The 72,089-nt window shown below is 41.5% G+C and overlaps 2 long non-coding RNA genes and 1 pseudogene across 2 annotated transcripts; all 3 read left to right on the forward strand.

Annotated features, from left to right (window-relative positions):
• Positions 1-2,559: 2,559 nt before the first annotated feature.
• Positions 2,560-43,889, forward strand: LOC127635490 (serine palmitoyltransferase 1-like; annotated as a pseudogene).
• A 7,544-nt stretch (positions 43,890-51,433) lies between these two features.
• On the forward strand, positions 51,434-55,453 carry LOC127635978 (uncharacterized). The gene is made up of 3 exons (XR_007969534.1): positions 51,434-51,675; positions 55,070-55,126; positions 55,415-55,453. It is a non-coding gene; the product is annotated as an uncharacterized LOC127635978 (long non-coding RNA).
• A 189-nt stretch (positions 55,454-55,642) lies between these two features.
• Positions 55,643-57,258, forward strand: LOC127635977 (uncharacterized). Its single transcript, XR_007969533.1, has 3 exons — positions 55,643-55,850; positions 56,016-56,174; positions 56,261-57,258. It is a non-coding gene; the product is annotated as an uncharacterized LOC127635977 (long non-coding RNA).
• The last annotated feature ends 14,831 nt before the right edge of the window (positions 57,259-72,089 follow it).

Genomic DNA, 72,089 nt, shown 5'->3' on the forward strand with positions numbered 1-72,089 from the left:
AGGCGGAGCCCTGGAAGGCTCGAGAGGCGGAGCCCTGGAAGGCTCGAGAGGCTTGAGGGCGGAGCCCTGGAAGGCTCGAGAGGCTTGAGGGCGGAGCCCTGGGAGGCTCGAGAGGCTTGAGGGCGAGCCCTGGGAGGCTCGAGAGGCTTGAGGGGCGGAGCCCTGGGAGGCTCGAGAGGCTTGAGAGGCGGAACCCTGGGAGGCTCGAGAGGCGGAGCTCCGGAAGGCCCGAGAGGCTTGAGAGGCGGAGCTCCGGAAGGCCCGAGAGGCTTGAGGGGCGGAGCCGTAGGAGGCTCAAGAGGCTCTGGGGGCGGAACCGTCAGAGGCTTGAATGGATCGAGAGGCGGAGCAATCGGAGGCTCTGGAGGCGGAGCCGTAGGAGGCCCCGTAGGCGGAGTTGCAGGAGGCTCGAGAGGCTCTGGGGGTGGAGCCGTAGGAGGCTTAGGGGGCGGAGCCCTGGTAGGCTCGAGAGGTTCAGGAGGTGGAGCCCTGGGAGGCTCGAGAGGCTTGAGGGGCGGACCCCTGGTAGGCTCGAGAGGCGGAGCTCTGGAAGGCTCGGGAGGCGGAGCTCGGGAAACTCGGATGGCTGAGCTCTGAAAAGCTCGGGAAACTCGGATGGCTGAGCTCTGAAAAGCTCGGGAAACTCGGATGGCTGAGCTCTGGAAAGCTCGGGAAACTCGGATGGCTGAGCTCTGGAAAGCTCGGGAAACTCGGATGGCTGAGCTCTGGAAAGCTCGGGAAACTCGGATGGCTGAGCTCTGGAAAGCTCGGGAGGAGGAGCCCTGGAAGACTCGAGAGACTTGAGAGACTTGGGAGGCGGAGCCCTAGGGGGCTCGAGAGGCGCTGGCTCTTGGATGGTCACGGCCATTGGCACTGGCACTGGCTCTTGGACGGTCATGGCTACTGGCACTGGCTCTTGGACGGTCAAGGCTTCTGGCACTGGCTCTTGAACGGTCGTGGCTTTGGGCACTGGCTCAGGGACGATCGGGGCCACCGGCGCTGGCTCAGGGACGGTCGAGGCTACAGGCGCTGGCTCAGGGACGGTCGTGGCTTTGGGCACTGGCTCAGGGACGATCGGGGCCACCGGCGCTGGCTCAGGGACGGTCGAGGCTACAGGCGCTGGCTCAGGGACGGTCGAGGCTACAGGCGCTGGCTCAGGGACGGTCGAGGCTACAGGCGCTGGCTCAGGGACGGTCGAGGCTACAGGCGCTGGCTCAGGGACGTTTGAGGCTTGCGGCACTGGCTCACTGACGGTTGAGGCTTCAGGCTCTGGCTGGGTTACCGTGGTTGGCGAGGATTCGGGCTCGCTCACGGTGACATGCGTGGGCTCTAGCTCGCTCACGGTGACATGCGTGGGCTCTAGCTCGCTCACCGTGACATGCGTGGGCTCTAGCTCGCTCACGGTGACATGCGTGGGCTCTAGCTCGCTCACCGTGACATGCGTGGGCTCTAGCTCGCTCACCGTGACATGCGTGGGCTCTAGCTCGCTCACCGTGACATGCGTGGGCTCTAGCTCGCTCACCGTGACATGCGTGGGCTCTAGCTCGCTCACCGTGACATCGCGTGGGCCGGGAGGCGGAAGCCCGTCTTCTCCTCCTTCTCCGGGCAGACGAGGAGGACCGCGCTGGCTCATTGACCGGCGCGAAAGGACGAACCACGGGCGAATGGAGGGTCAATTCTGCGGGAGGCGCTACGGGGTTCTCCTCGATGATGTCCACAGTTAGATGAGAACCGCAGATCTGTAGGGTCTCTTCAACGAATGCGTCAAGCGTCCAGTCGCGCGTAGCCGGTGGCAGCCGCTCCTTCAGCCCATCATTCAGGTTGCCTCGGAAGAAGACCACGAGAGAGTAATTTGGAAAGTCAGAGATGTTTGCCAGAGCCAGGAAGTCGTGAATGTGGTCTTCAATAGGTCGGTCCCCTTGCTTCAGGTTGAGCAGATCGTAATTTGCCTGAAAAACTGCTGGATCCATTGTGGTCGATCGTTCTGTTACGTTTGAGCAATGAGGCAGACGAGGAGGTACTGGATCCAAACGCAGTTCAAACTTTATTAAATGAACAGCACAGGAAAAACACAAAGGAACAGCCCACGATGGGGAAATGAAACATAAAAGTATAAACTAAACACGAGATGAACAAAGAGGGCATTCGAGGGAGAATCACACACCAGGTTGACATCAAACAACGATCGACAAAGACAGCACAAAGACACGGGGTATAAATAGACAAACGTGGGAAAGGTGGCCAATGAAAGGACAGAACTCAAACAAGGTAACAAGGTGATAAACAGAAACCAAAGGCAAATTAACCAGGGCAGGTGTAAACAATGAACAGTGAATACGAACGCTAACAGAGGGTTGTGGAATCAAATAAAGGACTAAAGTGACAACAAGATGGAAAACGAGAGGGCAACAGTGAAAGAGACAGGGTGGACTATGGAATTAAATAAGGGACTAAAGTGAAAACTTAAGAAGTGAAAAGTGACAAGATGGAAAACAAGGGGGCAACAGAGAGACAAGACAGGGTAATCATTACAGTATTTCATATGTCCTCTCCTAGGCACCAGCGTATCATTTCATTTTAGAAGGTATTCTTATATTATGGATTATCAGACTGCTGTTCTCAAAAACCTATAAACTACAGGAGAGGTCAGACCTCACAGAAAAGGTGAGATATACATAAACATCTTGTCACACCTCGAATTTGGTCTCTGCTATATTTACTGTCTTTTAATGGATGCTTCCTGTTTCTGCAGCTATTTTGTGCTGAAAGTGACGGATTTGACTTAAGTGACCTTATTGCACTACATGTAAAATATGAACATAAGTTAGCATTTCATGCGTTCATGTAAAGAATGCAAACTGGCATGAGCAATGAACTTCTTTACTTGCCATTAGTGAAATACATTATCCATATTTAAATAATAATGTGAAAACACATTTTTATTTGTTTGATTTTAGTAACTATTATAGGGTTAACCAAAACTGAAATCTGCCTAGGAATATAAACACCAGAAAGGATTGATATAGAAATTGGTCAAATTAAACCACAATGTGATTACTGATTCTGAAGACCTGGTATGATTTCTTTTTTATCATAATTTGAACCAGTGTTTTAACTAGGATCTTATGGGAATTCATGCCATTGTTGAGCCCAATGAAATCATTTTTTCCCCCCAAAATTTAGATAGAGGCTAATCAAATGAATTCATAAAACATTAAACAAATGTAAACAGAACATAATTTGTAACATAACATTAGATTATTTTTTTTATCAAATTAAGTGTCAATCACATCCTCACAGCACAATCCAAAACACAACATTGGAGTTATTATTATTATTATTTTCAAATAAAATGTTGTACAACAGAGCTTAAATGAAAACTTTGATGACAACCTGTATTCAGTTAACTTAAGAACACTTGCTTATTAGATATTGCTGAAATTAAATATAATTATTGTTGTTGTTATTATTAATATGAATGTTACATTTTACTTTACAATAGTAATATTGTAATATTGGCCTGGGTAGCTCAGCGAGTATAGAAGCTGACTACTACCCCTGGAGTTGCGAGTTCGAATCCGGGGCATGCAAATTGGCCCGGTTGCTTGGGAGGGTAGAGTCACATGGGGTAACCTCCTCATGGTCGCTATAATGTGTGGTTCTCGCTCTCAGAGTGGCGTGTGGTGAGTTTTGCATGGATGCCGTGGGGAATAGTGTGGGCCTCCACATGCACTACGTCTCTGTGGTAACGCGCTCAAGCCACCTGATAAGATGTGCGGATTGACGGTCTCTGACACGGAGGCAACTGAGATTCGTCCTCTACCACCTGGATTTAGGCGAGTCACTATGCCATCACGAGGATTTACGTATTGGGGATTGGGCATTCCAATTTGGGGAGAGAATTTTTTTTTTTTTTTAAATGTTTGTTTTCACACGTCCAGTGGTGGAAAACTGAAGACCTTTCTGTGTCTTCAGTGTCACCTTGGATAAGCACTTCATTATATGGCCCAGTGTGATCATTAAACTGCAAAAGGCTCCGAAATAATAATATAAATATATACAGTTGAAGTCCCAAATGGCCCAGAGCTCTAAATCAATTATTTATTGATTTATTTTGAGATATCTATTATAAATCCACATAAATGTCAGCCTTCTGTGAAATACAGCAGTACGGCACAGGCACTCGAGTGCATGCTCAGGGAATCTGCATCTCACAGGTGCAGAGCTTTTATTTGAAGGATACAGAGAACAACGTCTGATTTACAAAACGCTTCCAAACACAAAAATAAGGTGCCGTTTACCCTGGCTGTGTAAAAAAGCTGATGGTTAAAATTCATATAAGCGACAATTCGTGCATCAGTATAGATTACTTTAAAATGTTTAAGTCATGCATGCATTTAATGTTAAAAGATAAAGCGAAAAATGCCTTAATACCCTAAATATGTGCACGGTAACCTTTTGTAATATTTGGTTAACTGTGAGAGTTCACGAAACGGTTATTTTGTTATTTGGATGCGTCAAACACAATCTCATATTAGCAGTGAATAAAGTGCACAGTGAGCTATAAGCCAAAATAGCACAATACATAAAATCACATTAAAGCTGAACAAAAATAATCTGTCACTGATGCAACATAGCAGGCCTAGTCTTAATAAATTGAAAATGCGAAATTCTGTCCAGACAGGTTCACTTTCCAAGAGGCAGTGAATGATTATGTTTATAGGAATTCTTCGGGACGATTTGATTTTTAAATTATTCATCATTTAACTTGTATAATTATTGTCTGCTGCACACCAGACCAAAAAAACTTTGGCTCACTGTTGAAAAACAATCTGGAATAATGTGTAACATTCACATTAAGTCTTCTTTGCAACTTGAACTTCATCAGAATGTTGATTTGTGAAACCAGCACTGAAAAAGTTTGATGCAGCACAACAAATGGTGAAACAGAACACAGGTGTAACAAGATGTGTTTATAAATATAAAAGTTATTTTAAACTGAATGCAGTGTTGAAAAAATGCCACTGTCCTGAGTTGTGGCACGGCAAAAGGATCAAAGATGTTCGTCCAGTGCGTGTTTACATAGAAAAAACATTTAAAATCAACGCAGATGCATGTGTGAACAGCCCGTAACTCGCCATATAGCTTAACTGAAACTGACCTGAACCTGTAGATTTGTCGGGTAACGTCGGACTCAGATTGGGTTGTAGAACTCGCATGTAGAATAACCAAATAATGATTTTGATATTTGAATACATTTTAATTAAATTACTCCAAAAAGATCTTTGTCCCCACTTGCAAACTGTAGTCTGGCTTTTTTATGGAGGTTTTGGGGCAGTGGCTTTCTTTCTTCAGAATAACACAAATTAAGATTTTTAGAAGAATAATTCAGCTCTGTTGGTCCATTCAATGTAAGTGAAGAGGTGCCAAAATGTTGACGCTCCAAAAAGCACATAAAAGCAGTATAACTCCAGTGGTTTAATCCATGTCTTCAGAATTGATATGACAGGTGTGGGTGAGAAACAGATCAATATTTAAATTATTTTTTGGAATCAGATTCATGTAGTGTTTATCATAGATAAGTGATATATTTTAAAAGTTGGCATACAGTGTTCATTATAATGGGGCATATGTTTTGCAACTCAGTACTCACTTCTCATGAGTACTTTTAAATGAGCTACTCTATTACTCTTGGGTAGTTTTTAGGACAGCTACTTATACTCTACTCACACTAAATGTTTTGGGAAGTAACAGTACTTCTACTTGAGTATGATTTTTCAATACTCTTTCCACCCCTGGTTATGTCTATATAGGTCTCGTTTTCTGTGGATATAGATACACTACCGGTCAAAAGTTTTGAAACACTTACTCATTCTTTATTATATTTTTTTCTTCACATTTTAGAATAATAGTAAAGTCATCAAAACTATGGAATAACATAAATGGAACTTTGGGAATTATGTTGTGACTAAACAAAATTCAAAATAAATAAAAACTGTTTTATATTTTAGCATATTCAAAATAGTCAACCTTTGCCTAGAATTTGCAGACATGTACTCTTAACCAACTTCTTGAGGAATCACACTGGGATGCTTTTTAAACAGTATTGGAGTTCCCATCTATGTTGGGCACTTATTGGCTGCTTTTCTTTATTTTTTGGTCCAAGTAATCAATAAAAAAAATAAAAAATAATGTACATTATTACATTTTAGTTTTGTAATTAAATAAATTAATATGGTGACACAATTATATTTTTGTCTACAAACTAATTTCAAGCATTTGAGCATACGCCTTCAGATCAAAAGATTTTTAAGATCATGAGAAACATTTCAATCAAGTGTTTCAAAAGTTTTGACCGGTAGTGTATTTGTCTACCTATGTCCTCCAGTATCTTTACAAGGTCCTTTGCTATTGTGCTGGGATTGATATGCACTTTTCACACCAAACTACATTTATCACTCGGAGACAGAATGCATCTTCTTCCTTAGCGTTATGATGGCTGTGTGGTCCCATGGTGTTTATACTTGCACACAATTGTGGACCAATTGTTTGAATGTCCACAATTTTTTTCTAAGGTCTTGGATGATTTCTTTTCATTTTCCCATGATCAAGCAAAGAGGTACTGAGGCAGGCCTTAAACTACATCCACAGGTGCGCCTCTAATTCAGTACACCTCCTATCAGAAGCTAATTGTATAATGGTTTGACATAATTTTCTGGAATTTTCCAAGCTGCTTAAAGGCACAGTTAACTTGGTGTATGTAAACTTCTTACCCACTGGAATTGTGATATAGTCAATTAAAAGTGAAGCACTCTGTCTGTAAACAATTGTTGGAAAAACTACTCATGTCATACACAAAGTAGATGTCCCAAACGACTTGCCAATACTATAGTTTGCTAATATTAAATCTGTGGAGTGGTTAAAAATGAGTTTTAATAATGCATTGCTACATGCTAAAAAGCAAATGAGCACTCTGTCATCTACTGCAAATATTTTCTATGCTTTATAGTTAATTGCATTATGACATGATTTAGTGAGTCCATCCCCTATTTCCAGAATAATCACCATAGGGCCCTACCATTGGGGGAGCAAATGTTGCTGTTCAAGCTGGTCAGGATACTCAAACAAACAGAGCATTGTTTTGATAATACCACAGTGTTGTTTACACTTCGAATAAATCAACCAATAAATGGTGTATTTATTGTTGTGCATATTAAATTGTAATAGTAGTTTTTTAACATTCAAAAAATTACATTCATCACCTTTAAATAATACAATTCCTAAAAGGAATTTTACAAAATAGTAGGTTAGTCATGAGATTTTTTTTCTCCTCTAAAAAAGCAAAATTTAGAAAAACAAATGAATTATGCCAACAATCATAAATGTGAGTTATTAAACTACAGATTAATTTAGTGGAAGTCTCCTTTATTTTTGTTTTCTCTTAAATTATATGGCACCACATCTTTAAAAGTTGTTTCACAAGCCTAGTTTCCTGACACAGCTGGGGTTGCTGGAAACGTGAAGATTAAGTATTTTCACTGTTGCTTTATATTTTTCTCAGTGGAATTCTCTTCAACAATTATAGCAAATATATCACTCTAACATAATAAGATTTGCTTTGCCAGGTATAATCAAATGTTTATATCTTTTTTGCATTTACATTTACATTTACATTTATTCATTTGGCAGACGCTTTTATCCAAAGCGACTTACAAAAGAGGGAGAACATCAGCGAATCATCTTAGGGAGACAGTGGTACAAAAAGTGCCATATTACAAAGTTTCACTATCATCAGACTAGTATACAAAACAGATTTAAGTGCAACAAGAAGTGTAAATAATTATTTATTTATTTATTTATTTTTTTAGTGACCGGTTAAGTGCTTTTGGAAAAGATGTGTTTTTAGCCGTTTTTTGAAGATAGAGAGTGAGTTAGCTTCCCGGATTGAGTTAGGAAGGTTATTCCACCACCGTGGTATGAGGAAACTGAAAGTCCGGGAAAGTGTTTTGGTGCCTCTTTGTTTGGGTACGACAAGGCGACGTTCCTTAGCCGACCGCAGGCTTCTGGTGGGAACGTAGCTCTGCATAAATGTTTTTAGGTATGCTGGAGCAGACCCAGTGACTGTTTTATATGCCAGCATCAGGGCCTTGAAATTAATACGTGCATGAACCGGCAGCCAGTGGAGAGAGACAAAGAGTGGTGTAACATATGCTCTCTTAGGTTCATTAAAGACCAGACGTGCTGCTGCATTCTGGATCATTTAGAGAGGTCTAATAGCACATGCAGGAAGGCCTGCAATGAGAGCGTTACAGTAGTCCAGTCTAGTTATGACAAGGGACTGAACGAGCAGTTGTGTGGCATGTTCAGAGAGGAAGGGTCTTATCTTCCTGATATTGTAGAGTGTAAATCTACATGATCTTGCAGTTTTTGAAATATGGTCTGTGAAATTTAGCTCATCATCAATGGTTACCCCTAGATTTCTTACCATTTTGGAAGGTGAAACTGTAGTTGGACCCAGCTGCACGGTGATGTTGCGTTCAACAGCCGGGTTGGCTGGAAAGACAAGGAGTTCGGTCTTGGCAGGGTTGAGTTGAAAGTGGTGTTCCTTCATCCAGGCTGAGATGTCTGCCAGACAGGCAGCGATTCGAGCGGTCACTGTGGTGTCGTTGGGCTGGAAAGACAAGTAGAGTTGCGTGTCATCAGCGTAGCAGTGGTAAGAGAACCATGTGACTGGATGATGGGTCCCAGTGATGTTGTGTATATGGAGAAGAGAAGTGGCCCAAGCACTGATCCCTGAGGTACCCCAGTAAGTAACTGGTGTGGCTTGGATACTTCCCCTCTCCATGCTACCTCAAAGGACCTTTCTGAGAGATAAGAGTTGAACCAGTCAAGCACAGTTCCAGTGATACCCAGTTTAGAGAGGGTGGAGAGAAGGATCTGATGGTTGACTGTGTCAAAGGCAGCAGAAAGGTCCAGCAGAATCAGAACGGATGATCTGGATTCAGCTTTCGCCTGTCTCAGCGACTCAATGACAGACAGCAGGGCAGTCTCAGTGGAGTGTCCACTTTTGAAGCCTGACTGATTGTCATCCAGCAGCTTGTTCTGTGAGAGATAGGCGGAGATCTGATTGAAAACTGCCCTTTCAAGTGTTTTTGCCATGAATGGGATGAGAGAGACTGGTCTGTACTGTTCTATCTGTGTGGGGTTAAGTGCAGGTTTTTTCATCAGTGGGGTTACTCGAGCCTGCTTAAATGTAGTGGGAAAAGTGCCTGCAAGAAGGGATGTGTTAATTATAAAAAAGTGCTGGTAGGATGGACGGAGAGATGGCCTGGAGAAGGTGTGATGGAATGGGGTCAAGGGAACAGGTTGTGGGGTGGTTGGAGAGGAGGAGTTTAGAGACCTCGGTGTCAGTTAAAGGAGAGAACATAGGGAAAGAAGGCTTGCATACAGGAGCCAGATGTTTGACAGGGTGTGGTGCTGTGAATGTATTGCTGATGGCTGTAACCTTATCAGTAAAAAATGTGGCGAATATATCTGCTGTCAGTGATGTGTCAGGTGGTGGAGGGGGAGGGCAGAGAAGTGTGTTAAATGTTCTAAACAAGCTACGAGTGTCTGTGGTGCTGTTGATCTTGGTCTGGTAATATAAAGTTTTTGCAGTTTTAAAGTTATTTGAAAAAGTTGCAAGCAGAAGCTGATATTTACCTAGATCAGCTGGATCTTTAGATTTCCGCCATCTCCTCTCAGCTGCTCTGAGATCAGTCCGATGTTCACGAAGGACGTCAGACAGCCAGGGGCTGGGTGGTGTAGTCCGTGCTGGTCTAGAGGAGAGAGGATAGATGTTGTCTAGACAGGTTGTTAAAGTAGAGCTAAGTGTGTCTGTGGCAGTGTTTAGATCAAGCATGGAAAATACATTTATTGTGGGAAGAGAGGCAGAGACATCAGTGGAAAGGCGAGAGGGTGAGAGGGAACGGAGGTTACAGCGAAAGGAAACCAAAGGTGGGGTCGGTTTTACAATGGATGGGAGAATCATGTTGAAGTAAACAAAGTAGTGATCAGAGACATGTAAATGTGTAACAAGAATATTAGAGGTGGTACAGTTACGTGTAAAAATGAGGTCCAGCTGGTTGCCCGACCTGTGAGTTGCTGTGGTGTGTAGTCTTTTTGATTGGAGTTGTTTTGACATTTGATAGCCCTTTTCCATCGACATGGTTCGGGTGCGGGTGGGCAGGGGCAAAGTCTCAGACTGTTTTGTGCATTTCCACTGCAGAAAAGGCCATTCTGGGGACAAAAACCTGGTTCCACGCTGGTCCCAAAAGCTTGCTGGTCTCTACGCAGGAACCGATTACTTCAGAAGACGAAGGATGGGATAATGTTTCGTCACTATGGTTAAGTTTTCCCAAACATCAATAGTAGCTACCGTCTGCAGCAAGGAGTAGTACTTTGCTTAGTTAAACACTTAAGAGAGTACAAGGACCATAAGAAGGACATAAGCAAAAGCAACATTGGACAGAGCAACAATGTTTTGGACTCGGACACCGACCAGCCTGCTAACTAATTGGGGCATTGAATTCAGCCTGTATCACTTGTGATAAACAGTGAATCGCAGTTGTCCTCTGCAGCTGATCTCAGTTGTTATATTCGCTAAATTTGTTTTCTTTTCTAACACTGTTGCCATCTTATTTTGTGCATTGTTTTGTTCTCTAAGGGAATTTTTGACCAGCTACTCACTAAGATTAGATGATCATGCTATCTGTTAAGTAAAACCATGGGATTTTCAATCAATAATATTATGTGTAGAGCAACAATCCAAATACAACCATCTGCTACACCAATTTTAATAATTATTCCACTGTAAAGAGTTTACAGAACATAGAAAGTTAAGCCATAATTCATACAATATAATGTAATAGCATTACCTGTCGTCTTTAGCATAGATGTCATCTCTGACAATCTTGTTGAGCAATGTAATAACGATGAACTGCATTAATCTGTATGTTTACAAATGTCCTCAAAAACAAGAGTAAAGACTGCATACAAACACTGTGATGCGCCATTTTAGTTTATGTTTGAGGTAGTCATGTGAAACTACCACATAGACAGTAACCCGTTATGTCATGGTTCGGCTCTCAGGTCAGTGGAACAGCGCTTTACAATAGGCTCCAGATTGCCCCAGCTGTGAACCAGCGGAGCACAGATTTGGCAAGAGAACCATCGCAATTTCAGTGGAAAAGGGCTATGAGTGAGTTTTAGCAAGAGTTAGGCTGTGTAGACTAATATGAACATCATGTAGGTATTTTCTAGAATTTAAAGTTATGTCCTATATTCTTGGGTATTCCAGGAGAAAGAGGAGTTAATTGAGGAGTGGCAACCCAAGCTGCTTGTTCCCCCAGTGTCTAAAGACCACCCGTCCCTTAATTATGATGTAGTTACAGAGTAAGTCTGTATGGATAAACATTCCTAATGGGCTTCTTCCTGTAAACAGTCAGTTATTGAAACTGTAATAAATTCTGAGTGAACCTCCTGGATGAAACAATTCAAATCAATGCCTGATCATCAGAACTCACCCATGTCACCCATATGGGAAAATAATTGGTGTGTTCTGAGTGTGTTTCTACTGACTAATGACCATGTTTTTCTTTACCAGCCCACCAAGCCACAAAATCATCATAAATGGGAAAGAGTGCATTAACTTTGCCTTATTTAACTTCTTGGGTCTACTCGACAGTGAGCGTGTAAAGGTTTGTAGCAGTATGAGCATAGACGTTGGTCTAAGTGCTTTCCCATTCTTCCCATTTGAATCATAGCCATTCCTGATTGTAATGTGCTGTTTGCACATTAATGCTAAATGCATCTTAATGTCGCCATGAAATGGAGGTTGCAACATATTGTGATGTATTTCCGAGTGAAATGGCTTATCGAACAAGAAAAACTTGGGTTTGCAAGTTATTGTTTTTGATTAAAGATTAAGAGGACAAACAATTAAAGAAAGATAATAATGTGAACGGATAAATCGTTTATAATAACAGCAAAATCCAATGAGTAAATAAGATTTGTCCATTTGGATTTTATGCCAAATTTAATGAACAAATATATCAGTTGTGGTGGATTTGACAATGGATATGTTATTTTAATGACAGGTACTGTATTTTAATAATGTAATAAGTGCAAATATAGGATGTGGATAAATCATCCTGTTATTATTTGCCTCAGAATAATTTGCTGATTTAGTGCTACACAGAATCAATCTGAAATTAGAATGTAGCATGTCTAGTCTTTGCTGTTAAATGATTTTCCTACACTTTACAAGTTGAAGTCAACATGAAAACAAAACTGACCATAGTTTGTAAATTATTGGTATCATTGTGCACAACTTATCAGTGCATGTTGTTCTAAGTACAATAACCTGCTCTGGTCACATTTTATATTAGATGTACTAACATTAAAATACATACAATACAATGTATTTACTGGTTAACTACATGCTTTCCTGCTAAATTCTCACAAGTTTCACATTGGCTTCTACTAAGGTTTAGGGGTTAGAGTTGGATTGTACTGTAGGGTAAGGGTTGGTATAGGTTTAGGGTAAAGTTAACCATGTTGCAAGGTTAGTACAAAGGTAATTAAAGGCAGGTACTAACCCACATTACATACACAGAAGGCCTTTGGATTAGAATAACCAAATATGAAGTAGCTCTGATGAAATCTCTAGGAGGAGTTTGTTAAAGTACGAGGCCTGGAAATGGCAAAAACTGAACAAAAATTTAAGAGAAAAATCAAAATGGCTGACTTCCTGTTGAGTTTAGGGTATGGGTCCAAGATACTTTTTTGTAGGTATTGGCATGTTTCACATGTGTACCAATTTCCGTATGTGGAGGTGAAACGTAGCGTAAAGTGCACATCTTTGAAAGTTTGTAGATGGCGCTATCGATTTTTTTTTATTTTGCTACACCTAATTCTAAATAAATGTTCGCCACTTCTGATGCGTGTGCAAAGTTTCACGAGTTTTCAAGTATGTTAAGGCCCTCAAAAAATGTGATTCATTTGGGGGGCTAGAACAACAATAGGGTCCTTGCATCATCGGTGTTCGGGCCCTAAATATGCTTACTGTACTAAAACCATGGTCAATTTTGTGTTTATAGTTTTACTACAAATACCATAGTTCAACTATAGTTAAGAAACCATGGTACATTTTCACGAGGAATAAAAGATAAATGTGAGGGAACCCAAAATAATTTTTAGGGAAAATGAAAATATTTCATAAAATGATGAGGCTCAGTAACTCGTCTGGTGTATCCAAGTGCTCTTATTTTTCATCCCCTGTCCTCCAACCTCCACCTTACAAATAGAGACCACTTTTAAATTTTTGATTATGGTGTAAACTCAACAAGAAATGGGTATCACAATCTGATTTCATAATCGCAATCTTACATTTTTGAGTGAAACAGGATATTCATTGAGGAAAAAATGTAGGACAAGAACAATTAGATATTGAAATTTAGCAATTGTTAACTGAACCCTTGGTATTAATAAAGTGGTAAAATATTGAAGCTGAAGTTTCTAATGATGCGTGGGGCCCTATTTTAAGAGCCCTATCGCTAAGCACAGCGCTATGCCATAAGTCATAAGCGCACAGTCAATGGGCATGGCCATGAAGTTTTGCTATTTTTGTGCAAGCGTGAGCCAAGTCTAGTCGCAAGTGTGTTTGGCGAAATCACATAAGCAATGCGCTAATGGGCTGGGTCAAGTGCAATTTAATTCTGAGGTTCTTCTCTGCAGCCTATTATATATATATAGGTCTTCCTGGGGTGCCAAATGTACCTCTGACCTGATAAAATGCCAATGTCAAGTTGGCAGGCAGAATTTGCATGCCCCGCCCCAGGAATACGGGTATAAAGGGAAGCGGGCCAGCGAGTGTCAGTCAGGATTTTGCACTGAGGAGCTGAAAAATAAGGTACGGATGTTTACAGTGGTAGGTCTAGTGCTGTGGCAGGAGAGACACAACTTCTCATTCCTTCCCTCGGGGAACGGAGGTTACAACAGTAACCATGACGTTCCCCTTCTGTCACTCACTCGACGTTGTGTCGAATTAAGTGACACAAGAGGTCCCATATAAAAACGCCACGCACTGACCTTGTTATGTGAACTGCAGAGACAGGTGCAAGCAGGCTACTGCATGCTAGAGGCAACTGTGTCGGCTACACGTATCCCTCCCCAATGCCCCCAAAGAGGTGTCACATACAGACTTTAGGTTCCCCGCCCCCCTGAGGGGGGGAACAGGCGCTACATGACTAGCATGGGAGCAAGCCCGGCAGCCACGCCTTTTCTCTCACTGTGTCTCTCACATAGGACGTGAAGCGGCTGGGGCTATCTTAACGCTATGAAATGCGTCTGGGAAGGCGGTCTTTTCGGTCCTATTGTTTCAGGGGGAAAAGACCCTGCGGAGGCCACATCCTGCCGCTCTGGACTGTACTGCCCAGTCTAGGGGAGGTAGCGTGGCAAATACACAACAAGGGGTTTCGTTCACCGCCGAAAACTGCTGGGCAAAGTCATCAACGAGGTCAAGCTGGGAGACGGGGGCGTTGAGAGAGCGCGCCTTGTCAATGTTGTGCATCTTGACCATGTTCAGCCAGAGGTGACGCTCCTTAACCACCAGTGTGGTCATCGCCGCCCGAGTGCCTGAGCTGTGACCTTCGTGGCTCTGAGAGCGAGGTCGGTTGCAAAGCGCAGTTCCTACAGCACGTCGGGGTCGGAACTACCCAGGTGCAGATCTTTGAGTGTCTTGGCTTGGTGAACTTGCCGGAGAGCCATGGAATGCAGGGTGGAGGCGGCCTGTCCGGTGGTGCTGAAGACTTTCGAGGTCAGTGATGACATCATTTTACAGGCTCTGGAGGTGAGTACCGGGCGGTCCCGCCAGGAGGCGGTGTTCTCGGGACACAAGTGGATCGCAACCGCTCTGTCAACCTGGGGAACCTCTGTGTACCCGTGGGCCACCCCACCATCCAGGGTAGTGAGAGCGGATGAGTGGAGGGGTTGGTTCAGGGCAGTAAAAGAATGCCGGCTGGCCGTGAGGCGAGCCGCACTCATCCTGAGCTCGGACGGAAGCAAGCAAGCATGCCGGGGGGCGGGTGGTTTGTGGGGATTTACCTGGTGAAACTGAGCCCGTCGTCATCCCCAAATCACCTTCATCACCAGCCGGGTCATCCTCAAACTCGTGGGAAGAAGGAACAACACAGGGGGCGGCTGAAGTGAGGTTTGCTGAGAAAGAGGTCATTGTGCTAAAATGTTTTAATACCACCTCTGTTTTCAGCGCAAAGTCTAAATTCAGTTTCTGCATTTGCAGTTTGGAGATTCCATCAACAAAAGGTAATAAAGTTCATGTCCAAACTATAGTGGAACATCAAATTATGCTTCTGACAATCACCATTTTATGAAACAAAAATGTATGATATAAATAGATCATGGTTTATTTTTCAATTATTATTTTTAAGTTTATATTTACAATTGTATTTATGATCTAATTTGTATTGGTATTTTTCCACCTGTGCGATTATTAAGTCACTGCAAAAGGTGCCAGTGAAAGAATTTGGAGGATAAAATGTTTGGATTCGGTATACAATACATTTTTTGACCATTTTGTTATTTTGATTATATGCTCATTTCATTTGAAGTGTAATATGAATTTCGAAATATTTTGGGTGTAATTTGTTCCCCTTCTGTAACTCACTCGACGTTGTGTCGAATGAAGTGACACAAGGGGACTTCCTGGGATGCCAAACGTATCTCTGAACCTGAGAAAAGGCCAATGTCAAGTTGGCAGACAGAATTTGCAAGCCCCGCCCCGGACATATGGGTATAAAAGGAAGAGGGGCAGCAAATGCCAGTCAGAATTTTTCTTCGGAGCCGAACGGTTGTGCTACAGCAAGCTGAGTTCACCACTGTTTAACTCAACTATACTGGTGATAAGCACTGCTGTTGGATCTACGGCACGTTTCCAGCTGGCGTTCTCTCTCTCTCTGCACGCTGTGCAGTTTACGACTCTGGGTGCTTTGACAGCTCTTTCAATGCCTGAAAGAGTGTTTCTTCTCCTAAAAAGAGTTTATTTCCTCTAAAAGAGTTTGAAATCCCACTCATAAAACAGCAATACACAGCAGGCGTGAAACGTCCTTTTCAGGACGCGTCTTTTTAAAGATGTCTTTCCGCCTCTGTGTAGTTCCTGGATGCGGCCGATTTCTCCACTTCTGGCGGTCACAAAAGCTGCCTCGCGTGCCTGGGCTGCGATCACACGCAGGCAGTGTTTTATGAATGGTTCATGTTCTCAGTGTGAGAACATGGCAACATTGCAGTCACGGCTTTCTTTTCTCACGAGAGAAAGCCACTTCAGCCGCCCCCTGCGTAGTTTCTTCTTCCCACGAGTTTGAGGATGACCCGGCTGGTGATGAAGGTGATTTGGGGATGACGACGGGCTCAGTTTCGCCAGGTAAATCCCCACAAACCACCCGCCCCCCGGCATGCTTGCTTGCTTCCGTCCGAGCTCAGGATGAGTGCGGCTTGCCTCACGGCCAGCCGGCATTCTTTTACTGCCCTGAACCAACCCCTCCACTCATCCGCTCTCACTACCCTGGATGGTGGGGTGGCCCACGGGTACACAGAGGTTCCCCAGGTTGACAGAGCGGTTGCGATCCACTTGTGTCCCGAGAACACCGCCTCCTGGCGGGACCGCCCGGTACTCACCTCCAGAGCCTGTAAATTGATGTCATCACTGACCTCGAAAGTCTTCAGCACAACCGGACAGGCCGCCTCCACCCTGCATTCCATGGCTCTCCGGCAAGTTCACCAAGCCAAGGCACTCAAAGATCTGCACCTGGGTAGTTCCGACCCCGACGTGCTGTAGGAACTGCGCTTTGCAACCGACCTCGCTCTCAGAGCCACGAAGGTCACAGCTCAGGCACTCGGGCGGCGATGACCACACTCGTGGTTAAGGAGCGTCACCTCTGGCTGAACATGGTCAAGATGCACAACGTTGACAAGGCGCGCTCTCTCAACGCCCCCGTCTCCCAGCTTGACCTCGTTGATGACTTTGCCCAGCAGTTTTCGGCGGTGAACGAAACCCCTTGTTGTGTATTTGCCACGTTACCTCCCCCTAGACTGGGCAGTACAGTCCAGAGCGGCAGGATGTGGCCTCCGCAGGGTCTTTTCCTCCTGAAACAATAGGACCGGAAAAGACCGCCTTCCCAGACGCATTTCATAGCGTTAAGATAGCCCCAGCCGCTTCACGTCCTATGTGAGAGACACAGTGAGAGAAAAGGCGTGGCTGCCGGGCTTGCTCCCATGCTAGTCATGTAGCGCCTGTTCCCCCCCTCAGGGGGGCGGGGAACCTAAAGTCTGTATGTGACACCTCTTTGGGGGCATTGGGGAGGGATACGTGTAGCCGACACAGTTGCCTCTAGCATGCAGTAGCCTGCTTGCACCTGTCTCTGCAGTTCACATAACAAGGTCAGTTCGTGGCGTTTTTATATGGGACCCCTTGTGTCACTTAATTCGACACAACGTCGAGTGAGTGACAGAAGGGGAACGTCATGGTTACTGTTGTAACCTCCGTTCCCCGAGGGAAGGAATGAGAAGTTGTGTCTCTCCTGCCACAGCACTAGACCTACCACTGTAAACGTCCGTACCTTATTTTTCAGCTCCTCAGTGCAAAATCCTGACTGACACTCGCTGGCCCGCTTCCCTTTATACCCGTATTCCTGGGGCGGGGCATGCAAATTCTGCCTGCCAACTTGACATTGGCATTTTATCAGGTCAGAGGTACATTTGGCACCCCAGGAAGACCTATATATATATAATAGGCTGCAGAGAAGAACCTCAGAATTAAATTGCACTTGACCCAGCCCATTAGCGCATTGCTTATGTGATTTCAGCCAAACACACTTGCGACTAGACTTGGCTCACGCTTGCACAAAAATAGCAAAACTTCATGGCCATGCCCATTGACTGTGCGCTTATGACTTATGGCATAGCGCTGTGCTTAGCGATAGGGCTCTTAAAATAGGGCCCCACGCATCATTAAAAACTTCAGCTTCAATATTTTACCACTTTATTAATACCAAGGGTTCAGTTAACAATTGCTAAATTTCAATATCTAATTGTTCTTGTCCTACATTTTTTCCTCAATGAATATCCTGTTTCACTCAAAAATGTAAGATTGCGATTATGAAATCAGATTGTGATACCCATTTCTTGTTGAGTTTACACCATAATCAAAAATTTAAAAGTGGTCTCTATTTGTAAGGTGGAGGTTGGAGGACAGGGATGAAAAATAAGAGCACTTGGATACACCAGACGAGTTACTGAGCCTCATCATTTTATGAAATATTTTCATTTTCCCTTAAAATTATTTTGGGTTCCCTCACATTTATCTTTTATTCCTCGTGAAAATGTACCATGGTTTCTTAACTATAGTTGAACTATGGTATTTGTAGTAAAACTATAAACACAAAATTGACCATGGTTTTAGTACAGTAAGCATATTTAGGGCCCGAACACCGATGATGCAAGGACCCTATTGTTGTTCTAGGGTCCCTGACCCTATTGCGTGATTGTGTGACTGCAATGTTGCCATGTTCTCACACTGAGAACATGAACCATTCATAAAACACTGCCTGCGTGTGATCGCAGCCCAGGCACGCGAGGCAGCTTTTGTGACCGCCAGAAGTGGAGAAATCGGCCGCATCCAGGAACTACACAGAGGCGGAAAGACATCTTTAAAAAGACGCGTCCTGAAAAGGACGTTTCACGCCTGCTGTGTATTGCTGTTTTATGAGTGGGATTTCAAATTCTTTTAGAGGAAATAAACTCTTTTTAGGAGAAGAAACACTCTTTCAGGCATTGAAAGAGCTGTCAAAGCACCCAGAGTCGTAAACTGCACAGCGTGCAGAGAGAGAGAGAACACCAGCTGGAAATGTGCCGTAGATCCAACAGCAGTGCTTATCACCAGTATAGTTGAGTTAAACAGTGGTGAACTCAGCTTGCTGTAGCACAACCGTTCAGCTCCAAAGAAAAATTCTGACTGGCATTTGCTGCCCCTCTTCCTTTTATACCCGTATGTCCGGGGCGGGGCTTGCAAATTCTGTCTGCCAACTTGACATTGGCCTTTTCTCTGGTCCAGAGATACGTTTGGCATCCCAGGAAGTCCCCTTGTGTCACTTCATTCGACACAACGTCGAGTGAGTTACAGAAGGGGAACAAATTACACCAAAAATATTTCGAAATTCATATTACACTTCAAATGAAATGAGCATATAATCAAAATAACAAAATGGTCAAAAAATGTATTGTATACCGAATCCAAACATTTTATCCTCCAAATTCTTTCACTGGCACCTTTTGCAGTGACTTAATAATCGCACAGGTGGAAAAATACCAATACAAATTAGATCATAAATACAATTGTAAATATAAACTTAAAAATAATAATTGAAAAATAAACCATGATCTATTTATATCATACATTTTTGTTTCATAAAATGGTGATTGTCAGAAGCATAATTTGATGTTCCACTATAGTTTGGACATGAACTTTATTACCTTTTGTTGATGGAATCTCCAAACTGCAAATGCAGAAACTGAATTTAGACTTTGCGCTGAAAACAGAGGTGGTATTAAAACATTTTAGCACAATGACCTCTTTCTCAGCAAAAGCTAATTGCTCTTTGCATCACTTCATTACCCCCATATTTTGAGCACATACACCCACAGATAGCACAAACACTCCCGCCCACCCCTACTCATGCTTTGCTCTGGCATAGAAGTTACACTTAGAATTAGCGCTATCACAAAATGGGATAAGACGTTGGTTTTGCGTGTAGCGCTGTGCTTTGCGCACCCAGGAAAATAGAGCCCATGGTTTGTCAAGATTAAACGAGATTTTCATTGGTAGTGTGCAGTGAATGTAAACAACAACAAACACAGGGCTTTATGCAGTTTTAGTGACTAAACAGGTGAACATTATCCAAATAGCCTGCGTGGCCTTGTTGACAATGGCACAGAAAGGAAAGTTGTTTTAGAGGTGGAGCAAGTTATTTCACCTTGACTAAAGGTTATGTACTCCAGGAACATTTATCAAGAAAGTAAATAGTGATTTCATGTTCTCTTTAAGAGGCTGATTAAACAACATAAATTGGACAGAATAAGGATGTTGACAGTCTTGTATTGAACATACAGTGAAGGAAAAAATATTTGATCCCCTGCTGATATTGTACGTTTGCCCACTGACAAAAAAAATGATCAGTCTATAATTTTAAAGGTAGGTTAATTTGAACAGTGAGAGACAGAATAACAACAAAAAAAAAAAAAAAAATCCAGAAAAACGGATGTCAAAAATTTTATAAATTTAATTGCATTTTAATGAGGGAAATAAGTATTTGACCCCTCTGCAAAACATGACTTAGTACTTGGTGGAAAAACCCTTGTTGGCAATCACAGAGGTCAGACGTTTCTTGTAGTTGGCCACCAGGTTTGCAGACATCTCAGGAGGGATTTTGTCTCACTCCTCTTTGCAGATCTTCTCCAAGTCATTAAGGTTTCGAGGGTGATGTTTGGCAACTCGAACCTTCAGCTCCCTCCACAGATTTTCTATGGGATTAAGGTCTGGAGACTGTCTAGGCCACTCCAGAACCTTAATGTGCTTCTTCTTGAACCACTCCTTTGTTGCCTTGGCTGTGTGTTTTGGGTCATTGTCATGCTGGAATACCAATCCACGACCCATTTTCAATGCCCTGGCTGAGGGAAGGAGGTTCTCACCCAAGATTTGACGGTACATGGGCCCCGTCCATCGTACCTTTGATGCAGTGAAGTTGTCCTGTCCCCTTAGCAGAAAAACACCCCCAAAGCATAATGTTTCCACCTCCATTTTTGACAGTGGGGATGGTGCTCTTGGAGTCATAGGCAGCATTACTCCTCCTCCAAACACGGCACGTTGAGTTGATGCCAAAGAGCTTGATTTTGTTCTCATCTGACCACAACACTTTCACCCAGTTTTCCTCTGAATCATTCAGATGTTCATTGGCAAACTTCAGACGGGCCTGTACATGTGCTTTCTTGAGCAGGGGAACCTTGCAGGCGCTGCAGGATTTCAGTCCTTCACGGCATAGTGTGTTACCAATTGTTTTCTTGGTGACTATGGTCCCAGCTGCCTTGAGATCATTGACAAGATCCTCCTGTGTAGTTCTGGGCTGATTCCTCACCGTTCTCATGATCATTGCAACTCCACGTGGTGAGATCTTGCATGGAGCCCCAGACCGAGGGAGATTGACAGTTCTTTTGTGTTTCTTCCATTTGCGAATAATCGCACCAACTGTTGTCACCTTCTCACCAAGCTGGTTGACGGTGGTCTTGTAGCCCATTCCAGCCTTGTGTAGATCTACAATCTTGTCCCTGACATCCTTGGACAGCTCTTTGGTCTTGGCCATGGTGGAGAGTATGGAATCTGATTGATTGATTGCTTCTGTGAACAGGTGTCTTTTATACAGTTAACAAGCTGAGATTAGGAGCAGTCCCTTTAAGTGTGTGCTCCTAATCTCAGCTCGTTACCTGTATAAGAGACACCTGGGAGCCAGAAATCCCTAATTGAGAGGGGGTCGAATACTTATTTCCCTCATTAAAATTTTTGACATGCGTTTTTCTGGATGATTTTGTTGTTATTCTGTCTCTCACTGTTCAAATGAACCTACCATTACAATTATAGACTGATCATTTGTTTGTCAGTGGGCAAACGTACAATATCAGCAGGGATCAAATACTTTTTCCCACACTGTAAATCTATAACTGCAGATAGTCATGATAATGTTTTTGCGCATGAACTGAAACTATAGTCCTTGATGACGTTTCAACAGAATAATTACTTTGTTTTCAGTTGAAGGCTTTGACATCACTAAAAATATATGGTGTGGGAACTTGTGGACCAAGAGGATTCTACGGGATCTTTGGTAGGTTAATCAAGTATTTTATTATCTCAAGCATTTATCTATGTTATGTCGCTTTGCCTCAGTTTAAAGCATTGAAATGTTTTGCATCTGGAGTTAGAAGCACGTTTGGCAAGGTTCATGAGAAGAGAGGAGGCTATTCTCTATTCGTATGGCTTTGCAACCATGGCCAGTGCTATTCCTGCATACTCCAAGAGAGGAGAAATCATCTTTGTGTAAGTTCATGCTTTGCTCAGACAGCTGTTTCACAGAGGACTTCCTCCTTTTGCTTGAAAAAAATCCAAGGAATAGTTAACCCAAAAGTTAATATGCCTGTCATCATTAGCCTTATCATGGAATACAAAAGCAAATTTTTTCATACATTGAAAGTGGAGAGTGATTCAGATTACAACACTGCAAAAAATAATTTTCTTATTAAGAGTTTGTGTAGTGTTTTTCATTAAAAACATTGAAACATTCTTAAAACAAGATACATTTACTTGAGAAGCAAAATGGCATAAGATTTTGAACAAGAAATATAACAAAATATTGTTATGCTTATTCTTAAAACAAAATAAATAAATAAACTATTTGCCAATGGGAAATGGAATAACTCAAATGCAAAGCAAATGTGTTTTTCTCACCCCATTTGGCAAATATTTTTCCAGTTATAAGCTTAAACCTTACCATATTTTGTTAGATTTCTCTTAATACAAGACTTAGAATCTTATGCCATTCTGCTTCTGAAATAGTTTTCTCTTGTTTTAAGAATGTTTAGATATTTTTACCAGAAAATAAGACGATACTCCATAAGAAATTTATTTTTTTAAAGTGAAGCTTCAAAAAGCACCATAAATGTAGCCCATACAACTGATGCACTGTATTCCAATAATTCCAATGAAGTCACGATAGCTTTGGATCAGGAACAGACCGAAATGTATGTTTTTGTGCACTAATAATCTGATTCACTGCTGAGAATATAATATGCTGTTTGAGTAACATATGGTTGTGTAAATGATGTCAACATTTACATTTTTGGGTGAACTATTCCTTTAAGAGCTTCTTAGTGATGTCCATTATTTGTGGAATTTATTATTTAACTAGATCATCTTAGAAACAATAAAATCCTGATCTGTCTTTTGTTTTCTCAGTGATGAGGCAGCTTGTTTCTCAATTCAGAAAGGCCTGCAGGCTTCATGCAGCTTCATCAAATACTTCAAACACAATGATATGAAGGATCTAGAGCGCCTTCTGGAGCAAGAGATTGAGGATCATAAGGTGAGGAGGGATTTCACCAGTATCAAGGGTGACATGAAGATCGATTTATGAAAGAACATGTCATGGCAATGCATTTTTTGAGTGGAACTGAATATTCAACAGGACATAATGTAGGACTGGTAATGCAATGTATTGTAAAATGTATACTTATTGCCCACAAGTTTTTAAAGCAATACCCTCATTTTTAGCTGTAATTTACTACTGATGTTGATCCTCATAATTTTTGTCTTTTCACAAAAATGAACCTTAAATTTAGCTAATATTTCGCCATGTCAAATTAATTGATTTAAATTTTACTCTGACTAAAATTGTATTTAATTTTAGTTGACAATAAGGTGCAAAATAAAAAATAAAAAACGTGCATGTCAAACTTTAACCAAATATTCAAACATTTTAAAAAGTGTATAGTATAAATGCATCTATATCTACACTGCAAAAAATGATTTTCTAGACAAGTATTTTTGTCTTGTATTCATGTCAAATTATCTAAACTTTCTTAAAACACGATTTATTTACTTGTCAAGCAAAATGGGATAAGATATTAAGTCTTGTTTTAAGATAAATCTGACTAAATTTAGTGAACTTCAGACTCAAAACAAGAAAAACAATCTGCCAATGGGGTAAGCAAAATAAACTTAATTTAAAGAGAAAACAAGTTTATTTTGCTTATCCCATTGGCAGATTTTTTTTACTGGCAGATTATTTTTTTTTTCAGAATCATTTTTTGCAGTGTAATTACTACATTTACATTAACATTTATGCATTTGGCAGAAACTTTTATCCAAAGCGACTTACAGTGCACTTATTACAGGGACAATCCCTCCGGAGCAACCTGCAGTTAAGTGCCTTGCTTAAGGACACAATGTTGATGGCCATGGGGATCGAACCAGCGACTTTCTGATTAACAGTAATGTGCTTTAGCCCACTACGCCACCACCACTCACTATTATTATTAGATGTATCAATGTATGTGTATCAATCATATGATTTATCAACATATACAACATGAGAAAACATCTGGAAAACCTGAGCTCCTCAATAATTATAAGAATATTGAAGTACAATATTAGCAACTTTTTAGTAACCGTGTTGAGAATTATATAGAATATATATATATATATATATATATATATATATATATATATATATATATATATATATGATGCATTTGTGTGGGATAATTAACTTGTTTGTGAAGCAGGGAAATATGCAACTGTTACGATCCCTGGTTGTCTGCCCCGTGTTTTCCGTGTCGCCGTCACCATGATTCCCGTCCTTCATCACTGTGTCATTGTTCGCACCTGATTGTCGTTTGTTATCATCATGTGTCTGTGTACTTAAACCCCGCTGTTCCTCCATTCCCTTGTCGTTCGTTGTTTTGAGGTCCTGACTGTTTTGATGTTCTGACTGTTTTGCCAATGTCCTGATGTTTGCTCTCATGCCTGTCTTGCCGTGTTCATCCTGCCGTGTTTTCCCAGTTCGTGTGCCCTTGAATGTTTTCGTGTTTTAGTTTCTGTTTACCCATCGTGGTTGTTTCCTTTGTTCCTGTCTGTTTATTCTCACCTTTGCTCAATAAACCCGCTTGTAGATCCTCACTCCCCGTCTGCCTCCGCCGTCTTGTCATTACAGAACGAACGACCAATAATGGATCTAGCGGTTCTTAAAGCGAACTGTCGTCTGCTCAGCCTCATGCAGGGGGACCGTCCTGTGGAGGACTACATCCGCGATTTCCTCGAGCTGGCGAGTGTCGCGGACTTCCCGGACTCCTGCTTGGTGGGTTTCTTCCGGGCCAACCTGAACAGTTCGCTCAAGGAGCGGTTGCCACTGGCAACGCGCGGCTGGATGCGCCGTGATTTCATTGAGGAGACTCTGCTGGTCTGCGGCTCGCCGTTCACTGTGGGCTTTGTCGAGGAGGACCCTGCCCCTCCTCCCACAGTGGTGACCCCCCATTCGTCCATGGCTCGTCCCTTCACGCCTGCCCCGCCTGTCAGCGAGCCAACCCCCATGCCTGTCATGGTCAAAGAGCCAGCGCTGCCAGCTTCGTCCGCCCGGAGGAGGAGGAGAAGTAAGGCTTCCGCTCCCCAGTTAACGCCTGCCACGGTCTGCGAGCCAGAGCCAATGCCTGCCACGGTCTGCGAGACAGAGCCAACGCCTGCCACGGTCTGCGAGCCTGAGCCCACGCCGGCCATGGCCAGCGAGCCTGAGCCCATACCAGCCCGGAGGAGGAGGAGGAGAAGAGGAAAGGCTTCTGCTGTCCAGCCTCCGCCTTCCACGGCTCCGTCCCAAGAACCTCCCATGGCTCTGCCCTCTATGTTCAGTGAGCCAGTGCCTGCAGCCCCGACCATCAGTGAGCCAGCGCCTGCTGCCCCGACCGTCAGTGAGCCAGCGCTAGAAGCCTCGACCTGACAGGAAGTCCAGGATCCACTGTTCTGCCACTGTGAGGATAATCGGCTGTCCTTCCTGTCTCCCTGTAGTGCGGTCTTGGGTGTCTCACAGTACTGACATTGCAGTTTATTGCCCTGGCCACATCTGCAGTCCTCATGCCTCCATGCAGTTCACACAGATGAGCAAGGATCCTGGGCATCTTTATTTTGTTGTTTTTCCAGAGTCAGTAGAAAGGTCTCCTTAGTGTCCTTAATTTGTATAACTGACCTTAATTGCCTACCGTCTGTAAGCTGTTAGTGTCTTAAGGACCATTCCACAGTTACATGTTCATTAATTATTTATGGTTCATTGAACAAGCATGGAAAACATCTCCCATATCACAGATATGACACAAAACATTTTTGTTTAATAGCTGAACATTCTGGCTTTGTGAAACATCCGTCAAACAAATTAAATTACATAAATTCATTAAAAAAAATCCAAGATCAAGTAGAGGAAAAGAAGTTATGGAATCTCCTTGTAATTTGCATTTCTAAAACAAATACTGGCACAAATCTAAAAATGCTAATTAGTCTGCAGTTAAAATAGAGTGCTTACAGACCTTAACGAGCTGTTGGACTTGGCTAATTGAAAGGAAACCTGGCCCCAACAAGAGAGATATCAATTGAAGGATTGTACAACTCTTTCAAGAAGGAAATCCAACACCGAGTGTGGCAAAAGAAGTTGGTTGTTCCCAGTCAGCTGTCTAAAATTTGGTGCAAATATAAACAAAATGGGAAGGCTATAAAAGGAAAACATATGTCAGGATAGAGTAAATAAAGCAACATGCCTTGAAAATAGAAAATACACTACAAAACAAATGAAAAACAATTAGGCAGAAAACGTCTAGGTTACGGATGTAACCTCCGTTCCCCGATGGAGGGAACGAGACGTTGTGTCAGAGAAGCGACACTAGGGGTCTCTCTTGAGCGCCGATATTCACCTCTGAACTATGAAAAAAGGCCAATGAGAGTTGGCACCCAGTATTTGCATGTCCCGCCCCCGGACATACGGGTATTTAAGCGGCGCAAATACGGGAGTTCATTCAGGATTTTTTTGAGGAGCCGGAAATGGTCCGGCCACAACAGTGGCTCGGCTCAGCGACGTGGCAGGGGAACTCCTCCATCGGGGAACGGAGTTTACATACGTAACCTAGACGTTCCCCTTCTGTCGCACTCCACGTTGTGTCAGAGAAGCGACACTAGGGGTCCACTTATAAAAGTGCCATGCGCTGAGCCGTGTATGTGAACTGCTGATACAGGAGCAAGCAGGTATTCTTACATGCAGGACGACCAACTGTATCAGGCTGCACGTACCATTCCCCAATGCCCCATTTAAGCCATCAGGATTCCTTATCGTTACCCTGGAGGGGGGAACAAGGTGCTGGCCGCCAACCTGGGAACGGGCCAAGCCTGGCCGGGCCTCTTTTCTCTCTATGTTTCTCGCAAGGTCCGGGGCCCTTACACGCATTGAGGGAAGGGAGTCTTAGCCCTTATTCAGGGCAGAGAAGACCCTGCGGAGGCCACGCCTACCCGAGAGGGGAGGCAAGTTTAAGTGGCAAAACCATCAGAGGCCTGACTTAGGGCCTATGTGGAAAAGTTGGTGCGGTGGTGGATCCAGCCTCATAGAGGGGGGAACATACAGCACGGCAACCGAGGCAGCCGTAACTGCCTAAGGGAAACACAGGAGTCCGCTCGCCAGAGGGGACAGAACCGTGGTGTTACACACAGGGGGAGTCCGAAGGAGGCCTTACCTTTGGAGCACCTATACCAGTACAGGGTAGCTTGCGGTACCCGCAGTGGCTTGGGTCGGCGAGTTCCTCCGCTGAACTGCGACCCACGAGGGCTAGGGAGGAATCAACCAGTGTCCCAAGCCTGGGATCTCCTGGGAATGAAGGCGCACTGTTTCCCCTGGTTAGGGGGAAAGGCGCTAGGTGCAAGCGATTCACCCGGTCAGATTGTGGGCATGCTACCGAGTTCTACGGGCTCTGTACATGAGAAAACACAGGACGATACTGACTCAACTCGGAGATTGTAGAATCTTGCAAAAGTGTTAGGTGTTGCCCAGCCCGCTGCTCTACAAATGTCTGCTAGGGCAGTGCCCCTAGCCAGTGCCCATGAGGACGCAACACTCCTGGTGGAGTGGGCTCAGACCTGCAAGGGGGGGGGCATGGCCTGGGAGTGATAAGCCAGGGAAATGGCGTCGACAACCCAGTGGGCGAGTCTCTGCTTGGAGACAGCGTTCCCTTTCTGCTGTCCCCCAAAGCAGACGAAGAGGTTCTCAGAGCATCTGGTGCTCTGTGTGCAGTCCAGATAAATCCGTAAAGCACGTACTGGACACAGCAGTGAAAGGGCTGGATCTGCCTCCTCCCGGGGCAGCGCTTGCAGGTTCACCACCTGATTCCTGAAGGGTGTGGTAGAAACCTTGGGCACATAGCCCGGTCGCGGTCTTAGGATCACGAAAGTGTCTGCCGGACTGAACTCCAGGCAAGCGTCGCTAACAGAGAACGCATGCAGGTCCCCGACCCTCTTGATGGAAGCGAGCGCGATCAGCAGGTCTTGAGAGAGAGGGCCCTGAGTCCAACTGAGTCAAGCGGCTCGAAGGGGGGTCTCTGGAGTCCCGTAAGGACGACCGAGAGATCCCAGGAGGGGAACAGGTTAGGCCGGGAGGGAGTTATCCTCCGGGCACCTTTTAGGAACCTGACGATTAAGTCGTGCTTACCAAGAGACTTGCCGTCTACCGTGTCGTGGTGGGCCGCGATAGCGGCAACATGCACCTTGAGGGTGGAGGGGGACAGCCTCCTCTCCAGCCTCTCCTGAAGAAACAGGAGCACTGACCTAACTGCACACTTCTGCGGGTCTTCGGCTCGGGAAGAACACCAGTCCGCAAACAGACGCCACTTCAGAGCGTAAAGATGCCTGGTAGAGGGGGCTCTGGCTTGATTGATTGTATCTATGACGATCGATGGTAGGCCGGCTAGATCTTCCGCATCCCGTCCAAGGGCCAGACGTGGAGGTTCCAGAGGTCTGGGTGCGGGTGCCAGAGCATGCCTCGTCCCTGAGAAGGAAGGTCCTTCCTCAGAGGAATTCGCCAGGGAGGGGCTGTCGTGAGGAGCGTGAGGTCCGAGAACCAAGTCCGGGTGGGCCAGTAGGGGGCCACCAGAATGACCTGCTCTTCGTCCTCCCTGACCTTGCATAGCACCTGTGCAAGAAGGCTCACTGGGGGAAATGCGTACTTGCGCAGCCCCGCGGGCCAGCTGAGTGCCAAAGCATCTGCCCCGAGGGGAGCCTCTGTCCGGGCATATCAGAGCGGGCAGTGGGAGGTTTCTTGGGAGGCAAAACAGGTCTACCTGGGCCTTGCCGAACCTGTCCCAAATCAGCTGGACCGACTGGGGGTGGAGCCTCCACTCTCCGCCGGGCGAGCTTTGTCTTGACAGCGCGTCCGCTATCACATTGAGGTTGCCGGGGATGTGAGTGGCGCGTGTGTACTTTTTTTTTCCTCTCTCTCTTTCTCATTCTGTCTCTCCCACTCTCTCTTTCTCTCTTCCCTGTCTACTTCCCTTCTCTCTCTCTGTTTCCCAGGAGGTTGGGAAGGCCAGCCGAAAGGGCAACACCTCCCCTCCAGGATGGGAGGAGTTGAGGGGGGTGTGAAGAGGAGGGGGGTGTGGCCGGGCCGTGATGACGCACACCTGGTGCGGAGTTGACTAATCAGCTGGAGAGAGATAAGGGGGCCAGAGATGCAAGTTTGCACAAAGCTGTGTGTGTCTTTGTTTTGCAGATTGTTATGTTTGAGTTCAGTTTGTTATTAAAGTTTTACTTTGACAGTTCAGCTGGTTCCCACCTCCTCCTTGTCCATCTTAAGAACCATGCAACACACTCCCATTCACATTCATTGACATTTAATCTGCAATCGTTTACTTCTGCTTTCCAAAGCCCGGAATTGCGAAAAGTGTCCATTGGGGGAGAGGTTTGTCAGGATTATCTTAAATACTAATTTAAACTAACACCACATTTATTTATTTTATCATTTATTATTATTATTTAAATGTAATTTATTTCTCATTCAGTAAATTACATTTGTACTATAGGAACACTTCTGGTGCATGTTTCATCTGGCAAAACCTCCAAGCTTCTGAGTGACACCTATTTTTTTTTTAAATAAGAAGCTTTTAATGAATTAACTAGCTGTTCATGGTTAAAATATTTTAAATTAAAACGTAAAAATACTGATCAGTCATGAACTGCGTTCTAACTAGGGAAACTTGCATGACAGCGTGTTCCAGTGAAAGAAGAGACTAAGACGATGAATCCCTGCACCTGAAAAACCCAGCTCGGCTGAAACGGTCATGCAGAAATAGAGACTTGCGAGCCGATAGAGGCTGGGTAAGAGTCTGGCTTTCCAGTACGAGAGAAAGTGTCGTGGAATATCGCGATGAATCTCTCTAAGTTGTAAGAAAACTCTCGGAGTCTTGAGTTCCAGATGCCAAAATTGTAGTTTATTGAACACCAACAAACATGAGACCGGCCAGCTGTCCGTTCTGACTGTCTTAGTCCAAAACCTCCTCTTCTATACAGTTTGTTATCTGGCATTACCTCATTTCTGTGCCCCTTTGTTATTTTTGTAACCAATGGATACTATTTGCCACCATTATCTCACAGAGCCTTTTGATATCTTTTTACTGGTAGAAACTTGGCTTTAGTCTATCTTCAAGGTCCTTAGTCTCATTATTTTGTTACAGCTGGGTGCTCTTTGTGGCCTCTGCAGCATCAACACTTTTAGTAACCTCATATGCTCTCTCCTGGGTCACACAAAGGCCAGGAAACTCATATAAGTATTTTGATATATAAGAAACATACTAGAATATTGAAAAATATACTATATATTCCCACCTCTGAGACTTAAAAAGTCTCACACTCTATTTCCCTCAAACCAGAGTGCAGTCACACAAGCTAGCCTGTCCCATTTCATCATGTAGCCAAAGTAGGCCACTCAGTCCACTATCCAATGCCATTTTTATGGGGCTGCACTCTGCAGAACTTGGGACCAAACCTCTCCATCCACACTTAACTAGGAAGGAGTAAAAGATCCCAGTCCTCTAGCTAGCGCTGTGCCTGGGGTGGGTGACAAAAATCAACTCATTTGTAATAAGCATGTGCATGCAACTTTAAAGCCTTGCGTGATGTAGAGTACAATTGATTATCCATTAAGTAGAAGATATATATATATATATATATATATATATATATATATATATATATATATATATGCTTTAACAAAACACTATTAAAAGTAACATAGTAATATTTATCCTTCGTTGCCAGAGGAACTCACAGACAATTCTGGTAGCCTGGAGCGCTATCTGGTGGTGTGTTGGAGCAGACAGCGGGTTTTTAAACCACCAGTTGAGTCTATTTGCACTGAGGTGCTCATCGCTCCTGTCTTCAAATATAGCTCTTATATGTCTTCTCTTGGCAATAATTTCACATATACATTATATGGAACCATAATCATCAAAAATGCTACTTCTATTTGGTTAGATACAGTGTACTAAAGATATACTTCACCAATAAGTAATAAGTAATTGGTTACATTGATAATAGGGGAATATGTCAAAAATAACAAACAAAACACCCTCTAACTCCTTTCTTGAGATGCTACCTATTTTGTTATGTAAAATGAAAGTACAATAGTCTTGCTGTCTCCCTTACTATCAAAAACATGAGAAAAGTGTTCAAAAATAAAATTCCCCTTACATTGTTATTTTCTTGATTGCTTCTCAGTAAATCTCATCAAGTTCATCCAATCCTGGCCCAATGGTATATTGTCTGGTTGCTACACTTGTTTGCGTTGTCATCATTGATACGGCTACCATTTGCTTAGCCTCCGTTCTAGTCATAATTGATCTCAGAATGGGTATAATACAGCATAACAATAATGCAAATAGGGTCAGTCCCATAACTACTATTATACCTATTTTCATTAGCCCCAACTTCCATGAACCAAAAAGATCATCAAACCATTGCCCAAACCGCTGATCTCTCCCTGCATTAGATTTAACTTCCTTTCTCAGGTCATGCAGTTTCCTCATCGCCTGGGTAAAAGTTCCTTCTGGGGATGTATTATTTGGTATGTATGTATATACAGCAATCTAAATCTAAACCTAATCACATTATTATTAAAAAAAACATTTCATCATCTAAATGCCATATTACTGCACAATTGCCCTTAAATTGTCCTACATTCGTTTTTCCTTTAGTTTTGTTAAAGCATTCATACACCAGTTGACAATTTATTTTATATGATAATGGGCTTTCTTTTTTCACATTATCCACACGTACGTCTAATTTTTTGCATTCATCTCCCCACCCTATCATCTTATAATATTTATCATATTCCGGATGACCCAAGAATGCCAAACATTCTGCTGGGCAGAACACTGTTCTCCCTGTTTTACCACAATTTTTTGGCATAATACTCAGCGCAATGCTTATAATCATACTGATTTGGGACTACTACAAATTTTTTCAATGGAGTGGGCGAGCACATTACACAGTTTGTCATTTTTGCTTGCTTAGCTGTATATCTGGCCCATTTATACCAGTCATTTTGATTTGCATATTGTAATAGTTCCTCTGTTCCTGCTGACTCTATGGGTTCCATATCATTTTCTAAATTTATTTGCTTTTTCAGTCTTTGGGTGATTATTTTGACAGGTGTCTTTTGAGGCCGATTCTTTGGTTTGTTCTGCTTAGCCAAATTGCTTATCCAGATTCTTTGCTTTTCGGGTTCACCTTTGTTTAGTGATCCAGGCGTTCGCTTCTTTCTGATTTCTCGTGCTATGTTATCTAGACTCTGCTCATTCGGGGGAATAATATTGAAGGTCTGAGATGTCAATTGTAGGAAATTCATCATACCATAGTCGTTGTGATGGTCCCTCGCCTGGGGAGTCTGGGCCTTCCTTGACGCCTGTCCGGTAGGCCCTATATAGGAGGCAATACCTGTCCCAAATATGTTAGTAACAGCATCATCAACACTAATACCTCCTTGAGCTTCCATTCTTTCTCCATGTGCCACAACTCTTCCTCGAACAACTGCGCTTGTTGGCCTGCTTCATTTCCTTCAGTTGCTTCTGAATCTGTTTCAGCAGGACGATCACTTTCTTCTTGTCTTTCTCCTTCTTCACCTTCTTGGTCCTGTTCTTCTGTGACATGTCCTTCCATCTCACTTTCTATGCTTTCCTGCTCTACTGCGGCACTTCAATCCCTTTTTCTGCCGCAGCGTGCTCTTCCCCTACTTTCGCTTGTCCTTCTACTTCCTCTTCTCTTTCCTCAGATTCTGTAGCCGGTTCCTGCTGATCTTCTTCTTCCTCGGGTTCTTGTTTTTGTGCTTGCTTCTCTTCTTTGTCTGAATCTTGCCTCGTATTCATCGTTGGGAAGTCCATATTCATAGTTTCTTCAATACAGTCCGTCAAGTGCTCTGTACTTTCTGAATTCACTTTCTGGATTATTTAGTTTCAGGTCAGCTTCATTGGAAAGGCCATCCAAGATCCCCAAGGCTGATTGTAGGGAACCCATTCGGCAGTATGCTTTCTTAGAATTGTTCATCTGGTGATCCTGGTCCTTCTTGGGACGTTTCTCTGGTAGGCCCCATCATTGGGGGCAACACTTGTCCCAAGTATGTCAGTAATAACATCCATATTAATATGTCTTTCTTATTCATTGGTATTGTAGGCCGCAATTGTTTTCCACCTTCTCTCCTTCAGCGGGTCATCCTGTCCTAACTTGCTTCAATGATGGCAACAGCATGACTATTTCATTTTATATGCATAAAGAACACTGTAATCACCTCAAATGGTTACATGTTTTATATTAACTAACAATCATTACTTTCTGCATTCATTTGATTAATATATTAAATGATTTCCCTTATTAGAGTCATTTGTTACACACACATTTGTTGCATCTCATTTCTAGCACTAAATAACACATGGGTCCTCTGCCTCCTCCAGGCAGGAGCCAGGCATAGCCTGACTTTGTTCCAATTAAAAGTCAAGTCAAGTCAAGTCAAGTCAAGTGGTTTTTATTGTCGTTTCAACCATATACAGTTAGTACAGTACACAGCAAAACGAGACAACGTTCCTCCAGGACCATGGTGCTACATAAAAACAACAAAGGACCAACATAGGACCACATGAGACAACACAACGAAATAAAATACCTATATAAACTACCTATATATACCTATATAAAGTGCACGTGCAAACATGTGCAAAAAGTACAGGACAGAACAACAAATTACTGACAATGAACAGGACAATAGACAGTGCAGCGCCGACCAGTACTCAGTAGTGCAAAAAGATGACAGTTTCTAAAAAATGTAAACATAACATACTATGAGATAATGTTCTATGCACATAGCAGTTATTGAGGTAGCAGACAGTTATAAAGTGACAGTTATTAAAGTGCAACTCAGGACACGTGTGTGTCAAACCAGTCTCTGAGTATTGAGAAGTCTGATGGCTTGGGGGAGGAAGCTGTTACACAGTCTGGCCGTGAGGGCCCGAATGCTTCGGTACCTCTTGCCAGACGGGAGGAGGGTAAAGAGTTTGTGTGAGGGGTGTGTGGGGTTGTCCACAATGCTGGTTGCTTTGCGGATACAGTGTTTTTTGTAAATGTCTTTGATGGAGGGAAGAGAGACCCCAATGATCTTCTCAGCTGTCCTCACTATCCTCTGCAGGAAAACATTAGATCTAAAACATTAGATCATCCCTTTAGTATCTATACACAACATTTTTCATGGTCATTCACAGAAAGGGTCATTCACAAAAAGGCTATAATTCTCCACAGAGGAGGTAAACTACCACAGGTGTTCCTTATCTTAAAACTCCCTACTCATTCACTTAACACATACATTTCATTTCCTCCTGTTTCCCAAGGACTCTCAATGTCTGTATCACATTAATTAATTTTCCCTGCAAGCTAAGCTGTTTTTCATAGTTTCAGACTATATCAGAGTAATTCAGAGTACATCTTAAAATCCACGATCCCGGATCCGGGATTTAAAATTACGTCAGTAATAATGTACTTCCAATTTTAAATGTATGCGGAGGAGTTATAAGCTCATATCTGGTACCATTTGAAAGCTTAGAACGTCTACTTTCTTGAGATATGCATCACTTTGGCATTTGTTTTACACTAAGTAACTTATTTACAATAAATTACATAGTTCCACCCATCAAAAGTCGTGTCATAATTATGTATGCGTTTTTGAATACGCATATTTCTCATATCAGCTCAAATATGACGCACATGTACAAACCATGTATCAAATGAAAGCTCTCATTGCCAGTAAGAAGTTCCAATAAGTCTTTTTATTGAGGTATAATCACATATCTAATACACTTCGAATGAATCATGAAGTATACAATCAACATTTGTAAACATACAAGTGAAATTATTGAATATTTGCCATGCTACTCGCACTAGACAGCACAGTTAGCCACAAATGCTACATAATCCTTTACCTTAGGTTATTCTCTGCAAAATGAGCCGTTTTTCAGTGTTTTCTGTGGTTGTGTGCCCAAGTAATCCCTCGAGTGCAGAAACACCACAAAGTAATGTTATATGATATTCAACAATCCAGGAAAATATGTAAACATCCGATCCGGATAAAGCATATATTGCCGTAAAGCTTAGACCCTCCGCTTTCCGGCAATGTCTCTCAAGATCAAATAGACCAATCAGGGGCTGTGATATTGCATCCAGACTGTGAAGTGATCACTGGGTAGGTTACGTGCCCAAAACACACAGACGCGTCTCACCAGACACCAGAGCGCATATTTACCACTTTCAACAGTGTTTTATGTAATGACAAAGGGTTTTCTGTAAAATTACACTGGGATTTTGCATTTATAGCACTGTATATGGTATGGGGAGACTTTAGATTTGGGTAGGCGGAAAGTACACCAAAAAAAGGTAATATTCCTCCCTTCAAATAAATTGAAATAAATATTAAACAAAACATGATACAGACAAAATTCCTTTTTCAGGTATTTGCTGACATCTAGTGGAAACAGCCAAAACTGTCTGCTTGCTGCTAGGGTTTACAGGGCTTGAGTTATATATACACTTTCAAAAATGAATTTATATAAAAAAAATCAAAAAGCGCCTCTTTTTTTGTTGTACTGTTCAGACAACATATATTTAATTTTTTTACATTTTTAGCAGTGTTTTATGCAACTTCAAAGGGTTTCCTGTAAAATGACACCAAAACTGTGTATTTAGGCCAAAGTATGTGGGAATGGGAAGTTTTGAATTTGGGTAGGCCAAATCCAGGCAGAAATCCCCAAAAATGGCAAGGATCTTAAGAGGTTAAATCAATAAAAGAATTATAAAATATATAACATATCATTGGAGGAATCAATTTCCTCCCAGTTTGGTCTTTCTGTTGCATTGGGCCATTTACATTGATCAGTACTTCATCTGGTTTTTTATTTAATCAATGGTAACACACAATATTATATTATTCCCCTCTCAAGAATTGTTGTTTCAATTATTATACCAATTGTAGCCAACCCTGCACCCTATTTCTTAATTAATTCCATTTATATTGTTACAAACAAACAAGACAAGCAATCGTAATCTTTAGTCACCACCATGTATCTTTTCCATTCCTCATTACTTTTACAATGTACATGAGTTCAATTAAATCATAAGTAAAAGTAATATATCATCTTCCAGTCTAAATTCATTATCATACAAACATTCCCATGTTTGTTTAATACTTCTATATAAAGTCACGCACTCCTTTTTCTGCAACGGTTCTCAAAACTTTACCCCAAAAACCAATCTATAAATAATCCTCTACACAGGGTATGATCCCCTGACAACACAGTGACAGAATGCTTGGTATTTAACACTGTGATAAGTTATTTTAGTAAAGCGGTTATTAAAATGCAGCATTTATCCACCCCTTCAAACCTTCTTGGGCGGTGACGCCATTCTCAAGTCTTACCCGTCATTGGGTCGTCACCTCTTGCCCCTGGTCTTGATACTGCTCAGTTCTCAATCCTTAATAATTTGGTATCAGTAAACAGATATTTTCTTTGTCAGGGAGTATCACCAGAGAACCGACACAGCCAATGGAACATCTACAAATGCTTAAATATGGAGACAATTCAAAACATGGTTAAATTCAAAAAAGCATTATTAAAAATTCATCAATCTATTAAAATTGTCCAAAGTAAAAGTAAAATATGCTAAAATTGAACTCATTTATAGAGAATTAATTTCCATTCAGATTTTATTTCTGCTATTTTAGCAAATGTTACACAAAACTATGTATCATGGTGGGGACTAACATCAGATCAGAGCCTCTCACGCTTCTAGGAAGCTTAATTTAAAAACATCACCTTAATTCAATAATAGTCTCTAGATAGTTTTTGAACCTACATTTATTCTTTCAGATGAATTTTCAACTTAATCTGTTTTCTTTAGTATAAACCCTTAACTTTAGATTGCCCTCTTAATATATAAAATCTTTAATCATTGATGAGCAGAGCTGTTTGAACTCCTTCATATCACTCTATCTAACATTATTGTCAAGGCACATCATTTTACATATAAAAATAAAATCAAACCAAAATAAAATGAAATAAAACACTTATGAATATTTCTTCAAAATCTGCTCTTGTGTTTCTGTTTCAAGCAGACACTTATCAATTTTAGACTGAGAGTAAGAAGTGGGGCATTACACTGTTTCACAATAATACATTTAATTTATTCTTCAACAGTAAAAATAGTGATATTTACAATAACTGATTATATTAACTGCTTTCAAACTTTCTCATCTCACACCATTTAAAAACAAAAACTACTCTCATCAAAAACTACTCTCATCTTACTTCTGTCCATTCAAACAACATACAAATAACCTTCTAATCTTTAATAAGACAGAACACAATGTCTTTTTCGACATTCTCTATATAATCAATACAACTTATATTTAGCCTTCTGTTCATGCAGAGCTTTACATTTACAACACCTATCTTATTATTAATATATTATAATCCCTTTTTATTGTTAAGTAATAATTTGTTATTACTACTTTCTCCATTTCTTACACTTTCTCAGGTGAAGGAACTTCCATTCTGTCTAATAAAATAATATAAATCAAGTTTTTAAACTAACAGAAAAGTAAAAGTTTAAACAGAATAAAGTCTTAAAGACAAACATATCTAAAAACATATCTCTTTTCTTGTGTTTTGAAATAATTGCTCAGTAAGATACACTACGTACTTTTAATTTCTCATGACTCTTACATTATTTTTTTATTTATTTATTTTTTATTTTTTATCCAAATGTTTCATCATCTTTTAACAGTTATCACTATTATACCTCTAAAATTACACTTTCATGTATTAACTATGGCAAACTAAAATAGTAATAGAAATAGACACTCAATCAGCACTTTGTAGCACACACTAAGCTCCTTTTTTTTTATTTCTTTATTATGAGGGTACTCTCTGGAAAATTTGGGGGAGTAACCAATCCAATAGGTAACTCTATAACTTTGCCACATGTTTGTAATATTTACTCTTCAAATCAATAAATCAGTGGATAGCTGCTGGATTTAAATTTAGACCCTCAGAACAATTTAGACACGGGCATTAAACCCCATTGATGGCATTCTGGAAAATCATAAAGTGATCGTATAAGACTGAAATCAACTTTTCCAGAGAAATTTTAATCCACATTATAAATGGCAAATCAATAATGATTACCAGCAGCAATGAGCGCAGGAGGATATATCAGATCAATCACATCATTTTCAGTCTTCTTTGTGTCCGGATTTCCTCCTGCAGCATTAGTAACTTCTATAAAATCATCTTTCTCAGCCGTCTGCAATGGGGAGAAACTAGTTCCAGAATGAGTTAGTGAAACAACACACATAATAATAACAAATGAAACACAGAATAGACACATAAATATGAAGTTATTAACATTCATATATGAGGAAGTTATGATGTTCAATTTAATCTTAACCTTTCTCCATGGGCTTCACCTGCCCCCAAGACCAATGTTTAAATGATCCAAATCATTCTTAAATTTATTTTCCTTTAGTCTCAAATGCAGCTCCTCAGTGTACCCATGATCAACCAAGACCTATTCTGTGTATACCAAACATAAAATAAATAAAATAAAAACAAAATATCTATCTATCTGCTATCTGTCTTTTTCTAAAGTCGGGGCCCCTTTCTGTCTGTCTGAAAACATCAAGAGAGGCCTGTTTCCCCTCAAAGTCATCCTCAATGCCCTCATCAGACAGTCCCTAACAAAAATAACAAATCTCTGCCTGTCTTTTGTTGGTTGATCAAGTTTACACCGACAACTCTGCACTCACATTTAAATTGTTCTCTTCTTGTTTTAAATCATAGAAAAATCAAAAACAACTTTCTTGTGTTTAATTTAATAATGTTAAAATAGCATTCTCTCATAAACTGGACCAGACAGAACATAAAATGGACACATGAATGTGAAGTTTTCACATTTAAGGTTTAACTTAATAAGATACAAAATATAATTTTCTTATTTTATCATATCTTTGGCCCTCTTTTGCCATTTGCTTTAATATAACAACATTTACCTTAAATACAACCTTGGTTTAAAATTAAATAACTTATTTGACTTTAGTTTAACGCAATGCCCTTGACTCAAAGCTTTATTGTTTGTCCAGATAATGTGATTTCCCATATGCAATTCAATCACTTTAAAGTGATCACTTTTTTTATAATCTAAATATTCTTACTCATCACTTTGATATAAAAGGAGTTATGATCTGACACATGTCCATTCAACAGCTGCTCCCTTTCAGTTTAGTTAATCTTACATCAGGCTTCATTCATGGCATGAAAAGAACAGCCCAAGAATAAACATTGTCCAGTCCACTAAGAGTTAACTTTTTGATTTCATGCACATTTTTGTTTTACAGCTATTTGTTTGTTTATACTGTATTATATTTATCCTTATACATACACACACACACACACACACACACACACACACACACACACATACACACGCACACACACACACACTTACAGACATACATATATTTTTTATCATTGGTTTTCATTCTACAATCATAATATTTATTAAGTGCCCTCTTTGTTTTTAATCATCAGATCTCTTCTGCCTCTTATATTGATGAAAATAGTCTAAACAGATTTTCTTTTATGTAAATTTCATACATACTCCTCATTAGTTATGCAGCAAAGGATCAACCTCTCTATCTTGATTGATATTTATTGGGCTCATATAACATACACTTCCATACGCAATCACACTTCAGTCATACTTCCCATACTTTCAAACACAGATTCTCTCACAAACACAGAACCTTTCACACTTTTTACAAACACAAGGCCTTTATAAACACAGAGCTCTCAAAAAAGTATTATACTAAAACAAACCTATTACTTCTGCCCCTCCTTTTGCTCTCCTCTTTTTATCCCTCTCCTTTATTTCCATAAAAAACACTCATTATTTACAGTGGTTGATTGCTATATCTGTTACTTCTTTTTATATTAAAACTCATGTACTTCCACCCACAGAGTTCACATCCATTTTGGGTCTCTGTTCAAGACAATTTCTACATTGGTGCTAATTCTCCTTTACTCTCCCTATTAAAAATCACCTTAACATTTTTGACTGTATTTAATTTGTTCATAACTCCAGAAATGATCACTAATTCCCTGTGTTTCTGTTATTAATCTTTTTAATTCGATTTCTTTTCTCCTCTCAGTTAGTCTCCTCTCAAATTCAGTAACATCTTATTTCCACATTATGATTTCTGCTTCAGGAGGAAAACTGAGACAAGGAAAAAAAAAGTATTGTTCTGTTTCTCTGTGCCTGCTCAAAGCCCTCCCTTTACAGCTCCCTATTCTCACTCTAGCAGCCCCTCCCTTCTCTCTTCCCCAGCTCTCAGTCTCCAGTGTACTGTAAGAGAGAGAGAACGAAAAAATCAACAACTGTGCTCATTTATCCGAGTCTTATCAACTATACTTCTGGATAACATCCAACTAAATAAACTAAATATTTATTACTACTAATACTTATTTATATATTTATTATACTTATTTTTATTTCTTATCTCTTCCCCTTATATTTATTTATTATCTTTTATTTCTTTCTTTTTACTCTTTTTGTTATCCTCTTTATTTTCTTAACTTATATTTTCTCTTATTCTTTTATTTTATTATTTGCTTATGTTCCTTCTTTTTATTGCTTATATGGTTTCACTTTATTTCTTCTCAAAACCAACTATTTGTTTATTCATGGTTTATGTTTGTTAGTATAATCTTATTTTGTGAATTACAAAACTTTTCTTAAAACATGGTTATACCTCACATACTACTTATACATACATCTTGGGTACAAAGTCTAAACTGGATAATAAGATTATACATTACTTATTTCTTATACATACAGCATGGTCACAAGTGTTTAAACTAATGCATTCATTTTTCTAATTATTTGCTTTATCATGCATTATACTTTCATTTTTGATTACATATGTATTTCAACATGAGCAATACATTGCTTTCACATAAGTAATGCATCATTATCTATGTCTATATTAGCAATACACACTTAAGTTTTGCATTCTGCTTTATATCATGCATATCTATGTTTCCCTATCCAAGTCTGCCCTCTTAAAACAACGTTTCCCAATAATGTGCCACTTCAGATTTCAAGTAAGGAATATTCGCCTCCTTGACTGACACTTTCAAATGTCCCTTGTATATATCTATCTCATCTTTATGGCCTGCTTTACAGAGTGTAGTTATGTGATCCACAAATAATTTAGGATCTATGTTCCTAACCGCAACATTCAACCAGTTAACAAATGGCCACTCCTGTTCTATTTCTCCTAAATTCACCACTTCAGTTAAGGTTCTCATTAACTCCTTCTTTTTTACAGTTAATTTTCTCTTCTGCCCTGCGTAATCTATGTACTCTGATTCTTTCCAAAAATGATCGCTGATTCCCTTTAACTCTATCAGCGCTCTTTCCAATTCTCTCCCACTCTTCAGATCTGCATTGATCTCCAACTTTACAAAACTCGCTTGTGTCTGCATTTTTCTCTAGTCTTGTTCACTGTAATGGAAAACTTTTTGCCTTTTCTTTATCTTTTTCCCAATTATTCTATTTTTTTCTCTTCTGAATCTCCCCTTCCCCTCACTCACAGAGCTGTCCGTTCAGCTGACCAGTGAGCGAGAGCAAGGCAGGGAGATATCAGAGAAGCAGGTGCCATTTTGCGTCTTTATACTTTTTCAACAATTGTTTTATTCAATTGACTGTTTCAATTCATTTTCCACTTTTGCTCTCATTTAGCATTTCCTTTGTGCACCTGATTCTCTGTATTATTCTGCCTCTGCACACAATACATCATCAACACTGTAATCATGCATTTGAATAAACACAACAACAGCGCATTTAGTACCGCAAGCACACATGCACCAACATAGTTAGTCATGCACATTATTCATTATCTCAAACATGCACATAGTTCAACAATTCCCCGTTTTCTACACAGTCCGGGTTCCGTCAAACACTTCAATAAATAACTAAATCTAACACCTGGAGGAATTTTACGCGAATTTCACTTCTCCACCCGTGTTAGGATTTTCACCTGTACAGGATTTTCAGCCACTCTTCTGGCAAAACCTGGAATAAATGCACCTAACCGGGAATTTTCACGCGTACGCTTCTCGACTCACCCCAGGCTTTTTCTACCTTCTTCAAATAAACTTTCTTAAACTCTCTTTAAACAATCCCACCCCCTATTTTTGAAATCTGGAACTCGCCTCTATTTTAGCCAATTAGTTCAAATTATTCTATGTCCGGACTGGCAAAAGTCTTAGGGAAGCCACTTACCGGGACTCGCTACCACAGATCACACAAAAACACCTTAAGCAAAGATGCTTACCTCAGTTTCTGGCGCCGGTGTTTCTGTGCGATTTGTGCAAGCCGTCCCACCAGCGACCTCTGCCCCCTTGACCTCAATGCCAGCCCCACGTTGGGCGCCAAAGATATGTCATGGAATATCGCGATGAATCTCTCTAAGTTGTAAGAAATCTCTCGGAGTCTTGAGTTCCAGATGCCAAAATTGTAGTTTATTGAACACCAACAAACATGAGACCGGCCAGCTGTCCGTTCTGACTGTCTTAGTCCAAAACCTCCTCTTCTATACAGTTTGTTATCTGGTATTACCTCATTTCTGTGCCCCTTTGTTATTTTTGTAACCAATGGATACTATTTGCCACCATTATCTCACAGAGCCTTTTGATATCTTTTTACTGGTAGAAACTTGGCTTTAGTCTATCTTCAAGGTCCTTAGTCTCATTATTTTGTTACAGCTGGGTGCTCTTTGTGGCCTCTGCAGCATCAACACTTTTAGTAACCTCATATGCTCTCTCCTGGGTCACACAAAGGCCAGGAAACTCATATAAGTATTTTGATATATAAGAAACATACTAGAATATTGAAAAATATACTATAAAAGCATGCAATGCCTGTTGTAAAATGAACGTTTGAACGCATCCACTCCAGATATCAGCTTTTTCAATAGTTGTATTTTTATTTATTTAAAAGGAATGTTAACATGACTGTAACTTGAGCATAGTCTTTGTAAAATATATAAATCAAAAAGTAAATCTGTACATAAAAGGTAGAAAATGACTAGTGGCTGACTAGTATTTCCAACACCGACTACTAGTAGCAGTAGCATTAATTGGACTAGTTTTGCACATCGTGTTTTTAACACATTTCAGAAAGCAACAACATGAAATTGAACTTGTGTGGCTGGAAACGCTACTGGTGTAGAGTATGTTTTGGGTCTTGAGGATGGGATAAATTAAATTTAGCTAACTTTGTTATCTGTATTGAATTTAGGTATTTCACCAGATTAGATTGAATCTGTAGGGCATCGTTTTTTCAGTTTGAAACATTACTGCTGTTGCATTGCACTGGTTGCATTTCTCCCCAATGGGGTAAAGTTTTTAAATGGCTCTATCTCTGTTTCTAGCTGAAGTTGAAGTATAAATATAAAGTACGGATCTTTCTGGAGGAGAGCATGTCTTTTGGAGTGCTTGTAGAACACGGACGAGGAGTCACAGAACATTTTGGGGTCAATGTAAGCAATATTATCTTGTGGATAAATGTATGATCTTGTATGATAAACGACTAATAAGTAAATCATGATTTCTCAAATGTAATTGGTCTATTGTGTTAAACATACACTTTTACATTGCCTTTAATTGATCTTTGTTGTCAATATTGAATATTTGGTGTCTTGTCAGTGTGTGCATATTCAGTAAGCAAGGAATTTTATTGCACAAATGTGTTTTATATATTCTAATATGTTTAGAGCAGTAAATCTGAAACTTTTAGCTTTCAGGTCATTGTTTAAATGACCAATGAAAACTATTATTATTATTATTCTAGTTAGGATTATTAGTATTATTCTGGACGTATGTGTTTTATAATCTGTAGATTAACCTTTAATTTATATATACTAATCTGGATACATGTGCATTATAAGTCTGGAGATAAATGAAGAATTATCCTCATTTAATCTAATAGCTTTGAATTGTGATCCAGATACCTGGAAATACCTTCAAATTTGTTATATTTCAGCAGCAATATTATTTAGTTATGATATTCGATTATATTATGCGGGGCCAACAATGAGTGATATTGTTTTTGCAGACCTACAGTATGTTTGTTGCTAAATCGCTGCTTGCTCAGCTCAGTGAAGCATGTCAAGTCTCAGAGTCATACAGTGATGCAATCTTGAGCTGACGAAAAAGCGCCACTATTTTCAAACATGTTTGATATTATTAACACATAATCTTGTAATGTAGGTGATTCAACATCAACTGTGCTGTGCTTCAACCAACCATACTTGAGGGAGCATTAACAGTATTTGTAACAACCAATATTTTCACCTAATTTTAATTTATTTTCTATGGTGGCCCAGGGGTGCACAGCACAATAAAATTGGAAAAGCAAAAAAAGCTGAAAACATAAACAACAAATCCAAATTAATCCACATAGTGCAACGAAAAAGCCTCTACACAAAAAAATGACACTACATCACAACAAAATTAAGCCACACGCTACGGAAAAGCCATAACACAAAACTGCCACATCACAACTAAAGTAAACAACAGCATAAAAGTAAAGCCACAACACAATGAAAATAAACCACAACATAACAAAAGCAAAACACAACACAACAAAATTATGCAACTGCATAAACGAAAAGCCACAACACAACCAAACTAAACCGCAGCATAAGAGAAAAGTCAAGTCATTTTATATGTATAGCGCTTTTCACAAAACACATCGTTTCAAAGCATCTTTACAGAAAACCATGCATTAACAGAAAATGAATCCATAATATCTATAAAGTCTTAGAGTGTTCATTGTGTAGTTTGATTAAATATGCAATTATTGCAATTGTGTATAAAAATTAATAAATAAATAATAATTGTGTTTAGAGCCCCAGTAAGCAAGCTGAAGGCGACTGTGGCAAGGAACACAAAACTCCATAGGATGTTGTTTAATGGAGAAAAAGAACCTTGGGAGAAACCAGGCTCACTGTTGGTGCCAGTTCCCCTCTGGCTAACCAGCATGAATATAATGCCAATATTAGTTATTTATGTGCCGTGCAGGCACATAGTTTAAAATTAGTAAACTAAGTAAGTGTTAAGGGCCAGTGAACTGTAAGTTTAATGACTAATGTCTTTGAAGTTCAGCCTGGATTAACTGCAGAAGTTTACATTGATGCATTGTCCTTTTTAAGTTGGCCGATGTTGGCTTTTGTTGGCAAATAATTGAAAGTCTATGTATTCCATTTTAAGAGTGTAGTCCATCATTAGACCAAGGTGATGCAGGCAGAGATCAGTAAGGTGCATTGCAGTTCAACCACAAGCACAACAGAAAAGGTACAGCACAATAAGATTACGCCACAACAGAATGAATCCTTTTGTGTGCTTTGCTAATTGTGTTGTCTTTTGGCTCTCCCGGGCAACTGTAATTTAACTATTTGAACCAGAAATGTAAAACATTCATGCTACAACATCAACACGATTGATGGCAAAGATTGTTGTGCAGTGAGGGCATGTCCTAAGGGATCATCAAACGACTTTAAGCATATTGTTGATATAATGTAATGGCTGATATTGTAAATCAATAATTTTTTATCTATGTTTAGGCAAAAGGGTGTTAAAAGTCATGTGAAAAGGAAATGAAAGTATTCACAGCGCTTCACTTTTTCCACATTTTGTTATAATACAGCCTTATTCCAAAATGGATTTAATTCATTATTTTCCTCAAAATTCTACAAACAATACCCCATAATGACAACATGAAAGAAGTGTGTTTGAAATATTAGCAAATTTATTACAAATAAAAAACAAAAACAAAAAAATCTCATGTGTTCACAGCATTTGCTCAATACTTTGTTGAAGCACCTTTGGCACCAATTACAGTCTCAAGTCTTTTTGTGTATGATGCTACAAGCTTGGCACAGCTTTTTTTTGGGCAGTTTCTCCCATTCTTCTTTGCAGGACTACTCAAGCTCCATTAGGTTGGATGGGGCACGTCAGTACACAGCCATTTTCAGATCTCTCCAGAGATGTTCAATCGGGTTCAAGTCTGGGCTGTGGCTGGGCCACTCAAGGACATTCACAGAGCTGTCCCATAGCCACTCCTTTGTTATCTTGGCTGTGTGCTTAGGGTCGTTGTCCTGTTGGAAGATGAACCTTCGCCACAGTCTGAGGTCCAGAGCGCTCTGGAGCAGGTTTTCATCAAGGATGTGTCTGTACATTGCTGCATTCATATTTCCCTCGATCCTGACTGGTCTCCCAGTTCCTGCCACTTAAAAAGCATCCCCACAGCATGATGCTGCCACCAACATGCTTGACTGTAGGGATGGTATTGGTCAGGTGATGAGCGGTGCCTAGTTTCGTCAAGACATGACGCTTGCCATTCAGGCCAAAAAGTTCAATCTTTGTTTCATCAGACAAGATAATTTTTTTTCTCATGGTCTGAGAATCCTTCATGTGCCTTTTGGCAAACTACAGATGGGCTGTCATGTGTTTTTTTACTGAGGAGTGGCTTTCGTCTGGCCACTCTACCATACAGGCCTGATTGGTGGAGTGCTTCAGAGATGGTTGTTCTTCTGGAAGGTTCTCTTGTATCCACAGAGAAACGCTGGAGATCTGTCAGAGTGACCATCGGGTTCTTGCTCACCTCCCTAACTAAGGCCGCTTCTCTCCCGATAGCTCAGTTTGGCCGGGTGACCAGCTCTATCCATTTACACATGATGGAGGCCACTGTGCTAATTGGGACCTTCAATGCTGCAGAAATTCTGTACCCTTCCCCAGATCTGTGCCTCGATACAATCCTGTCTCGGAGGTCTGCAGACAATTCCTTGAACTTCATGGCTCAATTTGTGCCCTGACATGCACTGTTAACTTTGGGATCTTATATAGACAGGTGTGTGCCTTTCCAAATCATGTCCAATCAACTAAATTTACCACAGCTGGACTCTGATCAAGTTGTAGAAACATCTCAAGGATGATCAGTGGAAACAGGATGCACCTGTGCTCATTTTTGAGTGTCATGGCAAAGGCTGTGATTTATTTATTTATTTTTGTTTTCATTTAAAAAGAAAATCTTTTTAAATAGCTACAAGTTATAGTCATCTGCAGGCATCTGTATGCAAAAAAAATTTCAGGCGGAAAAAAAAAACTTCTATTTCATTGTGTTCAAACTTCTATTACTCAGAATCAGTAGCACTTACAGTAATTCTGTCTGCTGGGGAAAAAACGTCAGAGTGTCCCCTTTCAAATGTGACCAAAACCATGCATGTACTCCAAACGGTTCAAGAACAGCTTTAAATTTACTTTGGGTATGCCTTGATTAGGCGTTTTAGGCTAATTTTACAGGATTGGGAAGAGGTTTTAAACCTACAAATGTAACTCGTGACTCTGCTACAGACATGAATGACACTTAAATCGTGCATCTTGTTGATGAGAGCCGTGCTATTACTTTATTAAGAAACCAAACTTGCATCGAAGGAGGGACCATCGGCAATTCTAATGAACATAAATTTACAGAGACTTAAGGTGCGTACAAGCTGGGATAGGCTCCAGCCCCCCGCGACCCTGTACACAGGATAAGCGGTTGACGATGGATGGATGGATGGATAAGGTGCGTACACACTGCCAGCGGCATCGCGCGCGACAGCGACTCCATCCCATTCATTTTCAATGAGAGCACAGCGACTTCCGGCGACACGAGCTTTCGCGACCGTTGGCGACTAGATGTGGGCGTGTCCAGCGATGCGACAAAGTTGAGACAAGTTCAACTTTATTCAAATGAAGAGCGACTTAAGGAAGCGACAGCCAATAGGAGAGAAGACGGGAGAGCTCACGTGATCCTTCTCTCTCTCTCTCTCATCTCCTGCAGTAACGGAAAGATGGATGAAAGGCTAATTCTTGCTGTTAGAAATTTTCCAGTGCTCTATGATATGTCTCTTCCCACGTACAAGGACATTTTAAAGAAAAATACTGCATGGAAATGCGGATTTTGTGGACCCAGACAGACCAGCATTTGCATTTTCACCCCGATAAACAGCCGCTATGGCAAACAGCACACCTTGTTTCTCATTCATCTTTGATATAAAGCATTTTATGTACTGATTCCATTTATATTTAGTCTTTTCCCTCCAAAATGTTTGTTTTTAGCGGCAAGAAAAGAGATTCGCTGTCAACAGCAATGGAATGACATCCGTGAATGTCATTTATAAACGTTACTAGGCAACCATTAGTGGGAACGCCCACTAGCGACTTCACCGCCAGCCACTGGCGACCTGCAGCGACAAAGTCGCTGGCAGTGTGAACGCAGCTTCAGGTGTGGGCTCTTTTGTGGGTTCTAATTGGTCCCTGCCATATACTGTACTTAACAAAGACAGTAGTGCATGCCCTTGCAAGTTTCGTTGCATTATAAATTGTGTTCTAACTTATTTCCTAATGCCCACGATGCATGAAATTAAGCTGACATAGCTAGCTATGTTTGCAATTCACACATTTGCAAGGCTTCTCATGTGCAATACATATTTAACAAAATTTTCTCTCACAAGGTATTTTCAACAATTTGAGAAACAAATGCAAACTTGCACTACAAGGGTAAGTTCAATTTCCTTCCATTTTTCCCATAAAAAAAAAGCTGATTCGGCCACAGATGTTCAGTTAACAGAACGTGAAACACTTGACGTGTACTCCGTCATAACAAAAACTAAACAAAACCTATGAAAAGAAAAGCGAAGTTATTATGTGTTATTATTTACAACAGAACGTGATGATGAATGCTCAATGTTAGGGATGGGGCGATATATCTAATTTCTATATATCGCGAACCAAAAATGACAAAACCTTTCGAGGCTAAACTTGATGTTTAGAAATTTGAAATATTGTTTTCTGTCCATGTGACCATAAATGGAATAACCCATCAAACATTGTAATCTCTCTATCGCTTGATTTGACCTCTACTGTGGTTTTTGTCTCCTACACTGGTTACAGGGTTCACACAAGGTCCTTTAATTGCTTAAAGTGCTTGAATTTAGTTCAAGTACTGGAATACCTGGAAAATTGTCTTGTTTTAATGAAAAGTGCTTGAGATTAAAACAGACCATTTCTTCTGTGTAATGTGTGTCTATTGAATAATGTGTCTTTTTAATATCCTTTCTTTTGTTTACAGTATGGTAAAAAATTAAAAATAAATATTAATTTGAATCTCAAATGGCACGGATGTGAAAAAAGAGGCTTCTCTCGTTAATGAATGTACAGAAACAGCTGTTCAAGTCTGTGAGATGCACATTAAAATCTTAGTGACAGTACCATTATAGTGTTTGTTATACAAATGAATGTAAACTTAATGGTATTGTAAATTGTACACATTATTTCAAACATTGACTGCTCTTCATTAGCATATATTCAATTTCAAGAAATAATATTAATTGATAGAAAGTAGACTTTATATTTTCAAAAAGTTAAAATGTAATTATAATAGACAAACATATAATTAAAAAAATAAGTATACACCTTCACATATTTTTTGCCCCAACCCTGACTGTCAGCAAATTGATCAAGGGATCTCCTCCCCCGGACTGATGGCAAAACTACCAGGTGCCCCACCCCCATCAGAGATCCTAGCACTAGACACCAGCCCGATGTTGAATTGTCTTTTTGATGGCAGTTTTAGGATTGCACTGTCAAAAATGATTCTTATTTCTACTCTTTCTCAGTTGTCAACTTGTTCTAGTAACATTGTAAGTGCACTTGGTCATTAGCTTAAACTTGTTCATGCTCATCAGACATCAAATTTGCTCTAGTTTCAAAATTTAGCTTTTTTATTTTTAAATCAAATTGAAAAAATAAATGCATTTCAGCCTTTATAAAAATGTTTACATTCCACTGTGTTGTAATTTTTTAATCACTTTTAATCTGTGTCTGTCTATGGATTATTCTTCAATGATGGGCTCTTGACTAGAAATATTGAAAAATAAATATCCATGTCCTGCAATAAAAATCTGATCATGGCCTTGATTCACTAAGTGGATTTTGGTATAATGTGTGGTGGCAATCTCTATTGTCACTTTTTTTTAAATTGTTTTTTTGATAAGCATTGGACTTGCTAACACAACAGGTTAGCTAGCAGTAAATATTCTTAGAATTTATACAAATGAAAATAAATTGATTGCTGCTGAATAACAATTCTCAAAGTAACTGGTTTGGTAATGAGACTAAATTAAACTACACCGATCATGATGTAAAAATGTAAAAATGAATTTACATTTCAGATCTTCAAACTCACTCTGATGTGAGTGCTCCCCACATCTAAAATGTTTCTATCATAATACTTCTCAGTAGCTCTCAAAATGCTTGGTGTGATGACAAATACATTATTGAGGAATTATTCATTTTTACACACACAAATACCAAATTAAAATGACTAAATTCTTAGGAAAAATTGCAAAGAAATGGTTTCAATGGTGTTAACCCTACAAAATTATTATAGAGGAGAGGCTAAAAAGTCTGGGTTGGGGACAAGCCCAAAATAGAGAACCTATGGAAAATTTTTACAAACACATTTAATAATACCTTTTTATATTCTAAAAAAACAACTTCTCTTTAGAATCGTCCTTGGAGAGGCAAGGGTCGCCCATATACTGAGGCAAATATAGTTAACTGTGATATATGACAGTTTGATATGTGTTTCGACAGTAGATTTTTTTTAATCGAAATTCCAATCTCATTGCTCTTCAGTTTACCACTCCTCCTATGGTTAAATAACTAGCTAATGAATATTAATTAGTCATGCTAACGTTGCCTGGTAACTTTCATGGAGCGTCCTGTTACGCGACCAAATTAACACGCCAGAGACTCTTGTAGCGATTCAAATCCGGTAGGTCTACAGGGTGACAGATTTAATTAGATAATTAATATTCATGAGTTTTACCTTCATTGTAGTAGGATTCGTCTAATTTCATTTCCCTCCCTTTTGAAGGATCCATCCCACTTCATGAGGAGATGCAGTTCCTCGCTCAGTTTTGAATTTGGAAACTTCTGGGACGCTTGAGGATCAGTGGCAGTCGACAAATACCTATCGATTGAGCGGGATGAAACGCGCTGTTATTTTGCAAATGAGCCATCAAAAACAGACGTTTCATTCACAGCACACTTGAGACTTTCGAAAAAACGCAAATTCGTCGCACACAGATACTCTGTTATCACTTGTGGAGCGGTTTGGGAGTTGTAACACACTGAATCCAGGGTCCACCAGTATCAGTTGTATAAGAGGAATGTTCACAGTCAGGATGTATCTAATAAGGATTACAACACGTTTCTTGGTGATGTCCATCTTTCTCGCAACTTTTGCAGGTATGAGTTTCGATTTTTTTATTTACCTTCTTCCCTGTCGTAGTTCTTCCTGAAAGTTTTAACTTTGTGTGGTTTCTATTTTTATAGTCGAAAATTATATTTTATTGCAAGCAATCACTACTGCATGCTGTATTGTGGTGCATTGATAAATCAACTCGTTACATTAAGTTTTGAGAGTCTATGCAAATGAATGATGGGAGAAAAGTAGCACGCGTTGGGCATTTGCTGTCCCTTGCAAACCTTTGCAAAAAAGAAAAAAAAATAATCCAACCAAACGGGGATTTATAAGTAGGCCTATTATTTCTTCTTTTCTTAACCTTAATTCTTTGCACGGCTTTCTTGTGAACTTTGCATTATTGAATGAAATCACCTCAAGGTCCAGGAATCAAATAGGTTCCTAGAGATTAAATTACATGTTTCTCTTTTTCAGAATTACAGTTTTTATATCCTTAATTGATTGTAAATTGATATTAGTTGTAATACTAGCAACCCTGCACACATAATTTAGGTTCTCGAGGTTCAAATTGTTACTGCATTATTGAAAACACTGTAAAAGATGCAGATCCAGTGCATTTTATTTAGATCTTGGCAGCATCTTTGTAACTGAATGCATCATTAATTCACCTTACTGTGCTGTGGAATTCTCTTAATGCATTTCCCTGCACAACTGATCAAGCACACCATCAGGGTTGTTTGTTGAGATTTCTTGATAATTCACTTTCCTCCCTGCTGGGGGATGGGAGGGGGCTGTCGACAGATGTTGAATTTTCCTGTTTTGAATTTGCGCTCTTTTGGCCTTTTGGCTTGAGGTTTAAAGGGTAATGGACATGCATGGTAGGGATGTGCATCTCCATAACTGAGAACGATACGATACATTAACGATGCATATGAAACGGCTATGCGATGCGATACGTTGGCTATTACGATGCAGTGCGATCCTATTTCTATTCAATTCAACACAATGCGATTCAGTGCAATACGATGTGAAAAATATGAAAAAATATGATGCTATGCGAAAGTTAGCTTTTATTTATTTGGTTCAGATAGACAGCAAATCATAAATTAACTTAAGTGCCTTCTGACTTCTAACGTATGGACCATAAAAAGGCCTTTGTAGTGCAAAAAAAAACAAACAAAAAAAAAAAGATTAAATAATACCAGATGTTCTTTTCCTGTTCTGTCTCCAGTTACACTTTTAACAGTTCACACACACAATTTAAGGATGCTCAGGGATAAACAATGAAGAAATGTTCCGTAACTTGCCAGCAGACGAATGTGCTTTCGTGTCGGCGCTTCAAGTGTGTTTAGTGCTGGGATAAACGATTAATCTAGTGATTATTTTTCTGATGCATCGATTAATCTAACGATTAATTTTTTTTATTCAGTCCGATTCGATTTCGATTATCTCCCCATTAATTGACTAATAGCAATTTCCCAGATAGCAAAAAATATCCGCACGGCTTCTTTTTTCCGCCGTCCCTAAGCTGTCGGCTATAGGTGCGTCCCACTGGCGGGGATGAAGCGTTTGCCGCCAAATTCGTCACGCCCATTTCCCAGATAGAAAAAAATATCCGCACGGCTTCTTTTTGCCGCCGTCCCTAAGCTGTCGGCTATAGGTGCATCCCACTGGCGGGGATGAAGCGTTTGCCGGCGAATTCTTCACTCCCATTTCTTGCGACATGCGGGCCACCCGCTTCATTTTCTCTGGCGTTTGCCTCCAGCTGATCGACGGCGGGCGGCTGGCGGCAAGCCGCTTTGAAATGCAAGGATTTCTACTCTCAAAATCGACCAGCCATGTTGGCTATTATTATTTTTTGCTCCAAAGCCATTAGGGTTTATAACGGAGGCTTGACTCTTGATTCCATGATAAGGTAAGGTTTAGGAAATGACATTTAAATTACTTTGAAACTCTGAAGCGATTATACAGTAATATTTGTAAAATATATTGAATTATTTTATGCACTTGAAAATTGTTTACATTTCTTTGATTGCTGCGCATTTGAGACATGCACCAATAAACCAAAAATAATTCCTTTTGTAAAACTTACTTGGCAATAAATATCTTTATGATTCTGATTAGGTTTTAAAATAGATATTTAATTCATGGTATGAACAATTTAGCAGAATAAATTGATTAAGTTAGAATTTTCACGAATGCCTGACTATCAGTGAACAGTGAAAGACATCTGCAACATGGCCAAAATATCGGGTATACTTGAATTTTTTTTATTAATTTGCAACCACGGTGATATCTATCATAAACATGAAAATCCCTGTTTTGATGTGAAGGATAATTTCGCTTTTTCATTGAGTTTATCCTCTAGTTTCACAGTTGTGCAGAAATTTCGTTTATGTCTACATTTTTTCCAACCTCTATTTTTTTTTTTTGTTATTTTACCTTTTACAGGTTTTGCAATTATGACCTGTACAAATGTTTAAGAAAGTGTTAAAGTCCCTGTAAAGGCAATAAAAAATATCTAAACGCATTATAAATGTTAAATATGTATTGCTAAAACACATGGCAAAAACTGAACAGTGAAGTTCCGCTGTCGCCATATCTGTTTCCGGTTTACTTGCGCGTCGCCCAAAATGTCGGTTTTTACTCGATGTCTCCAGAATCTTCCGAAAATACGCGTCAGCGATGTTCATCGCATTGTTGATGCCTGATCCCCTGCTCCGACAAGCAAGAGGGACAAGGGCTTTAAACTCTACATATCGAAGTTATCTGCACAACTACAAGGGTAAGTATTTTAATCTAATGTGGTGTGCCGGCATATAGCGGCTAAGCTAGTTCGCCACGTGTTCATTTTTAATGTAACGTTAGTATAGAAGCTTGTTTTTCTTAGTTTTAAAGCAGACTGTTTGTTAATTTTTGTGATAATTGTGATATCAATTATATTAACTTGGTCTCCTCTCAGTTTCTAATAAAGATCAGGACACCGGTGAAGTCACTGTCAGGGCATTGTGCTTCAGGTCCATAAGGAAAGCAGATAAACCTCACAGTTTGAGTGTATGGTGAAGCTAGAATTAATAAGACCGCAGTTATAGGCTTGTTACTTTAATAGCCCGATGTTCCTGGGGACTCGGCTAAGGTTATTCATGATTAATGTAACTCAAATGAAAACAGTTATTGTAGGCAGGTAAGTTTCCTAGCTGGTCCCCTCTGTGTAAAATGCGTTCTTATTCAAGTTTTCAACTCAGTCATTCGTTTAAGATGCAATCTTGTGTTATAAGTATTAGGCTATCATGATTATACAGTGAGCAAGCTATATAAATAAGTATTTAATATAATAAAAGTGTAGAGCAACAACCGAGGGTGTAAGGTAAAGGCTGAATATTGTAGATTTATTACAATATGTTGCATGTTTGAATTAAAATACCTGTGTATATGCAGGAGCACACACTCTACAAAGGCCTGACTGGAGATTTGCCTGATCTATCCGTCCTTCAGGTGAGTAGGGATATAACAATAGCACATTTCACTGTACAGTATGATATATCAACCAAAATCTGTATACCAAAATTTCTTTATTTTCTTTTTCCTCCCCTTTTACAAACAAATATTCTGCTTCAAAGAAAAAAAATGAAATTGATGTTATCATAAGGGTTCTTCATTATGAACTTGTATGCCATGCATAACATACTGTGGATAGAAATTACAGGGAAAGTTACTGGTATGATAATTGTGGTTATATTTAGTGTATTGCTAATCAATATATTGTTACTTCCCAAATGACAGCGGTTCACTTCAAGAGCAGGTGAAGCAAGTGGGACAATGTTGAAGACATTTGCTCGCACTGGGCAATCAGGTACAACTTGCAAACAACACCTGTGGTTGTTGGTTTAATTCCCACTGGGGCCACCTGTACATGTAGTAGACCTAGATATAAATGTCATAGTTTAGTAGTTGAAGGACCAGGACTGACTACTTTATTCTTTTATTCTGGGAACCCCTGTAGGTGCAGATCAAACCCTAATGCTGCGACGTCTTGGAATTTGGCGATGTTGTGCGTAGCATGGACGACAAAATGCTATGCTGCAACGTTTCAGTGCCAATGTGTCGGTTGGAGAGTTATCCCTGCCAGGGGATCTGTTACTCCCCCCTGGACACCCAGGAAGATTTGGCGTTGCTTGACAACAGTTTGAGGCAGGATAAAGAGCTCCAGCAACGATTTGTAAGTGTGCCGATTTCGTTTATAACGGTATAGGGTAATCTATAAAGTAAAATTAAGATCGTACACTGCATATTCTACAGTCTGAATCCACAGCCTGTCACATTTTAAATTTATGAGAAGCTTCAGAGAAATGTAATTTGTAACATGTTTTTTTTGTATTTTCAGCTTCGGTTTTTGGCAATCAAATGTGGGAGGGACATAAAGACAACCGTGTGTGAATGCTTCAGAGTATCTTCTCTAATCACCTTTCCATCAGTACAACCTGGACTGGTGTAGGGGATAAAGCATGTTTTAGAGACATGTTCCTGAAGACCATTGTTCAAAGTAAGTTGGATATTTTTTTTATATTTAAGTACATGTGTATGACCTTATGCCATTCAAATGGAATGACAGATCTTTATTTTCTACAGGAGCCATCCGGAAGAACCCGGCAACCCAGGATGCCACTGATGAGGCGATCCAGGTTAACGTTACGCGTTACCTGAAAGGAGCATCTGAACATGAAGGTGGAAAAAGGCGCCGCACAGCTGAGAGGGACCCACAGCCGACCCCTTAAACCTAGGCTGACTACTGACACCCCAGCATCACTGACAACTGGAACCCTTTCTTTATCCTGCAGTCAGTAACATCAAGACCCCTAAAAAAGCCTGCTAAAAGTGTCAGACTACACTCACCCAATCCACACTGTTCACTGTGGAAATTTTATTTATTTTTTTTTTTTCTCTCGTGACCCTGCTTTGAGGGCAGCTCCTTGGATGAATATGGGACGGTTTGTCCTTTTATACAGGCGCACGAGGAATCACTGAAGATATGCCAATTTGCACTGCCTCATTCTGGAGGTCGGGGAAAACCGGTGATTCTTAGCCCACTACGCCACACAGTCCCCAACCTCTCCAGACATTCTGATTGGCTGTGTTCTCTACAGCCAGATTTTCTGCTGTTAATTATATTTATTCCCACTTGTTGTCATGTGTAAGTTGAATGTCAAAATGTATATTATACCTGTTATCCTGCACATTCCTTGATACCAAAGATCTCAATTATTTCATATACAATTTGCTGCTTATTTCATTGTTACAGTGCTTAACTATTCTATTTTTAAATATAGCTTGTAGTCCTAGATTATACATCTAATACTTGATATCTGCACATTATCTGGTATCAAATATTCTACTTACCGTGACTTTAGTATTGGCTTATTTCATTCCATCAGTGCTTAACGATTCTATTATAGTTTGTAAATCCTATTTCATACCTCTGATACTTGATATTGCACATTAACTAGTACCAAAAATTCTACTTTCATTCCATCACAGTGCTTAACTGTTATTCTATTGTTAAATATAGCTTGTAAATCCTTGTGCCACAGGTCAGCATTGCAGTTATAATGGTATATTCTACTCCAGAGCTTTACTCTAAATTATTACCACTTAACCTATTGTTAGAAATGACTTGTTATACCTCAATTTATTTGGTATCCTGCACTTTCTTTGGTACCAAATATCCTCATTGCTTGTGTTTACTGGTAATTCTTTTCATCCCAGAGCTGACCTCTTTATATTATTAACAATTATTGTGTTACAATAGTTTTTAAAAAAAAAATAAAAAAAAGAAATTGGAAACCTGCATGTTCTTTTGTGTGTGTGTGTATATATATAATGTTTGTATTTTTCTGTTATTTATATTTCAGCGATCTGACATCTTGTTTCATTGACAGTTACTGTACTTTGAAATGTGGAATTAAAACGCCAAATGGAAATTTGTCTGGTTTGATCAATCATTATTCTTGATAAACTGCATGCTATAAATATATATATAGGCCTATATATATCAGGGTTCCCACGGGTCCTTGAAATCCTTGAAAGTTTGTGAATCTGAAAAATTTAATTCAAGGCCCTGGAAAGTTCTTGAAAATAAACATACATAGATACAGGTCCTTGAAAGTGCTTGAATTTATTTTGTGCAAGAAGTTCTCTTACGAGAGGTTCTCTCGTATTGCGTAAGCTAGCTTACGCTACGGAAAGATTCATCTTTTCTGAGATATTGAAGCCAAAAAATTATCCTTAATTTTTGTATCCATTGTCAACGCAGTGCGGCAGCTGCAGACCTTGAGCGGGCTATCTAGCGAGCTCATAGGTTGCTCTGCGGCAACTGCTGCAGCCTATAGACGAGCTTGGGCGAACTCGCGATCCAATGAGAGGCGTCCGCGCTCACTGCATCAAAGCCCGCCAAAATGGGCGTGACTAGAGTGCATATAAGCGTAGTTCGTAGGCTAGAACCCTGATTTTCATCTCTTCAGCGAAGCTCTTCGCATCACTGAACTGGAAGCCGCGTCGCCGTTCGAGGGGCATCAAGCAAGCGTGGACAGCGCTCGAAGAAGCCGGCCGTCTTCGCCACCTTCAGCCGTCCTGCGAGCTACGCCATCCGGCGACGTATCCTTTTAAAAGCAAGCTAGTTCTTAAGAACTTCACAAAAGAGTACTGAGCGTCTTTTTAAGATGCCTCGCTCCACTTGCGCCTCATGCCGCGCTCCTCTCAGCACCGGAGACCGCCACATCATCTGCGCTCTCTGCCTGGGACTGGGGCATGCAGAGCTCGCCCTCGCCGAAGGTGGATGTGATCTCTGCGAGGAGCTGCCGATGTCGACCCTGCGGGCTCGACTCGAAGCGCTCAGGGCCGAAGCCGCCGCGCCGCCTTCCGTTCAGCCGTGCAGAAAAAAGCGCCGCTCTCAAAGGCTGCCGGAAACAATGGTAGAAGCGATTGCCTCGCCGGAGCCCATCCCTCGAGCATCGCCTTCACCCTCCCCGCCCACCCGGGACGCGCAGTTGCCGCCGGCGGCTGCTCTGCTGCCATCTCGGACGAAGAAGCGGAGGATAAGGGCTGTTCCATCATGGCTTCGGACAGCGAGGAGTGGTCAGGCTCACACGCCTCCTCCTCGGCCCAGGAATCCAGCAGGACCCGCGCCGAGTCGAAGGGGAACTAACACGCCTCCTCACACAGGCCGTCGACCGCCTCGGGCTCGAGTGGTCACCGCCCTTGAGCAGGCACCCAACAGACTCGACGGCTGCTTTCTACAGAGCCGCCGCCCGCGCAGCACCCGCTACCGGGCCGCTCCCTTCCTGCCGGAACTCCACGCCGAGCTTTCCAAATCATGGAGCAGCGCCTTTCTCGGCCAGGGTCCGATCCCACGTCTCCACCTCTCTTGCTTCGGTGGACGGCGCCACTGAGAAGGGCTACTCTTCCATCCCTCCGGTCGAGGATGCGGTAGCAGCACACCTTTTGCCCGCCCTCCGCGAGATGGCGGTCTAAACCAGTGCTCCCGTCTAAGGCCTGCAGAACAACTTCCGCCTGTGTTGGCCGCGCCTATTCCGCCGCCGGCCAAGCTGCATCCGCTCTGCACTCTATGGCCGTCCTACAGATCCTCCAAGCGGACCTTCTGCGGGAGTGGGATGAGGAAAGTAGGCATCCAGAGGTGGTTGCAGACATACGGAGTGCTACGGACCTCGCCCTCCACGCTACCAAAGCTGCAGCCCAAGCTATAGGGAAGTGCATGGCCGTGCTGACTGTGACCGAGAGATATCTGTGGTTAACGCCAGCCGACATGGGAGAAGCAGAGCGCTCTACGTTCCTCAACGCACCACTCTCTCCATCCGGTCTCTTCGGCTCCGCGGTGAGTGGTATCATTGACCGGTTTTCAGAGGTCCAAAAAGCCACACAAGCCATGAATCTCTTTCTGCCTCGTCGCGCTAGCTCCTCTGCAGGCCGCTCACGTGATCAGCCTCCTGCACAAGCCTCTTCACAGCGCCCAGCTCAACAAACTCAGACTTCTCAGCGTCCTCGATCGCGCTCAGACAGCCGCCGCAGACCGCCGCCCCCCCGCGGGCCTCGATTTAAGGTAACGCTGAAACCAGAGCAACCGAAGTCTTCCTAACTTTGTTGAACAAACGACGGCTTAGTCCCGCCGCGGCCGGACCACCGTCAAAGCTTTGCCCCCTGTCAGTCCCCTTCTCTCAGGCTACTACAGTGGTGAATTTAGCAGCCAACAAGCCGGTGACACTGCCCGCTTCCCTGCACTCAAACGCCGTTTTCACGGCGACCCAAATAAATCTTGTAAAGAGCAAACATGTCTTATGTGTAGAAAATGTGCCCACAACCCAGTGTTCGCCCCTACACACAAGCATAACACATCCCGTGCCCCTGTCAGAGCATGCTCTCATAAAGCGGTTATGAACCGCTCGAGCGTCAGAGTCAATGAAGGCGCCCACAAATGCGTGCGCGTGCCCATTCTCTGGCCGCTCTGTCACACGACCAGCCCTATGTGTAGAAAATGTGCCCACAATCCAGTGTTCACTTCTGCACACAAGCATTGCATGTCTCGTGTCCCCACCAGAGCACGCTCACATAAAGCGGTTACGAACCGCTTCGAGCGCTTCAGCAAACATTCCTCTGTGTGTAAGTCCCGTGCCCATGACTATGCTTGCGCATCACGTAACAGATGTGACTCTTTCCCCATTCATTCCAATCGGGAAGTCACTCACAAAACAGCCTGTTCATGCTGTCTGCGAGCAATCATGCATGAACACACTAAACGCGCTCACACATTTTGTTCAGCGCTCTGTGTGCGGCAATCAGAGCGAATTGGCCATTCACCCTCTAGCGTTACGCTTCAAAGCGTGGGAAGCTATTCCAGGGATATCCAAGCGGGTGTTAAGCACAATACAACAGGGCTATTTGCTACAGTTCGATCGCCGCCCTCCTCGCTTCAGAGCGCGGCTCGAAACCACTGTGAACACGGAAGCAGTGTGCATGCTTCTTTCAGAAATAGCAAGCCTTCTGTGCAAAAGGGCCATAGAGAAAGTGCCACCCTATCTGAGCGAGTCGGGGCTTTACAGCTGTTATTTCCTTGTTCCCAAGAAAGACGGCGGCCTCAGACCCATATTAGATCTCAGGGTTTTGAACAAGGTGCTTGCAAAAAGACTGTTCAAAATGCTTACAATCAGGAAACTCCTCGCGCATGTGCGCCAGGGGGACTGGTTTATTTCTCTCGATCAGAAAGATGCATACTTTCAGATTCAGATAAATCCCCGTCACAGGCTATTCTTGAGATTCACCTTCGACGGCCAGGTTTATCAATACACCGTCCTCCCGTTCGGCCTGTCCTTAGCACCCCGTACTTTCACGAAGTGCATGGATGCGGCGCTCGCACCCCTGTGGAGTCAGGGTTTGCGAATTTTGAACTATTTGGACGACTGGCTGATTATGGCACAGTCACATATGGAGCTTCTGTCTTACAGAGCAGTTCTCCTCAGCCATCTGAACAGTTTGGGTCTTGCAGTCAATTGGACCAAGAGCTCACTACAGCCCAGTCAGACAATTTCCTTCCTTGGAATAGAACTAGACTCCGTGGCAATGACGGCTCACTTATCTACACAGCGCGTGCGCCGTGTTCAGCGACTAGCCGCATCTTTTCAGATGAACAGCCTCACGCCTCTGAAGAAATTCCAGAGAGTGCTAGGTTACATGGCCTCAGCCGCAGCAGTACTTCAGCTGGGTTTACTGCACATGCGCCCGCTTCAGCATTGGCTAAACACCCGCGCGTCTCGCCGGGCTTGGCCACAGGCCGCCAGCCCATCAAGGTGACTCAGACCTGTATATCAGCTCTGCAGCCCTGGACAGTGGCCGAATGGTATCAGCGGGGAGTGACAATGGGAGCTGTATCGCCGAAAAGTCATCTCGACAGACGCGTCCAACACGGGTTGGGGCGCGGTCTGCGAGGGCTCTCCGGTTTTCAGCCTATGGTCAGTTCAGGAAAAGCTTCACATAAATTGTCTGGAAATGATAGCGGTCGAGTACGCGCTCGTGCGCTTTCTCCCGGTCATTCAGGGTCACCACGTCCTGGTCTGTTCGGACAACAGATCTGTGGTATCCTACCTAAACTGTCAGGGCAGTGTCAGATCCAGGAACCTCTTCCATCTGACGAAACGCATACTGAGTTGGTCCCAGTGCCACCTGCGCTCGCTGAGGGCGACGCACGTGCCAGGCCACCTGAACGACGGCCAGGACAGACTGTCCAGAGACAATATTCCCCCAGGGGAATGGTCCCTGCACGCTCAAACAGTCCAGACGTTATGGCACCTATTCGGCAGAGCAGAGATAGACCTCTTTGCGTCCAAAGAGAACTCTCACTGCCCAATATTTTTCTCGAAAAGCGAGGACGCACTGGCCCAGGACTGGCCCAGACGCCCGCTTCACGCCTTCCCTCCCGTCTCGCTATTGCCACAGGTAATGCAGAGAATCAGGGAAACGCGTCACTCGGTGCTCCTCATAGCCCCGCGTTGGGAGAATCAGACATGGTTCCCGGAGCTTACGCAGCTGTCACTGACAGCGCCGTGGCCCATCCCAGTGAGAGCAGATCTCCTCTCTCAAGCTCGCGGCACAATCTGGCATCCCCACCCAGAGCGCTGGGCGCTGCATGCGTGGGTGATCAACGACTACCCGTCGCTCTGCCAGAAGGAGTAATAAACACCATCATACATGCTAGAGCCCCTTCCACGAGAAGACTCTATGCGTCAAAATGGTCTGTGTTCTCAAAATGGTGCACCGACAGAGACCTGGACCCGCGGACATGTGGGGTGTCGTCGCTGCTCGTATTCCTACAAGAGTTGCTGGATAAGGGCAGATCCCCATCCACACTCAAAGTGTATGTGGCGGCCGTTGCGGCGTTCGCTGAACCCCTGCACGGCCAGTCATGGGGTAAAAACGAGCTGGTCATCCGCTTCCTCAGGGGAGCTAGAAGGATGAACCCCCCGCGCCCCCCCATCGGTTCCTATCTGGGATCTTTCTATAGTTCTCGAAACTATGAAAGCCCCCCTTTCGAACCACTTCAGTCCGTGGATTTGAAATACCTTTCACTCAAAACCGTTTTTCTGACTGCCCTGTCATCAGTCAAACGTGTGGGAGACCTTCACGCGCTGTCTGTCAGCGCTGCGTGTCTTGAGTTTGGACCAAGTGACTCCAAGGTCATTTTAAAGCCTAGACACGGCTATGTTCCCAAGGTGATCGGTACTCCTTTTCAGAGCACAGGTCATTTCCCTATCGGCGCTGCCAGCACCCGATAGCGAACGCGACGGCAATCTCCTTTGCCCGGTCAGAGCACTGAGATTGTATACTGCGCGCTCCGCCGCTTTCAGACGCTCTGAGCAGCTTTTTGTTTCGTTCGGAGGGCGCACCAAAGGTCTCGCCGCCTCGAAACAGACACTATCTAGATGGATAGTGGACGCTATTGCTGCTACATACGCGTCAAAAGACCTGCCATGCATGTTGGGCATTAGGGCTCACTCCACTAGAGGCATGGCATCCTCGTGGGCATGGTCCAGCGGGATTTCCATTCACGACATATGTGTGGCAGCGGGATGGACTTCCCCCTCCACCTTTGTCAGATTTTACAATATGGAAGTGCCCGCTCTGCAGGCAAAACTACTAGCGGTTTAATACGCTACAGCTCCCTGGTGAGCTGCACTGATGGGTCACATTCCACACAGACCGGCACCGCCGCTCTGTCGTTCCTTCCCACTATGTGCTTATGTATTACACAATAAATGACCCGCATTCTTGCCGGCCAAATATTATTTCCCCACTCATAAGGGCTCCCCGGTCCCCCTTTAATTCCCTGGGGCTCATACAGTGGATGCTTGGCGCGCACGGCGTTGACAATGGGTTCCCGTAGCGTAAGCTAGCTTACGCATACGAGAGAACCTCTCGTAAGAGAACGTATCGGTTACCTAACGTAACCTCGGTTCTCTCTAGATGAGGGAACGAGTATTGCGTAGCCGGCCGTGCTCGCGCCACGGCGACTTTTCGCTTCAGTCAATGAAAACCAGGGTTCCAGCCTACGAACTACGCTTATATGCACTCTAGTCACGCCCATTTTGGCGGGCTTTGATGCAGTGAGCGCGGACGCCTCTCATTGGATGCGAGTTCAGCCCAAGCTCGTCTATAGGCTGCAGCAGTTGCCGCAGAGCAACCTATGAGCTCGCTAGATAGCCCGCTCAAGGTCTGCAGCTGCCGCACTGCGTTGACAATGGATACAAAAATTAAGGATAATTTTTTGGCTTCAATATCTCAGAAAAGATGAATCTTTCCGTAGCGTAAGCTAGCTTACGCAATACTCGTTCCCTCATCTAGAGAGAACCGAGGTTACGTTAGGTAACCGATACGTTTTCTGGAAAAAAAAAATCTGGCTTATGCTGCATACTAGCCTGCTTGATTTACGTTAGTTACGCAGGTGAAACTCGAAAAATTAGAATATCGTGCAAAAGTTCATTAATTTCAGTAATTCAACTTAAAAGGTGAAACTAATATATTATATAGACTCATTACAAGCAAAGTAAGATATTTCAAGCCTTTATTTGATATAATTTTGATGATTATGGCTTACAGCTTATGAAAACCCCAAATTCAGAATCTCAGAAAATTAGTATATTGTGAAAAGGTTCAATATTGTAGGCTCAAAGTGTCACACTCTAATCAGCTAAACACCTGCAAAGGGTTCCGGAGCCTTTAAATGGTCTCTCAGTCTGGTTCAGTTGAATTCACAATCATGGGGAAGACTGCTGACCTGACAGTTGTGCAGAAAACCATCATTGACACCCTCCACAAGGAGGGAAAGCCTCAAAAGGTAATTGCAAAAGAAGTTGGATGTTCTTAAAGTGCTGTATCAAAGCACATTAATAGAAAGTTAAGTGGAAGGGAAAAGTGTGGAAGAAAAAGGTGCACAAGCAGCAGGGATGACCGTAGCCTGGAGAGGATTGTCAGGAAAAGGCCATTCAAATGTGTGGGGGAGCTTCACAAGGAGTGGACTGAGGCTGGAGTTACTGCATCAAGAGCCACCACACACAGACGGGTCCTGGACATGGGCTTCAAATGTCAAATGTCTTACCTGGGCTAAAGAAAAAAAGAACTGGTCTGTTGCTCAGTGATCCAAAGTCCTCTTTTCTGATGAGAGCAAATTTTGCATCTTATTTGGAAACCAAGGTCCCAGAATCTGGAGGATGAATGGAGAGGCACACAATCCAAGATGCTTGAAGTCCAGTGTGAAGTTTCCACAGTCTGTGTTGGTTTGGGGAGCCATGTCATCGGCTGGTGTTGGTCCACTGTGCTTTATTAAGTCCAGAGTCAACGCAGCCGTCTACCGGGACATTTTAGAGCACTTCATGCTTCCTTCAGCAGACAAGCTTTATGGAGATGCTGACTTCATTTTCCAGCAGGACTTGGCACCTGCCCACACTGCCAAAAGTACCAAAACCTGGTTCAATGACCATGGTATTACTGTGCTTGATTGGCCAGCAAACTCGCCTGACCTGAACCCCATAGAGAATCTATGGGGCATTGCCAAGAGAAAGATGAGAGACATGAGACCAAACAATGCAGAAGAGCTGAAGGCCGCTATTGAAGCATCTTGGTCTTCCATAACACCTTAGCAGTGCCACAGGCTGATAGCAGCCGCTTTGAGGCAGTAATTAATGCAAAAGGGGCCCAAACCAAGTACTGAGTACATATGCATGATTATGCTTTTCAGAGGGCCGACATTTCTGTATTTAAAATCCTTTTTTTTATTGATTTCATGTAATATTCTAATTTTCTGAGATTCTGAATTTGGGGTTTTCATAAGCTGTAAGCCATAATCATCAAAATTATATCAAATAAAGGCTTGAAATATCTTACTTTGCTTGTAATGAGTCTATATAATATATTAGTTTCACCTTTTAAGTTGAATTACTGAAATTAATGAACTTTTGCACGATATTCTAATTTTTCGAGTTTCACCTGTATATTGCGCAACTGATCCGCGGCTGTACCACAAACACTTACTCACTATTTGTATTTCAAATCCAGAAGTTATCAGCAACTTTTATTTAAAAAAAAGTTGGCACCAGTGCGATTCTCTTTGTACACATACTCTTTAATAGACGTATTTACGTTTAACACAATTTAAACAACGTATTATTCAATGCATTACTTCTATATAATATAGATTATATTTTAAGTTGCTCAAGCAAGTGGTAACATATTGAACAATGTAGTTATATTAAAATCGCAAACATTTTAAATTAAAACTGACAAAAACAGCAGACTCATACCTTTTCTTTTGCATAATACATCTTTATACAATAAATATTGCATCACAAAGAACTTGTTTTTCCACTTCCACGAATGAGACGAGTGTCATTCATTATGTCACCTTGAAGTAAATTGTAGTTTTCCTTGCTTTACCCTGGTCTTAAAGTAAAAAGATGACTGTGAAAAATAGTCGTATTTAATTAAATGCATGTATGGTGAAATAACTACATTTTCATGTTAATTTTGACCAAGAACACTTTTAATTCAGCGTTTGCAGCACGGAAGAAAAAGACTCAGTGCGTAAACGATCTCTGCACTGCTGTATACGCACTGCATCTGGAACGGATCGCATACACACTGCAAACGAAGTATGTGTGCAACGGGCGTTAGTCGGGAAGGCTGTTGAGTTGAACAGTGAACTTAAAAAGTATCGGCACTCCAGTCACATCACGTTTATTTATATAGCGCTTTATACAATAGATTGATCTAAAGCAAGCTGCTTTACACTATTTTTTTTTTAAAATACCTTATTTATTAGTTAGAATGTGTAACTCAAGAAAAATGTGTAACTATACAATTAGTCAATAATTGTTGTAATAATCATTAGATTAATCAATTATCAAAATAATCGTTTGTTGCTTCCCAATCAGTGGCTTACCAAGATATTGTATGTCACCCATTGTAAATCAAATATTGTGTTAACATATCTAGGCTATAAGCTAATTAGTTTATGATGATGCATATATAAATACATACCTGACTATTTACCACCACAGGAAATAGTTGTATCAGCTGTTACATGGGTCTGGATTGAGTGTTTTTAAAGGTATTTAAGTTTTTAAGGTAATTTAAGTCCTTGTGCCCCAACGGTGTTATATTTAGGTGTCATATAACAGTTGTATTACAATAAGTCAGTGTTATTTCTTACAATATGTCTTAATATTTCTCACAGCGCCCACTTTAGTCAACTTTGTGGAAAGGTTGGTGACAGCAACTCCTCCACCATGTACACCTGCAACGACTAGCACCATCGCCATGTCCTCCAAACAGTCAATAATCACAGGCGCTCCCAGAGAGGACGCATTAAAAGCTGAGATCCTGTGGTGTTTGAACATGATGGAGTCTCACTACTCTTTCAATTCCAGTGAAGGGACAGGTAAATTAAATGATTTTAACTTTTACCTATAACATCATTTTGAGATTCCAAGGCGTTAAGTTTGATTTAAGGAGTGGTGGTGGTGTAGTGGTCTAATGCACATAACTGGTAAACTTGTAATCAGAAGTTTGCTGGTTCGATCCCCACAGCCACCACCATTGTGTTCTTGAGCAAGGCACTTAACTCCAGGTTGCTCTGGGGGGACTTACAGGGACTTATAGTTCCCTGTAATAAGGGAACTGTAAGTCGCTTTGGATAAAAGTGTCTGCCAAATGCATGAATGTAAATGTATGATTTTATGTGCTTCAAAATGATTTCACACAGTCAAGGAGGTGCTGAAATCTGACTTTGTGGTGGCTATACTTTGAAAACACAGTCACACTAGGCTTGCTACGATAGTCGGTGACGGTGTTACCGGTGTTCAGAAGCAACACCGGATATCAGTTGCCCACCGTCGATTTGATAATTTTTTTTATTTTTATAAAATCATTAGTTCAGTTAGAGAACAGACACTAAAATTAAAAACTGAACAGTGTCTGCCTAATAAATCACAAGCTGACAGAGTCGCAGAACAGATCAGCAACAGGAGTCAGATTTAATTTATTACGAGAGTAAAGAGCTGACTGACAAGATGATGACGGAATATTTGGTGTCAAAGCGAAATGTAAAAGCGCCTATTTAAGAAAATTTGTCATTGTACGGTTTTGTTGTTGTTATTTTCATTAAGAATAATAGGCTAATAAACACACCATTCAAGCAATCAACCCCCAAATTGGTCCTAATTTGAAATCGAAACTAAAAAGCACACAGCCGCACGTGTCGACGGGCAGAACAGAGCGAGCGTTCTCAGTTCATTCCTATGGAAAAACCAAACACTCGCTTCACCATTATGAATGCCTGTGCGGACATGCGCATTTTACTTTCGCCTCCAAATTAGCGATTTAAAAGCGGTATTACCGGTGTTGTCACACGTCGGTTAACCAGTGGGAAAATACAGTCACACCCACACAAATAAAAATGTGTTTGATTTCAATCTCTTTCTTTTTTTCTTTACTTTTAGGTGTGCTATTTTCTGCAATGTTCCACGACAGTGCAATTGCGAAGACTTTTGCCTGTGGAGCAACAAAGTCCATGTACATTTGCAAGCATGGTTTGGCTCCGCATTTCAAACACTTGTTGTGCAAAAAACTCTCTTCTGGTAGGGAGGACTATGTACTTCTCTTTGATGAGAGCCTTAACAGAAAAACACAATCAAAGCAATGTGACTTTCATGTCCGTTTATGGGATGGGGTTGTGACAAGAGTTTATGACTCAAAATTCATGGGACATGCAACTGCAGTAGACCTTAAATCAGTCTATGAGAGGAGTACTGAAAATCTGCCAAAAGAAAACATGGTTCAGATCTCCATGGATGGACCAAATGTGAATTGGTCTTTTTATTCAAAGGTTGACAAATCCCTCCAAGATACTCATAATGTACACCTTATCAATATTGGCAGCTGCGGCCTCCATATTGCACACAGAGCCTTTCTGAGAGGAGTGGAAGGGACAGACTGGAAAGTTGGCAGCATATTGCAATCCATGCACCAGCTTCTGAGGGATTCTCCAGCTCGTAGAGAAGATTATTTCAACATAACAGGATCAGGTTCCCCAACACCACTAAAGTTTTGCAGGACAAGATGGTTGGAAAATGTGCCTGTACTAGAAAGGGCGTTGGAAGTTTTACCACACATGGCTGCATATGTCAATGCTGTTAAGGAAAAGAGGTGTCCAAATCCAGGGACAAAGTCCTTTGAGGTGATTCAGGAGGTTGTTGAAGATCCACTCATGGCTGCTAAACTTAATTTCATCTTGTCAGTGAGCAAAGAAGTGACTCCATTTCTTGCATGCTACCAGACTGATAAGCCCATGGTGCCATTTGTTTCAACAGACCTGTTCAAGCTGCTGAAGAGCCTGATGTGCAGGTGCATCAAAAAAGACATCATAAAGAAAGCAACAACACCTCATAAACTTCTGGACATTGAGGTGGGAGATCAAGACTGTCATGTTGACTCCTCACAGGTGGACTTGGGTTTTGTTACAGGGAGAATTTTGAGGGACATGTCCACATTGAAGACAATAGGACAGAAAACACTCCTGCTCTTCAAACACAGTTGCAAGAAGTGCTTGGTGTTAACTGTACAGAAGTTAATCGAGAAGTCCCCCCTCAAATACCCTCTTGTCTCTCACCTTTCCTTCCTTGATCCAAGGGAAATGGCCTGCAAAGATGCAGGTGTTGAAATAACTAAGTTCAGGAAGGCTTTGACATACCTTGTGCATGTCCTGCAAAGATGCAGGTGTTGAAATAACTAAGTTCAGGAAGGCTTTGACATACCTTGTGCATGTCCACCGTGTAAATGAAGAAGACTGTGGAGTCTACAGTCAATTCATTGAGGAGATTGTGCTGCTTCAGAGTTCACAATTTTCCCACTTTGATCCATACACAGACAGGGTTGACACATTTTTGCATGACAGGATGTCCACACAGAAACCATATGAAAAGCTATGGAGACTCTGCCGCCAACTCCTCCTCCTCTCACATGGGCAAGCCTCTGTAGAGCGTGGATTTTCAATCAACCGTCAAATTGAGGATGATAACTTTTCAGAAGATTCGTACGTGGCACAGAGGTGCATTTCGGACCACCTCAGGGCTGTGGGTGGCACCAAGAATGTCACAATTGACAGACCGCTATTGATGTCAGTTGGAGGTGCTCGACAGAGATACATCACACATCTTGAGGATGTGAGAAGAAAGAGAGATGATGCAGAAAAAAACAATAAGAGAAAATATGTGCTGGATGAAATTGAGGAACTTAAAATGAAGAAAAAAAAGACTGAAAGATGACATGGATGCACTTGAGACCTCTGCTGACAAATTGGCTCTTGAGGCAGAGAAAACAGGCAAACTAACTCTAATTGCCAAGTCTAACAGCTTAAGGAAGGGAGCAAAGGAAAAGAGAGCAGAAATGGTGGAAGTGGAAAAATCGCTCGACAAGAAATTGAATGAATTGAAAAGCAAATGAAGACAAAATCAACAAAGCGACAATCAACTTAAAAAGGAAAACCACCACAGAATACCTCAGGGAATGTTTTTGCTCTGTTACATATTTTAAGCTGACCTTGTGTTTTTTTATTTATTGTTTAATATTGTTTATCCATTCATGGCCTTATGTTAATGCCCCATATTGGAATGTTTTATAATGTATTTGATCTGCACTATGTTGTGATATGTTTTCAGTGCTTACACCAAAGCCAAATATGTTCAGTCAATGACTGTATATTGTTTTCAATAAAAATAAAATATTTGGGCAACAGATTATCACAAATGTTTTATTTAATGTAATGTTGAATATAATGTAAACCCATGAGGCAAGAAAAACTTAAAAGTATTTTAATCTTACTTCTGGTTACATGGGCCTAAGCTCTTTTCAGTGAAATTTCAAAAGTTAGAGATCATTTTAGAGTACAGTATAGGATGTACCGAATATTCTTCAGTTTTGTGCAAAACAGAAATACGACAAATAGAATATATTTGAATATAGAATATATTTATATATTTGTCAAATAGATCAAAATAATGCAAAACAAAAAGATTTTTTGCATAGTTGCATGAAAACTGTAACAATGTATCTTACAAGGTAACACGATGTAACCTTGCTCTCACTTGAAATGTGTGCCCACATCCACATTGAATTTGAGGATATTGGACCTGGAAAGTCCTTGAAAGGTCCTTGAATTTGAAGTTAACCAAGGTGTGGGAACCCTGATATATATATATATATATATATATATATATATATATATATATATATATATATATATATATATATATATATACAATAAGCGGCAGCAGATCGATCAAGCGTTTACCTCCGACGGTCCGCCTTCGATATAACGGCGGCGGAGCGGCGGCTGGCCAGCGGGCCGTCCGCGGAACGAAGGCGGTAGGAAGGCGGCTGCCGCTTTTAAAAAGCGGCTGCCGCCAGCGGACCGCCGTCAAACGTGTTTGCGATATCGCCATTCTGCCGCTTCTACTGCCGCCGGCGCACCGCCAGCGGACCGCCGACTTATTGCTATCTGGGTTATACATGTTGATTTACATATCTGAATGAAAAAAACATGAATTCCTTAACATTGCAATATATGTTTATTGCTCTTAAAATTCCAAAATAAAAGACTATGCAAGTGCAAACTAATGCATTCTTAGTCAGAGGTAGCATTCAATAAAGCCTTGAAAACACATAGGCCTAGCTTACTGAAAAAAAGTGCATCTTGTAATTCTTCTTTCAGATTAAAACAACAACTTGATGTCTAGCATTCAATAAAAAAATAAAAAGGTCACCCAAAATACTTGTTTAGAGCAACTGAAAGTATACAGTAACCAATGTAAACTTGAGGGCTTTAAGCTAATACAGAGAGTGCTTTTCCAACAAAAAAAATAAATAAAAATTAACAGCGACAGTGGGAGCCAGCAGCCTGTCATGGTGTCCTTCCTGAACCAACAGAATTTAACATTTATGTTGAAAACACATAGCCCTAGATTACTGAAAAAAGTGCATCTTTTAATTCTTCATTCACATAAAAATAACAACAACATATAGTAATACACTCTGCCACTCACCTTTTTCTTAAACTCAAAATTCAAAAATAAAATTCAAGTAAAAGTGTACAAGAGCAATATAATGCATTCTGATGTCTAGCATTCAATAAAAAAATAAGAAGGTCACCCAGCCACCCTTTCTTAGAGCTATTGAAAGAATACAGTAACTATTGTAAACTTGGGGGCTTTAAGCTAATACAGAAAGTGCTTTTCCAACAAAAAATAATGAAAATAAACATTCAGAATTCAACATTTATGTTGAACATAGGCCTAGCTTACTGAAAGCATCTTCATTCACATGCAAATAACAACTTACACTTTGACAC

This window comes from Xyrauchen texanus, chromosome 43 (genome assembly GCF_025860055.1).
Source record: "Xyrauchen texanus isolate HMW12.3.18 chromosome 43, RBS_HiC_50CHRs, whole genome shotgun sequence".
NCBI classification, from domain to species: domain Eukaryota; kingdom Metazoa; phylum Chordata; class Actinopteri; order Cypriniformes; family Catostomidae; genus Xyrauchen; species Xyrauchen texanus.